At 34.2% G+C, this 60,948-nt stretch overlaps 4 protein-coding genes across 6 annotated transcripts; 1 reads left to right on the top strand and 3 right to left on the bottom strand.

Annotated features, from left to right (window-relative positions):
* Positions 1–5,180: 5,180 nt before the first annotated feature.
* LOC145619375 (carboxyl-terminal-processing peptidase 2, chloroplastic-like) lies at positions 5,181–24,304 on the bottom strand. Of its 3 annotated transcripts, none has more exons than XM_081674054.1 (15): positions 23,941–24,292; positions 15,198–15,465; positions 13,455–13,671; positions 13,065–13,255; positions 12,676–12,845; positions 12,273–12,355; positions 11,933–12,138; positions 9,529–9,597; positions 9,225–9,346; positions 8,723–8,798; positions 8,596–8,637; positions 6,156–6,264; positions 5,767–5,864; positions 5,596–5,689; positions 5,181–5,501 (listed from the first exon to the last, which is right to left on the bottom strand). In XM_081674054.1, exons 1-15 carry the CDS (start codon positions 24,119–24,121, stop codon positions 5,364–5,366), a joined length of 2,064 nt encoding a protein of 687 aa, XP_081530180.1. In that variant the 5' UTR covers positions 24,122–24,292; the 3' UTR covers positions 5,181–5,363. The 3 variants fall into 3 exon arrangements, with proteins under 3 accessions (XP_081530180.1, XP_081530179.1, XP_081530182.1); XM_081674053.1 differs by having other exon boundaries at positions 12,676–12,825; positions 12,913–13,255; XM_081674056.1 differs by lacking the exons at positions 5,181–5,501; positions 5,596–5,689; positions 5,767–5,864; positions 6,156–6,264 and adding an exon at positions 7,109–7,178 and having other exon boundaries at positions 12,676–12,825; positions 12,913–13,255; positions 23,941–24,304.
* Positions 24,305–30,058: 5,754 nt separating this feature from the next.
* Positions 30,059–42,714, bottom strand: LOC145620345 (external alternative NAD(P)H-ubiquinone oxidoreductase B1, mitochondrial-like). The gene is made up of 10 exons (XM_081675006.1): positions 42,420–42,714; positions 38,450–38,726; positions 36,064–36,270; positions 33,482–33,732; positions 32,919–33,138; positions 32,629–32,733; positions 31,227–31,487; positions 31,015–31,136; positions 30,472–30,591; positions 30,059–30,386 (listed from the first exon to the last, which is right to left on the bottom strand). Exons 1-10 carry the CDS (start codon positions 42,506–42,508, stop codon positions 30,299–30,301), a joined length of 1,740 nt encoding a protein of 579 aa, XP_081531132.1. The 5' UTR covers positions 42,509–42,714; the 3' UTR covers positions 30,059–30,298.
* Positions 42,715–46,781: 4,067 nt separating this feature from the next.
* Positions 46,782–48,011, top strand: LOC145619648 (zinc finger BED domain-containing protein RICESLEEPER 2-like). Its single transcript, XM_081674353.1, has one exon. The coding sequence runs from the start codon at positions 46,782–46,784 to the stop codon at positions 48,009–48,011; it is 1,230 nt and encodes a 409-aa protein (XP_081530479.1).
* Positions 48,012–54,213: 6,202 nt separating this feature from the next.
* On the bottom strand, positions 54,214–57,953 carry LOC145619649 (uncharacterized). Its single transcript, XM_081674354.1, has 2 exons — positions 56,973–57,953; positions 54,214–54,462 (listed from the first exon to the last, which is right to left on the bottom strand). Exons 1-2 carry the CDS (start codon positions 57,951–57,953, stop codon positions 54,214–54,216), a joined length of 1,230 nt encoding a protein of 409 aa, XP_081530480.1.
* Between the last annotated feature and the right edge of the window lie 2,995 nt (positions 57,954–60,948).

A 60,948-nucleotide genomic window follows, 5' to 3' on the forward strand; every position in this document is an offset into this window, starting at 1 on the left:
GCTGATCTAATTTTTAAAGTGCAAATTATGCAGAATAATGCAAGGTTTATTATCAGGATAATGTATTATGATGATACAAATCATGCTCTAATTATTTATTCTGTAAATAATTATATGTAAACTTAGGTTGTCAGCAAGTTCCCAGTAGTAAAATTATGTGCAGTTGTCATCCTAAAAATATCCTCAACATAAACTTTCATGCCTTTTGCTAAGTTCCCATTAGTAAAATAATGTGCAGTTATCATCCTAACAATAAAGTTTACATCTGTCATTCAGCAAGTATGTTTTTAAAACCAAATTTGTATGGGCCTTTTGTGTAATAATTGTCGGCTTCCTATGATTAACCAGATTTGATAACAACAAGAGATCATAGCTTTCACAATTTGATAACAAGAGGTAATATCTGTTCATAAATATTAAATGTCAACATAAATCTGACAGCACAAAATTATCTAAGTTTGATAAAATTCATTACATCCACTAACTTAACAGGATAGCAGCAGATCAGGAACTTATCTAAAGCATCAAACAGCAGCACAGACAAGCATCAGACAGCAACACAGGAACTTAGCAAAAGCATGAAAGCGAGGGGAAATTCAATTGATAATTAAGCATGGAACAACAGCCAAGACACAGATACAATACCAAGCAAATTAATATAAATGTACATTGAATAAACAATAAACAAAAGCAAGCAGCCCTCTCACCGTGCTCGCTTGCCAAGTTTATCGGGAATCTTGCTCAAAATGTGCCATATGCACCATCGATGCCTTGTATGTGGCATAATTTCAGCTAGAGGCCTCCGCATAGCAGCTGCTTGGTCTGTTAGAATGGCCTCGGGAGCGCGATTGTTCATACAATGTAACCACTGCCTGAAAATCCAGGAAAAAGTATCACAGTCTTCATGGGAGACTAGTGCACAGCCAAGCAACAACGACTGGCCATGATGGTTTACCCCCACAAAATTCACGAATGGGAGTTCATATTCATTTGTCAGATAAGTCGCGTCAAAGCAAACTAAATCTCCAAAATCATCATAGGCAGCCCTACTACGGGCATCGACCCATAACACATCCTTCAACCGGCCTAATATATCCAACCGTTGAGCATAATAAAAATTAGAATTCCCAGCTTGCATCTTTTGAAAATAATCCATCATAGATACCGCATCACCACCAACCATTTTCAGGCGCCGGGCTTTGTAAACTTCATGTTCTAAATCTTTCACTGTCAGCTTCAATTCCCCATTTCGTTCCGCATCCATACAGCCATGAATATGAGAAATAGAAACACCTTCTTCAAAGAAACTGAACAACTTCCTCTTCACATTGGAAGTCAATTCCTTCATACGATACTCCTTAACAAGCTTTGACTTGCGCGGAGTAGGATCATGGCCAGAATGCTTTAACTCCACGATCTTCAATTCCCAATCACCATCTCCATTCAAACTAGCATATACTTTGGCTTTGCATAGACATTTCTTCGAAGTCCTCTTCCCTTTACGCGATTCATCATCACACACTTCCCCACCAACAGATGCTGTTGGTCCGGATATTTCCATAGCTTTTGACCTCTTCTTCGCCTCCCTTGCTGCCCTCATGTCGGGTCTACCCCAACACTCGCACCTCCAAGTTGTGGCAATTCTCTTCTTCTTATCAATCTTGGAATTAACTCCCTGCACCCTTGTCACTCCAAAGCCCTGTTGCTCAGCATAGTCCTTGTAATATGCTTCCACAGCTTGCCAAGATTTGAACACCATACCCTCTCTAGGAGGGTCCACAACTTTAACAACATTGACCTGGTTGCTAGCAACAACAGTTTGTGTGGTCTCAACTGTCTTGATGGGAGTTAAGTATGGATTACCAACTGGACCCTCAGTTTATGTCTCGACTATGTCATCAAAACCATTCAAATCTTCCTCACTTTCAATCTCCAAACCATCACCAGTATTATCACCATTTTTTCCTCCTAAGCGATCCTCAATCACAATTTCATCTAGGCCACCTATGCAACCTCCTTCTACATTTTCGAAGCTATCCTCCATTATTTCTTCTGAAAGATTGTCAATTTCCATGACAATGTCTGAAATCATAAGGTCCAAAATAATCAATTTAGTTATCATATTACAAAAATCCAATTACAAAAAATAATTCACAGTGCAATGATAAAAGCACAACTAAATGAAAAAAGCTGAAGACATTTGTTCCTAATTTCACAACAAAACCTGCTTATTTTTTGTAATTGGATTTTTGTAATATGATAATTTTTTTCATCAGGCATTTGTTCCAAATTACATCAGAATAATTTTTTTCTACTCTATTGTCTTTTTGCTTGTGCTGTCTCAAGCTTGCTCTGTTTCTGTTTTTTTCTTAAGTCCAGTAGTATATATTATCTTATGTTGTTTTTCTTAATTTGATTATCTTATGTTGTAGGCCAGGGAAAAAAGGCACAATTGCACATCAGCCAGCCGCCAATTGCCTTGATGAGGAGGCATTCTTCACAACCATAAAACATATAAAGACTCAATTTTTATTGCCTGATAGAATCAAAAAATCAAATTTCTTCGGAACCCATAACATTACAAAAGCAATATCAAAAACACAACTCCCACACAGCTCGAAATTAGGGCACATAAAACATTAATGCAACAACAAACACGACTCCCACACAGCTAATTAGGATCACTTCAGGTCACATAAAAACAACCAATTTAACCAATAAAACAATAAATTAACACTTAATTAAAAACCTAAAACTAAAATTCAAGTCATTAAATCGCAAAAAAAACAAACAAAACAACACACAACTAATTTCATAATTTGATTATTACATAATCAAATCAAAAGTTAAATCGCAAACCCTAACCTTCCATGACGCCAAGATCCTACAGCTCCCCTTTTTCTTCAAATACTGTACGAAGTCATCCCTCAAATTTAGATCGATCTGTCCTCAAATTCCACAAAATTTCATTAAATTTTTTTTTTCCTTTTGATAATCTGGACCTGTCTCTTTCTTTTCAGCTCTAGCTCTACGAACTCAAATCTACGAATAACACTTTTTACTAGGATATACAATTTTTTACTACAGTACAACCGTTAAAATACAAATGGACGTTAAAAAATTGAATTTTACCCAACAACCACATCAGCATCTTCAGTCTACCCAAGAACCACATCAGCATCTTGAGTGTTTATTACAATCAGCAATAAATAATAATAGTTCACAATTCCCACAGCACGAATATTACGCAAATGCCACTAGAGAAACAGAATATGTTTCTCAATAGGAGAAACTGGGGGACGCCCCTTAACTTGGTGGTTGTACAATATTATTATAGGTTTAAATCTCCTCATTCTCGGTTGTAATTTTTATTGTCATAGTGGTCTATTCGAAAAAAAAAATGTATATTACTATAATTTATATTATATCACCTTTCCCCCTATCAATTTTTTAAAATGAAAAAATAAATAAATAAGCGATGTAAAATGTAATAAGCCACAATATGCATACTGCACGATTTTTGTAAAAGCAGATGAGCTCTCCACTTTATACAATGTGTTGCATATTTTAGGAGGTTAGACGAAATAATTTAGTTAGTAATTTTATAATGTGTGCTCATGGAAACACGTTAGAAAAGTCGTTTTTTATATAAGACTAGGATAGATCCCGTGCCATGCACGGTGATTTACAGTTATATATAGTTATATATTATTGATTGATAAGTATTATAAGGGTAATTATAAATTAGTCGAGGAATAATAAATATTTGTGATATGTTGATTTTTTAGTTGCTTCTAATACACAACTAAAATAAAAGTAGGCAAAAAAAACCAAGCAATATTTTTTCTTATAGTAAAATAAAGTGGTCACAAAAATTATTTTAAGAATATGATTTTTGATTTATAGTTGTCCAAATTTTATTAGAAAGATTTGTTAAATCTTCTCATTTAAAATATACTGTAATAATTACAACATATAAATATGGAATACGTATATATGATAATATTATTTTGTAAATAATTTGATTCCTTAATCAAAAGATTTGTTTTTTTTATAAAAAAAAATAATTAAAGACACACCAAGAGATGACACGTGTCATTGCTGGTGTGTCTTTTAGTGTATATATATATATATATATATATATATATATATATATATATATATATATATATATAATATAATATATATATATATATATATATATATATAATATAATATAATATATATATATATATATATATATATATATATATATAATATAATATAATATAATATAATATAATAATATAGCTAAATAGTTATAGTTATTGATACAGATGATTGTTTATAAAGTTGACTAAGATAAATATTTGTGATTTGTTTACACAATTTATTTGACTTTACAATATTGATATTTATTTTTTACATATGACACATTTCTTTTTTTTTTTTTTACGGGAACACACTTCCTATTTGAAAAAAAAATTACATTTAGTGAAATTATACAGTCAGATAAGTTTTGCTATTTTTATTCGTTTAGTGGTAAGGCCACACATGCTTTTGATGTAAATGTTAGTTGTCAAATATATGAAATTGCATTAAACAATAATCGATCACAAAATCAATAGATATATTAATATTAAAATTAAAGTTCATAGTTATATTGTAGTTTTTTTTATTACATTTTTATTATTAAGTAATTTTTTGTTGTTTAGATAGCCACAAGGACATGTAATGAGAATCGATCTTAGGATCCCTTAAAATTGGGAGGGAAACTTTAACTAACTGAGCTATTTTTTAAAGGGGTATTAATAACTATCATTTTGTTTTATCGCATTATTTTTTTATATATAAAAAATTGAAAGGTTTTGAAAAAACATATTAGTTCCATTCAAAAGTTATTGATCAAATAAGACATATATTATAAGTGGATATAAACACCTTGGAAATAAATTGAAGGGGCAAGGATGATACAAGGAGAGAGAGAAGATAGGGCATTTACTTTGAAGGGAAATAAGAAGGCAGATAGAAGGGTGTGCAAATATAAACTTTCGTGAAGGTTTTTTTAAACAAAATTTTTTTTAAAAGGTTTTTTCTTGCAAAATGAGGCATTTAAAAAAAAATTTCTAACAAATTTTCCTACCTTTTTTTTTTAAAAAAAAAAGTTAGGGATTGATATGATGAAAAGACTCTACGCAAGGTAATGGAAAGGATCTTAGTAAGTAAATGCTATGAAAAAAAATCTTAGCTAGTATTATGTATGATAATGAATTGGTGTTACAAATAAGATGGGAGACTTCCTGAAATGATAATCATTATGCAAGTCTTACAAAAGAATTAAAAATCGTAACACAAGAGAATAAGTGATGAAACATTGAAGAATGTCAGTGCGAAATCCATCTTGAAAATAAATGTGCGCCATTAAGATAACAAGCAGACGACGGATCTTGGACACAGGTGCAGAAATCATTCTCGTCTTTGGGAAAAGATGCTGGAAGGGGATGATCCGGTTTGATCCCCACCTACAATGTCAATGAAAACACGATTTAAATGCCATGCACAACAAGAAACATCCAACAAAACACAGAAACATAGAAGAAGATAAATAAGGCACACCTTGTCAATATCTGTGTGAGCAGGCGTCTCATAACGAGCAACTGTGACTGCCAAGCCAGATCCATCAGATAGCTCAAAAACTGATTGTATCTTGCTGCGAAAAGGAAATTAAATCAATCAGAAGGTTATAGAAGCACATTCAAAAGATGATGAATTTTTATTAGCAAATACCCTTTCCCATATGTTGGCTCTCCAAACACCACAGCTCGTTTGTTATCCTTTAATGCACCAGCTAATATTTCACTAGCACTTGCAGTTCCCTTGTTCACCTAATACGAATCGACCAAGGTTGAAAGAAACAATCAAATAATGGACAGATTGCATTAAATTATATACATAAATTGCGAAAACATAAATACACAAGGGAAAAAAAAAAAAAAAAAAACCTCAATATGGTGGATTCAATAATAATGTATATGAAAATGAGTTTAAAAAGACAAAAGTACGGTGATCATATACATTTCCAAGCTGTCTTTTAATTTTTTGTTGGGGGGGGGGGGTGGGGGTGGGAAGGGGAACACTTTTAAGTTTTAACAAAAAAGTAGATGGAAAGGATTTACCAAAACAGCAAGGGGTTCTGATGCGGCTATAGCGTTGCTTCCTTCAACATCATATATATCCCGAACACCACGACTATCACATATATACACAATAACTCCTTTGTCCAACCTAGATAACAGAATATATTAAAATCATTGGTTCAGTCCATGAAAGAAAATATGAAAAGGAAATAAAAGAGATTTTAGATCTATGATAACATCTACATAACCCATATGAATCAATGCTTGTAAAGAAACAATGCTATTTGTCACTGCCCCAAGTGCGTTACAGCATAAGACGTTTATGCTCATAAATTGTGCAAAGTTTTAAGAAAACTAAGCAGGTTTAGAGCCTAGTGGTTTCGCTCTTTTGCTCATGCACCACCTGGCCTATCCCTTTCATTTTCATTGGTGGGCATTTGAGCTACTCCCCAGACAAACCAAGCCCCAACTCTATTCTCTCCTTTCTAGCAACTCCTGCCATCCTTGTCACCACCCTACACCATCTAATCCTCCCTAAACCTCAATCCACTGTTCTGACCACAAATAGTAACCATGCTCAAGATTGTAGAAAGTACAGTAAACAACATCTTACTATAAGACAAAGGCTTCAAGATTCAAAAATAATTGGTTCAGCTTTAAGACTAACCAAACTGATAATAGGCATCCCAGCTATTGCAACAACTACCATGGCTGCTCTGGTCTTTTTACTATTACTATCAACATATGGACACAGATGAAATGATTCTATCAAAGACCATGCAACCGTGCAAGCCGTAGAGAGAGACATTTAGTATGGGAAGACAAATACAGGGATTTTGAAAAGTATGTTGACATTTCCAAATTTTGGATTGACGTATGATATGGACCATATGGTTCCCAAGATCTTTCCATGATTATTAGTGAAGCTTTGAATATATATATGTGTGATTGCATGCACATGGATGGAGGTGATTATAATTTGGCACATGAATACCTTATAAAAGAATCATCACTACTATTTCTTCTCAACGCACTAAACACAAAGAAATGGATGTAGGACTCCTGCACATAATAGGTTTCATCAGAAGACTGTCATAATTAATTCTGAAAGAAGGGAAAGGAGGTGCCAGAGTAACTAAGCCTTTCAAGCACATTAGATTTGGTCGTTTAATTCACAAGAAAAATCTTTATTTCAATTCACTTCTATGGAACTTATACAAATTTGTCAAATACTCTTTATACCTAAGCCCTTCAAGCACAGTGGATTTGGAGCTGATACAATGTTGCTAAATAATCTTCAATTTTAGGTAGACCTGGTTATCATTTTACCAGGTCTAATTTTAGCTAATCAAATTGTAGATTCTTCCGTACGTACATTAGGAGCAGAGAGATGATTTATGGATAAGAAAGTGTGCATGTCTACTTTACAAAGATCAGTTACATGAAGGAGGAAGGAAAGAAAGCCATGGCATTCAGCTGTTGGAAAATCTAGCTGAGCTTTAAGTTGATACAATGTTCGTGTAATTTGGATGTAGGTAGACTTAGGCTCATATGAGAAGACCACTTATGGTGAGAAGAGTTAGAAGAAATATCATCCATTAAATCTGGTTTTTAGCAATAAAGATTATAAGTAAATACAAGTCTTTTACAGCTATAACTAAAAGAAAAGGTGCATGATGATTGTTTGCGAACTTCTCTAGCCAAGTCATTGGTTCCAATTCTTCATAAACAAATAAAAAAACCTTTGATCTTCTCCCTCTCTCTTCCTCATCCAAACTCACAACCTCCATTAACATAGCTCTAATCAGCTCTAATGGAGTGTACAAGATTTCACCACCACCTCTTCGCAAGTATATTTTTTCTCTCCTCCCACAACCCTTCATTGGCAATTCTTCAAAACTATCAACAGACCCTCTCTCCTTCACTCTGCAATTACTCAACTCAGCCTTGTCAAACCTGAGGTATGTGGCTATAAAGGGGGGATAATGTGTGTGTGTGGGTGGGGGGGGGGGGGGGGGGGGGGGGGGGGCAAGTGTTAGAGCGCTTTGAAGATGACAGAGATTGTACTCTGTGATTTGCTGACATTTCAAAATTGATTCCATGAATTTTAATTTGTCAATGGTGTTGAAGATGCATATTGAATTTGGATTTCTGCAACTTCTTAATTCTTCTATTTTAGACATACTCTCCTGCACCCCTTAGCTTGAAGAAAAATTACATTTTAAAATATCTACTTGCATTTCAAATTAATTGGTTGGTAGTGCTGATTTTTATTGCATGTTATTGATGCTTCATTAAATTTCAAAAGTTGATAGCAAAATCTTCAGTACATTAAGAAGAAACTTTGTTATGTCCTTGTTTATAGCACAGCTTGGTAATAGTTCAGATTCTTTGCACATCAGCATTAACTCTTACACAGCTTGTAGACAAATATATACAAAACATTAGTGTATATATACGCATATAGCATAAGGCTTACCAAATTTTGGCTGTCTCAATTCCCTCTGGAAAGAGGCCACCACTGCAAAGTTTACACAAATCGTGAAAAAAAGGTGCAGTAAGGTTAATGTTTAAGCTGGAAAAGAATGCATGCCAAATTTCTTTACCTATTATCCCGGAGATCCAGCACAAAAGCATTAACATTATTACTTCTTAGTGTTTCTATGGCTTCCTTGACTGCATCTGTTTATGAAATGGTCAGAAAACAAGTTAAGCACATAGAGTCCATGGAAGTTTCATGTTAATATTCCCCATTACAGTGTTACTCCATAAATTAAATAGTTATTATGAAAAACCTTCTTAAAATGAATGCGAATGCAAAGTTCAAAGAGCTTAAGAAAGCAAACCCCAGCATCCACTTAGCTTGTTTTCCAAAAAGCATGTATTTTTCTATTAAAACTAGGAATCCATACAGATCAGTCTAGATCTATAGACAAAGAATACTCCAGCTACCAGTAACAAGTAAAACCATCACAATCAACAAATCAATTGAAATAGAGCAGCAATGTTAATAAATGCATGGGAAGCAGGCAGCAGCCAGCTTCTTAAGAAACAGACATTGATTCTGTATAAGCGAAATATATCAGCAAACAATAGAAAAGAACTCACCAGAAGCATTCTGAGTGAAAGACATTAACTTAATATATCCTACTTTTTGAGGCGTATCCTTCACTGAACCAGGCATCTCACATAATCTGGATTTTACTGGGTTTAGAGTAACTCTCTCACGCCTGAAATTAGTTTTCAGTCATAAAATAAACACAAATTTCCCAACACTTGTGCAAAAGATTAACATTACTGCATATTTGGAATTTAGCAAGTATATATAGCTAACATCATATATGAGAAGCATACAACAAGTAGATAACTGAGTATATGGTAGTGCTTGAGAAATATACTTTATAGTACTTACTTTAACCCCACATGTTTTATTTCATCTTTACTACGGATTGTCAGCTCAACAGAACTTCCATCAGGTCCCCTGTAGTAGACTTGCAAGAAAAATTGATTCAGTCATTGAATAAAGCTTGTACATTTTTGAAGCAATTTTTGGTATCAAATATTCACTGTATTATACAAAAAAATTCTCATTTCTTTGGGGCACATTTACTTACACACAACTTGGACCATCAATATCTTTATTTATTCATTAGCAAAAATTATACTAATAAATAAATAAACTATGTTTTGAAAATATAAATTGAGAGTAATTATCCAATAACAATTTCATAATAAACATGAGTAGTTTATACAAGTATAATAGTAAAACAAATAGGTCAATCTAAGCACATGAATAGTGCAACAAGTCAAAGTCGGGAAGTTTTTTGTGGAACGGAGGGACTTTTTAAGAACGATCACAAAGTGGCATATCTTGGATCAAGCAACAAATGAAAATTTTAATCCACACCAGAGATCAAACATACTTGCAAACAAATACAGAATTTTTTCATAAATTGTTTTCATAAATTGTTTTCTTACACTTGTTTGATCCCTAGTCAAAGAATTTCTTTGACAAACATTTTACTAAAGAGTTTTTGCAGCCTAAGGGGTGATCAGAGATGAAACACAAAAGGTATGCACTTTTCAGTGATTAATTAACACTTTGTATGCAATCTGATAATTTGCTTTTTTGTATCTAAATGAGAAGTGAAGAGAGTCTAAATTTGTAACTCAGAAAGCATGCTTGCATTTGATAAGATACATTAAAATGACTGGAGACACTCTGATAAAAAATATGAAAGGAATTTGTTTCTCTAGTTTCCTTTACATCAATTTGATAAACTCATTTTGGTAACAGATTTCAAGCTCTAGAGACATAGAATTGCATGCGAGATTTAGACATAGAATGTCAACTAACATACTATTACCTAATTATATTAGGTAACACATCTGTCAATGGCCCAATAGAAAGAGATATCGTTATATTGATATCAAATAACATGAAAGTATAAAACTTGGGAGTAAAGATTTAGAAGTGAGTTTGAAGGAAACAAACAAAGTACATTACTTACAATTAAGTTCAGTAACAGAAAATTATAAATTCCTCTGTCTCCCCCAGATGAATTACTAATCTTTCATTTCTGAATTCTAATGCAACCAATGCCTACTAACCAAATTGCTTCTGGGCAATATAGTGTCCAATTATAGAACTATAGCAAATGTTTACTGCTACAGTGCTACTTCCTTAAAAATTTATGCCTATAATGAAGTTAAACCAATCAAACTCATGAATCAGTTAGGTAATACTCCCTCCATCTCATAATATAGTTCTTATTTCTTATAGTTTAGAGGAATTGAGAAATAAAAGGAGAAGTGTGTAAAAGTGCATAAAAATCAGTAAACTACATAAAAGACAAAAAAATTCTAGAAAAATACAATAGCAATAATAAATAAAGAGGAAAAATCCAAAAGGCATTTAGTATGGGCAAAAACTAGGAAAAAGGTAAGGGTAGTTTGTTATGGGAATTTTAAAAGGTGAGGGTATTTTGGTCATTTCAAGAAATGTAAACAAGGAAAGAAAATAAATGGAAAAAACATTTTGGGACACCCAAAATGGAAAACGAGAACTATATATGCTTCAAAGAAAGTAGCATTTTTTTACTGTATTGGAACCAACTCCAAAGAATTCCTGCAGATATTTAATTATCAGGGTAAACATGCTAAGCCAAAATCTCAACTGAAAGATAAAAAATAACTGTAGAAGCTCTGGGTCCTAGAACAAATCAAAGCCATGAATTGACATTTGACAGCAAATTCAACCTGATATTAACCCAAAAAAAAAATAAAAATAAAATAAAATAAAATAGATCTTGAAAACAGACACTTCTCAATAGAACTTGAATGTATCATAGACATCTCACCTTCTTGTGTATCTTCCTACAGATATAAATGGGAGAAATTGAGGAAGGCAAGGAAAGTGAGAATGGTACAAAGCCAGAAGTTTATGCCCCAGTTTATAATTATGAGTATGGAGGAGGGGCCAGGAGGGAAATCTTAGTAATTAGTAATTCGTACTTATTATGGTAAGATCCAAAATCAGGTGCTATCCTCTTGCATCCAGTTTCAGAGACTATCATGGCTGGGTGGTTTTCTCATACAGGAGGCAGCCAAAAGCTCAGCAGAGAGTTGTACAGGGTTCATTAAGTCAAAAACAGATAAAAGGGAGGAAAAATTAATAAAGTGTTTATTAACGAAAAACACAAGCAGGCAAATGCTATAGGACAGATTATTCAAGTAGACAAGAATTACAATACTTAAGAGAGACAAGGGGAAAAAGAGACTCTTATGATAAAGCAGAATAATGCAAGAAAACCCACTGTAAGATATTTGCTGCCTCATATATGCCCATTCCTTCAGTGCTCGTACCATCAATAGCCAATATTACATCACCAGGCAAGATGCCAGCCCTACTGGCAGGTCCCCCAGGAGCAGCAGAGATTACAACTACTCCAGTAGATGATCTGTCAAAGATGGTGGGACCAATAGATATCCCTACACCCGTAAGCGAACTCTGAGTTCCAGACTGCCTTCAAGAAATGATATAAAATAATTTAAAAACGGTTTAACAATTTAGATCAATTACATTGAAAATTGAAGTTTGGTAGAGAATATGAAGCACATAGAACGTCACAAAACAAATTGGAATCGAAGCCATACCCGCAAATTCTTCAATTTTTCAGGCTCCAAAAAACGCGTGAATGGATCATTCAGTGTAGAAATCATCTTTCTTATTGCCGCATCTGTTCAAGTTAAGGAAAAATAAAGAAGGTTTTATCATTAGTAAACTGTTAAATAGGCAAAAAAATAATTGTCGTATCCTGTATTCCAATGAATATACATTACTTTTTTGTTCAATTCTATCAGAAAAAACTAGATAAATCTTCCCACATCATACTACTTTCTAAGATTAACAATAGTATGGATTATAGTTCAGAAAGTACATTCTTTAGGAGTAACATGAAACTTTGAAAATGGATCTTGTATAACTAGAACAATTTTGTTGGCCACTTTTTCGTTCACTGTTATAGGAACAAATAAAGACTAAAAGAAATAAACATACAAGTCTCTTCTCTGCTGTTCATGGGCTCATTGCGCAGTGCATTCTCCCTATAGCGAAACCAACTTTGTCCATTAAAAGTCTTGTCAACATAAGCACGATCTAGTGTTCTCCAAGCTTCTAAGAAAAGGCGATTCTCCTCAGAAAGGGACCCTGCAGAATATTTATGAGACCTGACATCCGGAAATTTAACAAATGAACTTCAGTATCTCTTCAAGCTATTCCATAATTCAAACTTACAAGATGGGCCTTGGTTTATAGATACAGAAACAAACATAACCAATACAACTTCAACAACCAAACGAACAAAGGGGACATAGATATGACGTTTTCTTTTTCCAAAGTTGCTGACTATCTTATAGATTTCAGCACTGCATTTCTTGGCTTCCCACCTTATTGTAGATAGACCATTCTGGAACAACCTCTGATGGCTTTTCCAACGTGGCCAAAGATCTAACTGACATGAGCAACAAAAGTTTGGGATCCCAGCAATAGCATCACATGCATGATTCAATTTCCTCAGCAAAACGTGCCAGATATGAAATTCCGTAATATTTGTGGGGGCGCATTTCAAGGAAAGTACCTGCAAAGCTAAAATCAGTAAGTAGTAAGACTCTGAAGTCTAAATTTTATTTTTTTAAAAATAAAAAAAGAAAAAAAAAAAAAAAAGAACGTACATGAATATTTGGTATACATTTAGTTATAAAAAAGACATTTAGTTATAAAAAGCACACATGTTTAGATTAAAACAAAATAACATTGAAAGATGTTTGTAAACTGACCTTCTCTAAGATGGTGGGTTCAGATGCATTAGCCAATTCAAGGAGACGAAACAAGCCAGCTGCAAAGAACCGACTGTAACTAAAACCCCCATTTCCACCAGCTCTAGCAGCAATTTCCTTCAAGATGTCTTCTATTTCACCTTCTCTTGATGAGAAATCAACCAGTGAAGTACATGTTTGGGTACGAGCCCACTCCTCCAGTTTCTGTGCATCTTTTCTAATGGACAGAAGGTTAAACTGTCACTATTTGAATCACAATTTAAATGTTTAAAATTGGACCATCACTGTCTGAATAACAGTTAAATGCATGTACAACATTCATGACACAAGGCAAAATTTCCAGACAATGAATTCAAGTATTCAACACAGGCAATATATATATATATGCACACACACACACACTCAAACAGGTCATGCAATTGTTCAGTCCTTATGGAAGGGGTACTGACAATAACATAGTTCGACACAAAGGCTACAATGTACAGAGCCTTACAGGTCATGCAACTGTCACTACAATGTACTTGAGTGACTTGAAAATGAACATACAAGGATAATATGGGAAAGTCATAAATTAAGAAATACATGAACTTGTGACTGAATACTTATGTGGCTAACGTGCACGATGCATGCGCCATAGCTAACCATGTTCGGGGAGCTTTTTCTGTCCGCACACTATTCTTAAGAGTTTCAAAAAAAAAGCAGTCAACATTAATGAGGGCAAATAAATAAATAAAAAATTTAAAGGGTATAATTGTCAAAAAATTATTCACAAGAGTTATGAATAACTTATTAATATGTAAAGATTTAAGAAAAGGCAATCAACATCAATGAGGACAAATAAGTAATAAACATTTAAGAAGGTATAATTGTACAAACACTATTCATAAAAGCTATCTCAAACTTTTTAAAAGGTAGGGAAACATGGAGGAAAGCTACACCGAGGTCACAAATGTAATTATGAACAGGAATTTCCTAAATAAAATAGAGAAAATAAAATCTAAAGATTTTGATGGTAGATGTTCTATAATCAACCTTTGTTATAACCTTAATATTAAAGGGCGCAAGGCGCACCAAGGTGCAAAAAGTCCTTGGAGCCTAGGCGCGAGGCAGGGGGCGAAGGCGCGCGCCTTTTGTAGGTGAGGCGCACTTTATTCATATAGAAAAGAAATAATAATTTCTATTACATAAATGAAATTATGAGAAAAGGTGAAAGGGCCATGTGATCAATAACAAGAGTTCTTCAAATCGAAGTATAGGATCTGGGATTTCTTTCCACTAGAATTGAAGAAAATTTGCCCATAACAAATCCTCATGGTATACTTTAGGAAAATTAAACTTAAATAATAGCTATTGATGCTTTAAAACATAATGCGCAAAATAAGGCTTAAAGGCGCAAGAAGCAGCCTAGAAAAGCGCAAAGGTGTGCGCCTTTTGTAGGTCTTTGAGCCTCAAAGAGCTAAGGCACCAACTCTCAAGGCTCATTTTACCTTGCGCCTAAGCGCGCCGCGGTTTTTAAAACTAAGGTTATAACATAAACAGTGACATGTATTGAAGATACAACTCCTCAACTCGTTCAAATCATGTGCTTATGCAAGTGAGCAGCATGGAAAATTTTAATTCTTATCACCTAAAACTCTAGTAGGGGGACATGCTTTTTGCTAGTGGGAGTCTACTTCACTTCCAAATTTCCAATTTTCACCTTATAATCCAAGAACATGACAAGTAATTGCAATCAACACGAACCTGTACTGCTCGGGATCCTCATTTAGTGCCCTTATGTAAGCTTCAAAGATGGCACTTCGATCTTCATCACTAGGATACTCCTCCATCAGCTGATCATAGATAGTAACAAAACCAAGGGCAAACACAGGATCATATCTGTATGTTCTTTTGTATCTCATAAAGTGTTGTTGAACAAACAACTCTTGTAGCACATTGTTGTAGATACTAGGAATTGGCCGTTTGTAGGCCTTGAGAAAATTTAACTTCGTCTCGGATATTGTGGGGGTTTCTGAAAGTATATACAATTAAAAATATTTGGTAATATAGAAATAATGCATATAAAAAAAACACCCATAAAAGGAAAGTGATGCATATAAAAAAAACACCCATAAAAGGAAAGTGATGCATATAAAAAAAAAAAAAAAAAAAAACGGAGGGAGTATTAAACTGAAAAAAAGAAGGAAAAAAAAGTCCTTTTCTCATTCTTCCCTTGACAAGCTTGTATAAGGAACTAAAAATAAAGTTAAAACTTGTTCCCCTTTACGGTAACTAAACCAACTACCAAAATATATATATATATATATATATATATATATATATATATATATATATATATATATATATATATATATATATATATATATACTTCCTCCGTTAATTATAATTTGCAACATATACTATAAATGGATGCTAACTATTATGTGCAACAAATGTTTTCTTTCCTTTTTAGGTTATTATTTCTCTCTATCTCTCTCCTCATCACATGCACCCAACTTTTTCTCTCTCCATTTTACACTCACAAACAAATTTTGCCTAGGAGTCCGCAAACATCCTCTTTGTTGCAAATAATAGTTAACGGAGATAGTATTTGACTTCACATCCATTGGTCATCACACATTTAAAGAGCTTTATTTTGGAAATACACACTAAATTGACGGAAACACCATGATTGAATCTAAAGCATTGAAAATCTTAATTAAAAAAAATATATATTTTTAAAAAATATCCTAAAAAGCATTAAATAGGGAAAATACAAGTAATTTAAGGTAGATACTAACCATAGGGCTAAGCTATATCAGACTTCAAATAAGGGACAGACCATTAGCTCTTTCCATTCTCACAGATGCTAACACTTACACTACTCTTAATATACATTCTCTCTATATGAACAAAGTCAACAAACTCAGTAAATAAGTTCAGATCCATTGTCAATTAAGAAGCCACATTTTGAGGAATTTGTCTTTACAAAAAAAATACTAGAAGAGATCGTTCATCAATATTATTAAACCATCAAATTGACACTTATATTTTCTCATATCTCATAATTACTCATTGACAATGTTTTTTTTTTTTTTTTGGAAACCATTACTCATTGACATTTAACAATGTGAGCAAATAGCAACTGTTTTAAAACCAGACATTATATTTATTTTTTTTAGAATAAATGCTAAAAAAAACAGAATTTGATACAAATATGAAGCAGAGGAGGGGCAACTTAGAAAACACAGGCATAATTCATCCAGAATTCATGACTGCTTACAAGCATACATTGCCACAATTACAACAGAGTGATTCATCCCAACTATAGTAGAGGTTCAAAGCAATTGTTCACAAATATACTTCTCCTAGTTTAACCAAATGACTCAGTCACACTCACACTGGTGGTTGCAACTTGCCAGGGACTGTCATTTGGTTCATTTACTCTCTAAACTAAAAACCAGAAGTTCATAAATCATTTTTTTTTTTTCCTAACCACCACATATCTCTTTACCAACCAACAACCCTTGGTCCTCATTTTTCCATTATCCTTCAAAAAATACTTAAATAGGACATTAAATTTCCACCGAGACCAGTTCTTCTCAGAACCACTCATTTAATAAAGATAAGCATTAAACGATTGGGTTAAATTCTTAGTTCATGCTTGGATTAAGGCCAATATAAATGAATGGTTAAATTTTTAGTTCACACTTGGATTAAGGCCAATATATACGAATGGTTAAATTCTTATTTCATGCTTGGATTAAGGCCAACATAAACGGTGGTGCTAAATGAAAGATGCTAGAAATCATATAAAGGAAGAAAAAGGAGGATAACAATTACCCTCAAAATGAGGTTAACAATTTCCCCTCCCCTTTTTCATCACAATTTACACCATCATTACCTCAATTTTCTTAAAATCACACAATCACTACCTCATTTTTTTCTCGCAACGACAATTGAATTTGAGTGCATAAAAACTTCTTCCTCCATTTTACTATAAATCCCGACAATTGAAGTTTCGTGCATAAAAACTTCTTCCTCCATTCCTTTTTAGGAAAACTTAACAAAATTAATCTCAACTATTGCCTTCCTTCTCATTTTAATCTCAACTATAGTTTAACTTAGAATAATCCCAACTATTGGGTGACCCTTCTCAAAATACTCCCCTTTACCTATTACCTCTTCTACCTGTTATTATTAATTTATTTTATTTTCATTTTTAGTTTTATTTTATTTCTTTCACCTTTCTCCTACCTGACCTTCATGGTTAATCTTTCCCTTTCTCCATCTTCCCCATTCCACACCATCTCCATAACACCTTTTCCTTCATTGAATACTCTTTTTTTTTTTAGATTACATGTTAGAATTAAACAAATAATTACATAAGTTATCACTCTCATAATTTAATTGTTGGGTTCCCTTTGAATTATTACAAGCTTTAATTGGATAATTGTTGGATAAATTAATTTTTGGCTACAATGGTGGTTTCGATGGCTGGTTTTGGCTACAATGGTAGTTACAATGGCTGGAGTTGGCTACAATGGTGGTATATGTGGATGGGTTAGGCTACACAATGGTGGTCTCGGCGGCTGGGCTTGGCTACAATGGTGGTTTCTATGGATGGGTTTGGCTACAATGGTGGTCTCGGTGGCTAGGCTTGGCTACAATGGTTGTCTAGGTGGCTGGGCTTGGCTGCAATGGTGGTTTTAGCGGCTGGGTTTGGCTTGGTTGGTGGTTTTGGTAGCTGGGTTTTGCTCGGGTGGTGGTTTTGGTGGCTGGATTTGGCTAGAATGGTGGTTTTGGCGGTTGTAGGTGGCTAAGAAAGTGGTTTCAATGGCAGAAATGAAGTTGTTGACTTGTTCTAGAGATGGTGTCAAACTGTCATGTGATTAAAGAAATTAAAAAATGGGGTGTTTCTTTAATTTTTATTTTTTATTATTATTATTATTATTATTATTATTATTATTATTATTATTATTATTATTATTATTATTATTATTATCAAAAAGCACCAATCAATACTAGCTTCACATCACTCTTTTTACCTAAACTATAGGTTAACAAATGAGTGAAACTATTTTGAGAAGGGTCACCTAATAGTTAGGATTATTCTAAGTTAAAGTATAGTTGGGATTAAAATGAGAAGGAAGGTAATAGTTGGGATTATATTTGTTAATTTTCCTTTTTACTATTAATCCCTACAATTGAAGTTTCGTGCATAAAAACTTCTTCTTCCATTTTACTATTAATCGCGACAATTGAAGTTTCGTGCATAAAAACTTCTTCCTCCATTTTACTATTAATCGCGACAATTGAAGTTTCGTGCATAAAACCTTCTTCCTCCATTTTACTATTAATCGCGACAATTGAAGTTTCATCCATAAAAACCTCTACCTCCATTTTACTATTAATCATGAGTTCACGACAATTGAAGTTTTGTCCATAAAAACTTCTTTTTCCATTTTACTCGCTACAATTGAAGTTTCATGCATATGCAGAGCTTTAAATTACAAAAAGTTGATTTTGTGAAAAAACAAGATGATACAAATCCAACTAAATTAGTAAATTACAAAACTTAATAATTTTTAAATAATAATTAAAATGAATAAAAAAAAGAAATGTAGTCAAATATTGTTAAGCTAGGCCCGTATATATATTGTATTTAGTCGGGCTATGTTAAGGCCCTTACTTTAGGTTGTATAAATACCAAGTTTACACATAATGCAAATTAAGGATTCACATTCTTGACATGGTATCAGGCCAAATAAACCCTAAAAACTGAAAAAAAAATTCCCTTTGCTTACTGTCGATTGAATTTCACCATGGCTGACGATGGCAAGCTTGATCCATCATCTCCGTTCTACCTAGGTGCGGGTGATCAACCCGGAAATCTGATTACTCACGTAATCTTGAAGAATGATAATTACCTATCGTGGTCAAGGGCAATCACGTTGTCTTTGAAATCGCGCCGAAAATTTGTCTTTGTTGATGGAACCGTCACAAAGCCAACCGAGAAGAAGAAACTCCTAGATTGGGAGACCGTGAATTCGATGTTGGTTTCATGGCTATTGCGCTCCATGGACCCGAAACTTGCAGCGACCATTCCTTACTTTGATGAGGCGAAAAAATTATGGGATTATTTGGAGAAACGTTTTTGTGTCTCTAGTGGTCCTAGGCTTCAACAATTAAGAGCAAAAATCACCAATTGCAAGCAAACTAAGGGTATGTCTGTTGAAGAATACTATACGCAATTAACAGGGATGTTTGAGGAGCTCACGCGACTTAAACCCCTTCATGGCTGCGAATGTGGTCAATGTACGTGTGGTGTTGCGGGGAAATATGCGACTGATAGGGCAGTGGAGGTCTTGCACCAATTTTTGATTGGTATTGATGATGATCTATATGCGTTGGTGAGAACTAATTTGCTCTCGCAACAACCCGAGGTTGATTTGGACCGTGCCTATCAAGCTCTCCTCCAGGAGGAAGAGTCTCGTGGAATCGCAAGAGGGAGAGTCGAGGCTGCTCAAGCAAAGGAGGCACATGGGTTTGCTGTTCCTTCTGCACGTTCGAAGGGGAACTTTGATCGTCGAGACAAGACCAAACTCTATTGCTCTCACTGCCGAAAATCTGGTCATGATAATGAGGGATGTTTTGAACTTCACGGCTATCCCGAATGGTGGTTTGAATTGAAGCGAAATTCTGGGAAAGGGACTAGCTCTCGTCAGCCTTAAGTCCCCTGCTGCTGCACCATCGAAGCCCCCTGCTGCTGCTGCGTCTTCCCCTGTTGCTGCCGCTTCCCCTGCTGCCCGAGCTCACGCTCTCACTGCAGGTGATGCTCTGTCCGTGGCTGACCTTAAACCCGAGGATTCGGGTTTTGTTAAACATGGTTAATAATCATAACCAAGACCGTCTGCAAGGTGAGCCTTTCTCCTCTTGGATAATTGATACGGGAGCGTCTCATCATGTCACCGGGTCCGATTCTTGTTTGGTGGATGTGTGTTCCATTTCTCCATGTCCCATGGGTCTTCCTAATGGTGAACAAGCAGTGGCCGTGAAAGAGGGCCGTGTTCGTTTGTCCGATGATTTGATTTTGGAGCATGTTTTATTTGTTCCTAAATTACAATGCAATTTAATATCGGTGTCAAAAATGATTGATGATTCTCGTTGTTTTGTTCGTTTCACTAATTCGTTATGTGCTATACAGGACCAACATTCGGGGAGCCTGATTGGAGCTGGTGAACGGAAGGACGGACTCTATTATTTTCGGCGAATTCCTACAGTATGTGCGGTGCAAGTTCCAGAAATGTCAATGTTCGAGTTATGGCATAGAAGACTTGGGCATCCGTCGGATAGAGTTCTCAAGTTAGTTCCTATTATTAGTAATAGTACTACTCTGAAACATTTGAATAAAGCTTGTGATGTGTGTCCTCAAGCTAAACAATCTAGGGCCAATTTTCCTAATAGTGATAGCAAGGCTAGTAGAATTTTTGAATTAATTCATTGTGATTTGTGGGGGTCGTATAAAAATCCTTCTACTTGTGGTGCACATTATTTTTTGACATTAGTTGATGATTTCTCAAGAGGTGTTTGGGTTTATTTGTTGAATTCCAAAACTGAAGTTTATTCCGCATTTTTATCATTTTTTGCTATGATTGAGCGTCAATTTGAAAAGACTGTTAAATTGGTGAGAAGTGATAATGGTACTGAATTCAATTGTATGCTTCCGTATTTCAATGAACATGGCATTATTTTTCAAACTTCATGTGTTGGGACACCTCAACAAAATGGCCGTGTTGAGCGAAAACATCAACATATATTGAATGTGGCTCGTGCTTTGATGTTTCAAGGGAATTTACCTATTGTTTTTGGGGTGAGTGTGTTCTTGGGGCAGTTTATTTGATTAATCGTACACCTTCCCTTTTACTACAAAATAAAACACCATTTGAAATTTTATTTGATAAAGAACCTAGCCTTGATGAGTTGCGTACTTTTGGTTCTCTTTGCTTTGCCCATAACCAAAAATCCAAGGGAGATAAATTTGCACCTAGAAGTCGAAAGTGTGTTTTTCTAGGCTACCCTCACGGTAAAAAGGGATGGAAATTATACGACCTTGAGACGGGTGAGATTTTTGTGTCTCGTGATGTGAAATTTTATGAGAATGAATTCCCTTTTGCTAGCGACAAAAACTTGAATGTTGGCTCCGAAAGTAATGTGGACATGAATACTTCGAATATGGATAATGTGGGAGTTGATTTTGGTTTTTTGGATGACTTGGAGGCGGTTTTGGAGGTGAGTGAAGTGAGCCGTGAGCAGCAGCCCGAGCACACTGCCGAGGGTGAACACGGGACTGCTGCTGCTGCATATTCTGGCAGTGGTGAACACGGCACTGCTGCTGCTGCAATTTCTGGCAGTGGTGTCCGCAGCCACCCTGCGGCAGGTGGCAGTGACCGCAGCCAGCCTGCGGCAGGGGCTGCCTTGGGCAGCAGCAGCACTGCAGCGTCTGCTTTGGACAGCAGCGCTGATGCTGGCAGCTCCCTTGGGCAAGGTGGGGCAGCTGCTAGCGTGGAGGGGGATGGCACCGTCCTTGATCTTGATCGTGGGGGTCGTGTGCGTCGTGCACAGGGTTGGCACAAAGATTATGTGGCACATACTGTACAAGCAACGAGTCCTCCTAGTTCACCTTCTCCATGCTCCTCAAGTACTCTCTATCCTATAGCACATTATGTGAATTGTGAAAATTTTTCCCTACGACACCGTATATTTCTTGCAGCTGTAATTGCAGGAACTGAGCCCCGTAATTTTAAAGAGGCTATGACAGATGCAGGATGGAGAGAAGCAATGCAGAAAGAAATTGCAGCATTGGAAGATAATCAGACTTGGGTAATGACTCATTTACCTCCCGAGAAGAAGGCTCTTGGATGCAGATGGGTCTATAAAATCAAGTACAATTTTGATGGTACAGTTGAACGATTAAAGGCTCGTCTGGTCATCTTTGGCAATCATCAGGTTGAGGGCATTGATTATAATGAGACGTTTGCTCCTGTGGCTAAAATGGTTACCGTTCGGACTTTCTTAGCGGTTGCTGCAGCGAAAAATTGGGAATTGCATCAAATGGATGTTCATAACGCCTTTCTTCATGGTGATCTTGATGAGGAGGTATATATGAAGCCACCTCCTGGGTTTCATGGTAGCAAACCAGGAATGGTCTTTCGTCTTCGGAAATCACTTTATGGTCTCCGTCAGGCACCCCGCTGTTGGTTTGCCAAACTTGCAGGATCTCTCAAAAGGTATGGCTTTAAACAGTCATATTCTGATTATTCTCTGTTTACTCTGAATCAAGGGAATGTCCATCTTAGTGTTCTGGTGTATGTTGATGATTTATTGATTTCTGGCAACTCTGCTTCTGTGATTTCTGATTTTAAGGCGTATTTGAGTGATTGCTTTCATATGAAAGATTTGGGTGTGTTGAAATATTTCCTTGGTGTTGAGGTTGCTCGTAGTCCGGAAGGCATATTTTTGTGCCAACGGAAATATACGCTTGATATTATTGCAGAGTGTGGTTTATTAGGGGCACGTCCGGCAGGTACTCCAATTGAGCAAAACCACACATTGGCAAAATCAGGGCACCTCCTATTGCAGATCCCGAGATGTATCGGCGCCTTGTGGGTCGTTTGATCTATTTGTCTTTTACTACACCAGATTTGGCATACGCAGTTCATATTTTGTCACAATTTATGCATCACCCTCGTCAAGATCACTGGGAGGCAGCTCTTCGTACGGTGCGCTACTTGAAGGGTTGTCCGGGTCATTGTGACTTACATTTGACAGGATGGTGTGACGCGGATTGGGCTAGTTGTCCTCTTACGAGACGATCGATTACAGGCTATTTGATGTTTCTTGGAAATTCTCCTATTTCTTGGAAGACAAAGAAGCAGGATACCGTTGCTAAATCTTCTGCAGAATCCGAGTATCGTACGATGTCTAAGGCCACTGATGAGTTGAAATGGTTGAAGGGTCTTCTTGATAGTTTAGGAGTTTCGCATCCGCAAGCGATGAGTTTATTTTGTGATAGTCAGTCAGCGTTGTATATTGCGCAGAATCCGGTCTTTCATGAGCGTACTAAGCATATTGAGGTTGATTGTCATTATGTTCGGGATGCTATTCAGGAGGGGATTATTAGACCGTCATATGTCAAGACAACGGATCAACTAGCGGACATCTTCACTAAGGCATTAAACAAGCAACAATTTTTGTATTTACTTGGCAAGTTGGGCATCTGTGATTTGCATGCTCCAACTTGAGGGGGGTGTTAAGCTAGGCCCGTATATATATTGTATTTAGTCGGGCTATGTTAAGGCCCTTACTTTAGGTTGTATAAATACCAAGTTTACACATAATGCAAATTAAGGATTCACATTCTTGACAAATATAGTACTTAAATGCACAGAATTACAAAGAAAAAATGATAATTAAAAAAAAAATAAAGCATTGCATAATTCAATACCAGTAATAGGAGAGGTTGATGACATGCACTGAATTACAAAACCAGAAGACGCAGCAGAAAGATCGGAAGACGAATTACAGCGCAAACGAATGGATTCGAAAATTCGAGTCGAAGAAAAGCTCAATTTTCTCTCAAATGGTTGAGATAATGCCGAGAAAGATAAAGATGTTACAGCCGCCATTGGAGACGAAATCCAAGCTCAATTATTACAGGGTATTGAGTTGACGATGAAAGAGATTTGGAATATTTATGGTTGAATTTAAGCAGAGATATTCGCCATTGATGAAGAGATAATGAGAGCTTCTCTTTGTCAATTTTCTGTTGCTACTGTAGTCATGTACAACTGTAGAAGACGAAATAAGAGAGGGCGAGAGGCTGAAAATTGTATTTTATCCGACTTTATCAAATACTTCCTTTTTATTTGCACTAGATGAAGCTCCGTAGGAGTCACGGTTTGTTTAAATTTTTTAAAATAAATTTATTTTTTTTATTTATATGTTAAAATTTGTTACATATTTAGATAAAATTCCTTATATCAAAATATAATAATTTATATTTAATTAGATTAAACTTAAAAATCTCATTCGTTAATTTTGCTTACGTGTCATTTGAATTATTTAATTCTAAAATAAAATATTAATCTCTTATTTGATTGGCTACGATTAAGATTTATAATCCTACATGGCGCGTTAAGAAAATTAAATCTTACGTGGCTCTCTATAAACTTGGGAAAAAACTCCGTCCCCTTTATATATATATATATATATATATATATATATATATATATATATATATATATATATATATATATATATATTAGATTGTTTGACTGTACATTTGAGAAGACGTAAATTTGACCATTAACATTTTATTTTTTTTTACCATTAATATATTTTATTATTTATTAGTAAAAATTGAAACAAAATTATATTATAAAACTAGACATTATGACTAATCTGATGATATATTGACATTTTTTTTATATTATAGAGGTAAAAACAATTAAGTCAACTATGGTTGTGAATAGTTCAAAAATCAAAGTGATGCATTTAAAAATAATAAACAGAGGGAGTAGGCAAACATTGTACTAGAAGAAAACGCATTTTTTTAATAAAAGAAAATACAGATTACTTCATAATTATTGGAAGTTCGAATTATTTAAAGAAGATCGGTCAACTTTTAGACACAAGTTTTTATGTGTCAATTCAGGCAAACAATTTGGCTTTGGGTTGGGTTAATCGGCTCGGGTTATATAGATCGGTTTATAACGGGTTATCAATGTGGGTAAACGGATCGGGTTTGGGTCGGGTCAATTCGGGTTAATGCCGTAACCGATGCGGGTCGGGTTCGGGTCGGGTCATGCTTGAGTCAGGTCACGTCGGGTCTTACATCTTATGGGGTTTGGGTCAGGTTAATAACAGGTAGGCTACATTCAGGCCAGGTGAATAATAGGTCGGGATTAATTCGGGTTTTCAAGGGTTAAAACGGGTTAGGGTCATTCTCGGATTCAGCTCAAGTCAATAATTTGTAGGTTAGAATCAGGTTGGGTCATTCTCAAGTTTGAGTCGGGTTCGGTTCAAGTCAATAATTTACTGGTCATAGTCACGTCAAGTCATTTCTAAGTCAGATCATTCTCACATACAAGTCGGGTTCAGTTCAAGTCAATAATTTGCGGGTTATAATCAGGTCGGGTCATTTCCAAGTTGGGTCATTCTCGGGTTCAAGTCGGCAAGTCAATAATTCGCGAGTTATAATCAGGTCATTTCCAAGTCGGGTCATTCTTGGATTCAAGTCGAGTTCGGTTCAAGTCAATAATCAGTTCGAGTCATTTCCAAGTCGAGTCATTCTCGGGTTCAAATCGGCAAGTCAATAATTTGCGGGTTACAATCAGGTCGGGTCATTTCCAAGTCGGGTCATTCTCGGGTTCGGTTCAAGTAAATAATTTTCGTGTTATAATCAGGTCGGTCCTTTCCAAGTCTTGTCATTCTCGGAATAATTTGCAGGTTATAATAATCAAGTCAGTTAATTTTCAAGTCGGGTCATGTTCGGATTCGGGTATCAAAATATTGAGTTAATCTGCGTTTAAGGTTGATATCAGTTCGGGTCATATCGGGTTCAGTTACATTTTTTGGGTCGGTTTGTTAACGGTTCATGTAATGACGTTCAAGTTTAATCATTATCAATTTTTTCATTTATTGTAAGAGAAATAATTTCAGAGAAGTTTAAATTCGAGCTAATAAGTTGAAGCAAGTTTAGATAATAATATTTGTATACGTCATAAGTTCATATTATTTCCAGTAAAATTCAAGTCAGGTCAATGACAAGTCGGGTTGAATTTGGGTCGGGTCAATAACAAGTTGGGTTGATTTTCGGGTTAGGTTGAATTTCGAGTCGGGTTAGAAACAGGTCGGGTTGAATTCAAGTCGGGTTGGTAATAGGTCATGTTGAATTTCGAGTCTGGTTAGTAACAAGTCGGGTTAGGAATAGGTCGGGTTGAATACTAGTAACAGGTCGGGTTGAATTTCGAGTCGGGTTAGTAACAGGTCTCTTACTTTAGCGATGAATACTTAAGAAGACCAAATGAAGAGGATTTGGTCAGATTGCTACGAGATGGGGGGCGCCGAGGTTTTCCAGGCATGATGGGATCCATTGATTGTATGCACTGGCGATGGAAGAATTGTCCTCTAAGATTGAAGGGCATGTTTTCTGGAAGAGCTAATAAGCCCACTTTGGTTTTGGAAGCAATAGCCTCACAAGACCTTTAGATTTGGCATGCTTTCTCCGGACCCCAAGAAGGTGTAATGATATAAATGTTCTAGACAGATCTCCATTATTTAATGATGTTTTTGAAGGTCGAGCACCTCCTGTTCAGTATGTTGTTAATGGACACCAATACAATATGGGGTATTATTTCACCGATGGTATTTACCCTTTATGGGCGACATTCATTACCACAATATCTCTCCCCCGAAATGAAAAAGAGGGTCTTTTGCCAAAAAGCAAGAAAGTCGGCGAAAGGATGTGGAACGTACTTTTAGAGTACTACATTCTCGTTTTGCAATAGTTCGTTATCCCGCTCTAGCTCGGGATGTTACTATGTTGGGCAGGGGTGGACCTTTGTGAAGGCTCACAAGGGCTTGGCCCCTGAAAGGTTTTTGGAAAAAAATTTGATGAGTTGTATAACTTAAAGCCAGCTCAAATATGCTACATTGTCATTTAAGCCCAAATTAGCAATACCTCTATTCTTTTGTTATTTACAATATGATTTTTTTTCATAATTAATTTATTCACTTGTATCAAACTCTATAATTATATTTTAACGCACCATATAAAAAAATATATTACCTCTGTTTCATATTTTTTGCAACTTTGAAATATTTTATATCTTTCAAATCATACCCAAAGTTGCAAAAAATATAAAACGGAGGTAGTAAAAAACATACATTAATTGTGCTATTTACTATTGCGGAGTTTCTATCTTACTCCTGAAGTACCATGCACAAGGTACTCTAGCTAGGTTTATAAAACTTATGTTATTTGATATGAATTTCTTAATATTTCAATTTATATATATGTTATTTTTAAATAAGTACATGTTATATTATATTTGTTTGCTATTTTTTTTTTTTTTTGTTAAAGTAAATAAGTAAATAACAAATTGTTTTAGTAAAATAACACAAGATAATTAAGCAAAATAAGATAAGGTTTAGGAAAAATAACTCAATCAGTATTAGTATGGATTACCATGATCCAAGCTTATATAATACTAACTCCTAAAAAAAGTTGTAGATAGTATTAATATTGTCATGCATGATTTATCATGTTAAAAAATTTTGGTCCCCGATAAAAAAAATTTCAAGATCCACCACTGATGTTGGGAAAAATTATGATAGCTAGCATTATCATACATAATGCGATCCTTGAAGATGAGCGAGATACGTATTCAACATATTATGATCCAAATGAATATGATCAAGCTGCTCCTTTATCCTTCGTCCTCACGTAGAAGAACATGGAGGAACCTTTTCAATTCAGCAACAATCGCGACCGACCAGCAAGTTTAAAGACTTACATGTCTAATAGAGCTTGTGTTCGTGATGAACTTATGCATATGGCCCTCAAGTCAGATTTAGAGCATTTATTGAGTATGACCCTGTTCTCTTTACCTTAAAAAAATAATATTAAGTAAAAATAATTTCAGTTCAGTAAAAATAAGTTCAGTTCAGTAAAATTCATTTCAATTCAGTATAAATAATTTCAGTTCAGTAAAAATAAGTTCAGTTCAGTAAAATTCAATTTTCTTAAAGAAGAATTATAATAAAAAATCAGTAAAAATAATTTTAGTTCAGCAAAAATAATTTCAGGGTTCAGTAAATTTAATTTAAGTTCTGTAAAAATATTTTAAGTTCAACAAAAATAATTTCAGTTCAATAAAAATAATTTCAATTCAGCAAAATTAAGGTGAAGAGAATGCGGCCTAAGTATGGGGGTTATAAGCAGTAATGGATGTATAATCGTTAGTTTAAGAGTTTTTTCCCCTTTGACTAAGTATGCTTAGTTTTAATTATAAATAATGTTTTGGTTATACAATGTATTATCGTATATATTTTAATATAATAATGTATTTTATTGTCTTAAATAAGTATGTATGGTTTTTTAATTTCCATGCTTAGAATATGTGTTCATGTATCATTATGTATTATAATTATTATATATTGAGTTTCTAATTGAAGTCTGAAAATTTCATCATACACCCATGTATACCATGCTCATGGCACACCTAGTCAAAATACATGAATTATAAAAACGTGGAAAGAACATTGTGTACAAATACAAAGTACACGAGCAAAAAAAATTCAAAATGATTCTCTCCTTGATTTAAGGGATTAATTTGTTATTTTTATTCCTTGATTTATGAAATTGATTTATTACTTACATTTTATATCATTTCTGATAAACAAAATTTCATTTTTTGTTAAGAGAGAGAAATTGAATTTATATAGAGAGAAATCATAATAAAATTTGAATTTTGAAGAGATTTAATGAAATTTCGAAGTTAATTATGATGAATCTTTTAATTGAAAGATGTAATTGATGAATTCGTTGTTGAGAGAAAAGGTAATTTACAATTTTTTTTTCTTCTTTTTATCTACTTCTCTTTTCTAGTTATATTTTCTGAGGTTGAAGATGATGTTCTTTATATTCTGATAAATGTTCTTTTATCACCGAAATATGTTTCCGGAGTTTAATCAATATGTTCAAGTCTATACTATATGTTCTTTACGTTTTAAACAATTTTTATTAAGGTATATAAATTAATTATGTTCTTTGGGTATCAATAATACAAATTATGTTCTTTTTACTTAAATAGTAGTACATTTTTAAATTTTGAATTTTGAATTTTTGAAATTTAAAAATGAAATTTGGAATTATATTTGAGCGAAAATAATTGTAAATAGAAATATTTTTGATATTTGAAATGATTTGAATTAATTTTTTTGGTAAAAATCAATTAATAGTTATCTTTTACCTTATTTTAAAAACTATGGCCAGAAATTATTGTGTTCTTTATAATTATGTACTATGTTCCTTTATATATTATGATATTCTTATAATTATGTACTATGTTCTTTTCGCTTTAATACAGGTGTACGAACCACCAATTGGGTAACCCAAGGCTATTTTATGTTATTCTTTTTATTTTTTTTAGATTATTTTTTTTATTGCTTTCGGTTGTATTACGAAATTTGAACTTATGTATCGAATGATCAAATTTATTTAGTTTACATGCAATTTAAAATTTATACACATCGCATGCATAAAGAGCTAATAATCTATTAATGAATTGTGGTTGAATGAGCAATACGAGTAGTGCTTGTCAAAAAAAAATAAAAAATTAAAAAATAAGAGTAGTGTTTCCATCAAGGTCGATTCTCAAGCCTAACAATTGTGTATCCACAAACTTTTAAATAAAACGGATGTTCAGTAAATTACTGAATATCCGTTATAAAGCAACAATAAAAGGCGCAAATGTTACACTAAAACGCACAAAAGTTACTCTGACATATATAAGAGTTATTTATGCTTCATTGATAAATTTGACAAAAGTGATACTAAATTTGACAAAAGTGAACTCAATGTACAGTAAATTACTGAAAATCGGGTGTATACAAAAGTGATTGTTGTGTATCATGATAGGATTTTACTTTACACGAGTAGTATAATTTCATCGTGGTTCTGGGCTATAATTTGGTTTTAAATGCCTGCTGCAAACCCAGTTACCTTGGTTAATGATGAAACATGAGCAGATGAGCTCTTACACTAATCAAGTAACATATGTAAAACCATTCGTGATTTCTTATATACCGCTTGAATCTCTGCCAAAGATAAATCTTCTCGTCCAGTCACTAACCACCAGAGTTCGCGTACGCCAGCTAACTTGCTTGCTGAAATGCCAAAAAATGTAAATATTACATAGATTCAAATGCATACTGTGTGATAAGTAAGCCAAACAAGCAGGATATATATAACCTTGCATACACAGAGTACCAAAGCCACTGAGTGCTATGGCCCATTGAAACCCAATCACCAGGAAGCTCAGCAGCTGCTTGTTCTCCTCCTAATGGCGCGAATTGTCCTAGATGCTTGTACCTTGTAATCATAAATCATCAAAGCTTTAGCTCAATGGGTAAGCCGCTTAAGTCATGCACTCATTGGAGAGGAGGGAAAAACAGAAACAAAAAACAAACAATCAAACAAATTCCTATCAATAATAGGATTATCAACCACAACCCTTGCACAATGAACATTCAGAAGCGTTCTTTGACACAGCTAAGATGTGTGTGTGCAACATAAGTGTTAGACTCAAGATGATCTCAAATCGCTTTACATTTCATGCTATCAGGTTTTCCGTAGGGGGATTTTTACTATTCTGTTAAGATTAAAATATTGCTTCTGCATTTCAGCCTTAGTCCACGATAGGCAATTGTTGCTCTCACTTCAGACACTTCAGAGAAATAAGTGCCAAGGTTATTAAGCAAGAGAATCCAATTCGAGGTAAAACATAGGCCATACCTGAAGGGAAGAAACATATGGTCCCCAGAGCCTCTAAAACGACGAGGGCCTTCTGGATTAGCTTTACATTCCTCAAGACGATTAAAGCACCTTGAAAGATACTCACCTTGTTGAGCAGCAACCTAATAAAACACCACATGTGAGGCAGTCATCATATCGTTCATGTAAACCTACTCAACAAATGACTTCCAAAGCCGACATAAAATATGCACCTGCGCTGTTGCTGGAAGACTCTTCAATTGTGAATCAACGTGTAAAAGGGCTGACCTAAAGCCTTCTATGTCCACTTCCATCTCATTTCCTTCAGCATCTCTTAACAAATCCCTCAGGCTCTGCATATGATTAGTTTTCATATAGAGGTCTACTTGGGGATATCTAACACGGATGTCATCAATCACATCTTGGAATTCCTGTATAGTCAAGGTCCCTGAGTTGTCTTTATCCGCAACAGAAAATATCGACGTAATGTCATCCTAGAAGCACAAGAGCATTATCAGCTACAGCATATGACACATATACCTCTTAGGCTCTTACAGACCTGCTACTTCCGTAGAGGCAATTACTACGCAAATGTTGGAATCAAATGCACCTTGATCACAAAATCATGCAAGTACAATAATAGTTACTCCGTATTAGATAGCTCTTATACAAAAACTAGCATTAAGAAACCTATTTAGTAGATGTGAGTAAAAAATTGCCCAAAAATCACGACAGCTAAAATAAATACGTAGTATATTGCATAAGATAATTCATTTCAATACTTGGTAAATAAGGCAGGAAGTGTCATATTGATCACACTTCTCAGTCTCCTCACCCCTAAAACTTTACAATGCCTGTAAAGCAGTAAACTGAAACAATACAAGCTGTAAATATATGATACATATGACATCAAGAACATAGTAAGTAAAGTATCTTGCTTTAATAAACTGCATAATTATTGCAATTATGCAATCATAAATCTGTATAATTTTCAAACTTAGTGGACAAAACTATTTGATGATTTCTCAGCAAAAATTTGAGCTTTGTAAATCCTTGATTAATATATCTTCATAGAAGCGTCATCCTTTATCCAAACAAGATAATGTGGTCCCTGATAATTAAGATACTACAGAAAAGGAGAAGTACGAGATTTTATAGTCCATTTCGACAATTTATTTGCAATTTCATTCAACTTTGATCGATCGAGCAGTGAAAGTATCAAAGTAATTGTTTAATTTAAATATACACCTGTTGGCTTCATTTAATTGTAGTTATACCATCCATAAAATCACAAATAAAACTTATGATCTTTATACCAGGAGTGAGTAGGGAGGATCAACGAAAGATAGGGACTAGTACAAAGTTCCTTTAATTTTATAAGGAACATGTAACAGTTCTACTCATTTTAATTTAATTGAGAAAATTTTCTTATTTGCTATTGAATTGCTAACTGGCACACGTGTGTAACTCCCAGTCAGGGTTTATACTGTGTGCTATACTGCAATGTCAGCTTATCAGTCCAATAAAACAAGAAATATAGATGATAGAAGCAAGGAATAAAGTCAGCAGGTCACACATAAAAGCTACGCATAAAAATTTGTTAGGTATCCAAAAGATTCAGGGCGTGTCACATACAATGATTTTACGTTGATCAACTGAAGCACAGTCGCCTATGGCAAATACGTCCTTACAACCCTTAACTTGCAACCACTCATCAATTGCAAGAACACGCCTGGTACCCTGCATGGAGATATTTATCAGGTATAACTATATACACAGTATTAAGATAAGGCCAGAGCAAACTACTATTATTTCCCTCTTTCATATATAGATATACAATCTGTAGGATTAAATCAGCCTCTAAAAAAAACAGATAAATAGCATTAGTTAGCTAAAGTTCTCAGGTAAATAAGCATGTTAGAAACCTGGCCAATTTGCTCCATGAAATCCTTCACAACTGGTCTTGTACCAACTCCAGTAGACCATAAGACCATTCCATACGGTAAAGCACATACTTTTCCACTTGACTTGATTTTCATTTTGATAGAGTCACAAGAAACGCTGACAACCCTGCACCCTGTTAAAACCTCAATCCCATCCCTAGAAAATTTTGTCTCAGCAAACGCACTAATCCTTTCATCAAATCTGCAAAAAAGGCAATATGACAGTAACAGATTTTAACCTTAAAGTGGCATATAATTGGCATGGCTTCAACATAAAAGCAGAGAGAACTCATGAATCAACAGAAGATTGTCAATTTCTGTTATGCTAATGTAAAAGATATTAAGTTTGTCGCTTGAATTGGAAATGTTTATACTTGACTGTCAGACAGACTAGCACAGCTGCTCTATGGTCCATATTATGCTGGTTGAATCAAGAATGTCTCCAATTAGACACAACCTAAAGTTAACTAGCATCTTCTGTATGAAGAGGGAAGAGAGAGGTGGGGATATAGAATAAAAAATTAAACAGTTCCAGGTGCACTTACGTGTTCAAGATATGATCGCCTGATTGAATTACTGATATTTTTACAAATTCTTGAACTCCAGGATACAGTTTGATTAAATCCTCATGGATGTAATCGTGCAGTTCTGCAGCAAATTCAACACCAGTAGGACCGCCTCCAACGATTACAAAATGAAGATTCTTCCTCTTCTCTTCTTCACTCAAGTCTGGAAGGACTGCTTGCTCAAAACAATCTATCACAGATTTACGGATTCGTTGAGCATCCTCAACCTCCTGCATGATAAAGATACACTCTGCACGTCCTTAAACCAAGTGGCACACAAGATATTCAGATTTACACTAGATTCTACACTTGACCAGTAAGGAGAAGATGGCCTCCATCTTGCAAACATAACAACTGTACTTGATCAGTATATAGAAGATGGTGTCCACCTTGAAATCGTAATAACAAAGCCATAGTTGCAAAATTATTTGGGGCCAGCTAACGTGAATTAACACAAGGAACCAACCTTGAATAGTTTAACAAGAAAAGTAAAGAGATAAAGTAATTAAGCAAAGAAAAGTGAGAATGTGAAAGTACGCGAGTGAATAATGTAGGAAGCAAGAAACAATATGGTGTCCATCTTGTAAATGCAACATGTTATAAAAATCAAACCAATAACAGCACCACCAAAGCCTTAAAGTCAATTCCATGAGCCAAGACATTTTTTTGGGTGGTTGTCAACAAAGATCTTCTCCTTCCATTCCCTTCAATCAGTATCATACACACTTCTAAATTCAATTCCTTCAATTCATTTTTTAACTTTAACCATATAAGTTATCTTTGTCCTCTCTCGTCTTCTCTAACATCCACAAGATTCTATTAATAAAACCTTAGGGTCATTGCTTCACAAGCTCATACCAATATCATTAGCTCTCCCTTATCTTATCCTTAATCTGCATTTCCATATTGAATATCTAAATAATCAGTTATGTCCCAAAATAATTTCCCGCATATTCATCTCAACATAAGCATCTATGCTACACCCATCTTCCTAATACTATGTATGAACTTTTTTAATTGCCCAACATTCTAACATAAACTCTATATAATCATGTTGGTTATAGTCATTTCATATAACTTTTTAACTTTGAAGTTGTGCTACGATCACACAATACTACAATTACCCAACTTAATCTTTAGTGCAAGAAGATTCTGTCATACAAGTGTCTACAAAACTTAATCTGTGTTTAAACTCGACATTAAAGTACAATCTTCCTAAAAAGAAAAACTATGAGAAATATGAGTTATATCTTCTAATACTTAACGGTCTTGACCTCGGACATTTCCAATTATTCTCTTTATAGTAGTTCATGAAGCTATATTATAAAACTTAACTTGAAATATTATCTTAATCATATTACACAAAGTTGTATTATAAAACCTCCACATTAGATTTGATCCATGCCCCAATTGAAATATCTACAATAAAAATCACTCTTAAGAGAAGATCTCAAGCATAACAAGAAAATATGAACAAATTTCAATAAAAAATATGATCAATTGATTTTTTAAGTATTAGAGTGTTTTCTAATTTTCTTGGTGATGCTTAGGCTAAAAAAGGTAATTAATATCTAGAAATATAATAAAATGTTCATATTAACTCAAAAATTAATATAATAAATTGGATATTCTTATTTTGTTGACAGAAAGTTTATAGAGTGGCAAATTCTTTCCCTTTCTCAAACAACAGAGAAGGTTAACTTAAAATATTTTTAGTATTCATATAGGAATATTTTATCAGCATAGTTTCCCTTGTTGATATGTAGTAACAAGTCAAAAGTCCCTCACAAAATATAACAAGAAAATATTAACGAACATAACAAGAAGATATAAACGAATTTTAAAAAATAAAAATTAATCAAAAATTGATATTTAAGTATTAGTAGGGATTTTTTTTACTCGAGTTACTCAGTCAAAGGTTACTCGAGTTACTCAGTCAGGGCTTACTTGAGTTGTCAGGGTTACTTAAGTTACTTGGTCAGGGATTACTCGAGCAAGTAACCCTTGACCAAATAATCTCTCAAGTAACCCCTGACCGAGTAATCCCCTACGGAGTCCCTTAAGTAACTTCTGCCGAGTAACCACTCTAACCAAAGTAACCCTTGATCGAGTAACCCTGACTGAACCCTCAAGTAACCCTTGACCGAACTCCTCAAGTAACCCCTGACCGAACCCCTTAAATAACCCTTGACCGAACCCCTGAGTAAATCAAGTAACCTTTGACCAAGTAACTCAAGTAACCCCTAACCAAGTAACTTAAGTAACCCCGGCCACACAGTGTGGCCACTGGCAGCCACATATAAAAATATTGTAATGATTAAAAAATCCCTTAGATAGTTTGGCAAAAATGTAAATAAAAAATTTAGCAGGAAATTATATAACAGGATTTTGACAAGTGTCATGTTTTATTAGACTTTAGTATAATGTAATTGATTGAAATGATGCTTACAAAAATTAACTTTGATCCTTAAAATTTTACTTTCACAATCTCATTAATATATATACTTGTTCAGTTACTCATATTAAAACAAGGATAGTAAATGACACGTTTTATTCTTTACCTTTAGAAAGTGGCAATGTTCCATGACACCAGGAGTGTTGAAAGTGTTCACTTGTGCTCCAACTGCTATAACCAAGTAGTCATATTCCAAAGAGAAATCTCGACTTGGAACAGGGCTATTCTCAAAAGTAGATCTGCAATGAATTTTCTTATTTGCTGCATCAATTTTAGTGCATTCTGCCTCACAAAATTTTATTTCTCCGATTCTCTGTGACAATGTGAATATGGGAATTCAATAAATCGTTAAGTAAAACTATAAAAAGATAAAGATATAACTAGGATCCATGATCCTAAAGAATGTGATTCAGATGTACACAAAGAACAACATTAATACATGATTTTCAACTTAGTTATAAAGCTCCAAACTTCACTCCCATCTAAATAATTGTGCAAAGTGATAGATCTATGTTATAAGCTACATTTCTAAACATTCTGGTTGCTCAAATACACAGATTATCAGGGGTTGGTTCGGATGTGTCAAAGACAGTTAGACAGCCAAATTCTGTTTGGCTGTACGGAATAAAAGGATGAATTTTAACATTTTCTGCACTATGCCAACTTCATTATTCAAATTTACCCATCTATTTGTCAAATGATGTGATTTGAAAATTTATGACTGTCAATTGGAAAATGTAATATCTTATGAACTATGCATAATCTTGCTATATTGTGCACATCAGTATTATAATCCTACAATCCTGAAACCGCCCCTAGATATGATGAATCTGATTTCAAGTTAATTAACGAACTACTTCACGAATAGGTTGTACTTCTACCAAATCAAAGGTTCAACAAGCTATTTCACAATAGTAAGCTGGGGATAATTGCAGCACATAAACAGGCCAAAAAACACCACCAGCCAAAAGGCACAAAACTATATTGTGGATATTAACGTAGTCCAATAAGAGGGGCATCTTTACTTTCAAGGCCAATGCTATATGTTAGATCATTTACAATGTTTGTACAAATCCCAACCAGAGGCACCATAAATTTCAAAACCCAAAATTATGACGCTGACATATAGAATTTCTGTTATCAAGGATGGGAAAAGGCAACATGTTATGTTTTAAATCCAATCTTCAGAGTTAATTTTTAACAAAATATATTCACTAGAAGTCAGAAACAGATATCAACTTTTCATAGAGAAATGACAGTAGAATAACTGGGATAAATAGTGTTGACATATAGAATCTCTACATAGTAACGGATAACCTGCAAAAGGAAAGCTCTAGTTGATAAGTATTCTCCTTAAGTATTAGGTTATTAGAGGAGGGGTCAATATGTTGGGGTGATAAGAGAAATGGCCTTAAGTACAAGATTATATGGTATAATATCCCTAAACTATAATTTTACACTCAAACTAGAAAACTGAAAACTGAGAACCTAACTGCTAGACCACTTTTCAAGCCATAGCCACCAGTGCACAACTTTAAATCTTGCTACAATAAATGTGCACAGACCATTTTTGGTTTTCATAATTTGAACTTCTTACCCAATTTTTCATTGTTTTTTTATCCCAACTTATGCGTCTCCAATGTCCAAACAAAAAAGTACACATGGAATGCTATAGCTGGATCTCCATCCATTTTATCAACTCTTACTAAGAAAAAAGACACATGAAGCAAATTGTCCCCTCTAATTCCATCCTCAAGAAGAAAAACCTTTTCATCCCAATAGTTCTAACTTAATCTCCACCTTAATTATTTAATTGTGACCATATATTTATGCATAATTAGTATTATAATCTTGCTTGTTCTTATTGATGACATTGTCAATGACTAGAAAATGGATATCAAAAACAGCTACTGAAATATCACAAAGCTTAGATTATTTGCATGAAATGAGGTTATCCCATGGAATTAAAATTCGGACATTCTTGTATGTAACGGATTTTGGATTTACCTGTGGTATGCTACATGACGGTGATCCACTATGTTAGACCATTTTTTTTAACCTGTTACATCTGTTCTTTTAATTTAAACTGAACAAAAAGTTATACTAACAAATTAGTTATGAGCTTTATAGAACCTGGAAATTAAAGTAATTTCTTGTTCACCAAAGATGTTACCCCTCCCCCCACCCCCAACCATATTATAATTGATTAGGTTACATTATGTTGAAAGAATACATTTTGAACTTAAAAGGTGTATGCAAGGCTTCAACCCATTGATGTGAATTTTTGGGAAAAACGCAACACTGTGTTAGCCGCATTTTGTTCTATTCCTTCATTACAAGTCGTTCCTACGATAATGCAACCATCATCGCGATAGCATCCACTAGTTTTTTTTTTTTTTTTTTCTATGGGTTCTCATCAAAAATTAAATTAAATAGCAATAGCAATCGTCTCAAATGGAGAAAGTAATTTAAGACATGCACTTTAGACTCACCTTCTTTACAATGCTTCGGATGGGCTCTACAATGCTCCTTGCTTCAACTGTTCCACATGTGACACTTGGAAGCAATGGGGTAAATGCAAAATAATTTCGTGGTGAAACAACCTTGACATCATAGATTGAAGGATCTAGATCCTTTACAAAACTAATACCAGCCCAGCCTGTCCCAAGTACCACCAATTTCTTCTTCTTAGGATCCATATGCTTATTTTCAATACTTTGTGGACTATTTCCTGTCTTTTGTTCTGAGTATGCCACGATACCTCCTGTACTGAAATAAGCAAAGCACAGAAAGAGATTTATACAAGGCAAAATTGTTTCTACACATTTCAACAGATTAGTCCTGCACAGTTTAACCTAAATTCTAATCCTGTGTCCCGTGAAGGGACAAAGGTGAATTATAATAATACAAAAGTATGAAACTGTTAACTTTGGCCCAACATAACCATATAGAGTAGCAATTTGCATATTAGGTAACTCTGGCACTTCTGCTGCAGAGCAGAGCAGAGCAAGTAGCTGGGCATAAAGCTAGCAGCAAAGTTGAATAAATTGTACATTCCAACTTATTCTAAAGATCTTAGTCATGAGATTCATTCTTAGGGAGATCAAAAGGAAACATTATAAACAGTGGCAAAAAAAGGGGAAAAAAAAGTGAGAGAAATGAAAGAAAGTAAGAAACACATTTAGACAGAAATGTACCAAATTGTTTACTTAAATTCTTAACAGGTGGTTGTGATCTTATTGTCTAGGTGTTTGAAGGTCCAACCATGATGGGTAGAGATTATCTTCTCTGGACCAATTTTACTTAATATCAATTACTTAGGAATGAGAATGTATTTAGTAAGCAGAACATGCAAATCACAATACATAATCATTTAAAATCTGTATAAAAATATAGCAAAACGTTTTTACTAGCCTTCTATTATACTAAAAACATGTTTACTCCAAGGATGGGTATGTAATAATGGATCATAAATCATTTTTCAAGTCCCTAAATATAAAAGGAAAAATATGTATTTTCTAGGTAATGATCAGCAGATATCACACAAGGCAGTGAGAGTATTTGAATTTATGCAGTTAATCAGAATTTTGTAATAGACTGGACTAATGGGAAGGCGTTGTGTAGGAAATGCATAATTAGCTGTTAGAATTAGCACGAAGAGAAAAGAAGTCAGATTGAGAAATTCAATATAAAGAGGAGATTAATGAGAGAAAGGCATGATAAATAGTACTATGAACGTATCCTTTAGTTTTATAGTGCACTTTGAAAGAGAACAGACTCTTGAAAACAATTATTATCTTTTGTTTTCTGTAATTTTCAGCTTCTAATTCAGATGTCCATCTTCTTACTTTAGTTTTCTGCCTAATTTTGTTACACATTTACAACTAACTACAGAATTGTGCTATATAATTTCCTTGAAACTATCCGCTTTATATGCCCTGACTCCCCTACAATTTGTTCGTCACTTAATTACTTTTGGATTCTCCTGTCTTCTACTTTCTCTCTATCAGTCCTTATTGTGCAATCTGTATCTATTTACCAACTGTCTAAAATTCTGAGCTCCAGGTGGTAACAAACCCATCTCCAGTTTCTTAATTCCATCACACAGTTGGCCTATGACAAATACTATTATTTCACTTACTAGTTAAGTGCTGCTCAAGCTGCATCTCAATAGCTTTCCCGTTTTGCCTACTACAAGCAAATTAAGCAGCAAGAATTTGTGTGCAATGACATTGTTATTTAGATTGATGCTTTGAACCCATGAAAGAAGGCTAGTAAGCTAAGTATTGACTATTGACGTAAATATTCAAGGAGGGACCCTATCAAGTTATCAACCCAGATAATGCATTAAAGGATTTTATGTGAGGATATAATGAACTCATATTGAAACTAAATCTAGTTATAGAAATATTTGTAAAACCCAAGGGATTCCAGTACGCATATAAGACTTTGTAATACTTATGATTCAGCAACCTCTACTATGTGAAGGTAACATACTTGGAACAAGATGCGGTAGGTTCAAGCCTGAAAAGTCTCCTTATTAAAATAACCTTATTAGTATATCTACCTTTGTTTCCATTTGATCTTAACAATTACTATTTGCACAAAACAAAATATAAAAAAATAAAAAAATTGGTGAAGGAATGGGTGGTGTAAGAAAAATAGTGGTTTAAGTGAGAGGATGGGTGGAAAAAAAAGGTGGTAAAAGTAAGAGAGAGTATAAAATAGTAGGTGAGTGTGTGTAAGAAAAAGATCGATAAAGCAAAATAGAGCAGGTCGAAAGGTGAAATATATTGAAGTTAAAGGCATAATGTAGTAACAAGGGTTTTTCAAAAATGGAATAAAGTAAAAGTGTAGAGAACTTTCAGTAATAAATAACTAAGATGAAAGAGAAGTTGGTGTATCAGGTAAAGCTTAACTTCAATGGACTCATGAACTTTGATGCATAGTGACTGAACCAATGAGCACTAAATGAAAATGAAAGTGAGATCAATGTTCCGGTAAATTCACCAGTCACTTTATCAACATATAAATGTAAGTCTGACCTCTATGATGACAAATTGTTTTGAATGGACCTTTGATCAAATTGGAAATCAAACGTGCTATCTTATAAACCAAACACTCACACATATCATAGAGTTTACGCTACATTTATTTTTTGGTGTCCAAAACCAATCACGTATAATCATATAAGCACTCATGTTCTCGTAATACAAGAATGATTGAGTTGGGACATAGGAGCACATTCATATACTCTGCTTTGCACATACAATAGTTATCTTCAATACTACATGGTATTACCAGCTTAGCACACAGATATTAGAATTCCTCCACATATCCACATCATTATTCAAGCACACGGTAAATCTAGTTCTTAGACCTCCACCACATAAGAAACTAGTGAACTTTGAGCTTACAGAAATATAAACAATCAACCCTCAAACTCCCATTTAACTTCAAATAGCCACATCGGTTACTCGACTCTCAAACATGGACACTTGGACAGTATGGACACATATTCAACACTAGGACAGTATGGACACAAAATCAACACCAGCAGCTCATTCGAAGCTGTATTGTTGGGGGTAAGCTATGGTGATTCTCAATGTCCTATTTCAATCTAAAAACTAAGAAATACTTCCCCCATTTCGAAAACATTGTCTGCCATTTTTGTTAATTCCCAACCATCCTATTTCATTTCAATATTGTATTATACTACCCATGTATATATATTATTATCAACCATGAAACTTAGACTTATATCAATGTGAGTCCAAATAGCTACGTAGACAACTGTGGACAGAAGTTAAGGAGTTGTTTAGTACCATTTCCTTTATTGTAAACAATAAGATCATTTGGTAACAAGATCAAGATAGATTTTTATGACAGTTTTCAGAACTTAAAAATTATATCAAAAAAATTAAATCAAAAAGTAAAAATAAAATAAAAATCCCAATACAGTTATACATAATCATAAAAAATCATGTATAAATGGTTCACAGATCTTTATTATTGTAGATGCCGTATAGCTATTATTTAATGATATTATTACTCCCCCGTTAAAAAAAACGCCAACATAATTCACTAATTGATAGAAATTTCTTAATAAAAAAGGTGAGTTAAGTTGCATCATATCGGTTTCAATCAACATATCACATTCTTCATCCCATCAAAAGTCAAACTATAATCCTTTCCATATAAATAAATAAAAATTATAAAATAAAATAAAAAAAATTTAAAAAAAGGACCGTAATCTAATTTAGAGAACCCAAAATCCACATTCTTTTACTAAACAACATTATCATCAAAAATCCCCACAAAATTCAACAAAATGGGTAAATGTCACAAGAACCCAACATTATTAAAAAAAAAAAAAAAAAAAAAAAAAAAAAAAAAAAAAGAGAAAAAAAAAAAACGAACAAGATGAATGGCACAAAAATTGAAGGGATGAAGAAATTATACCTGACAGTAAAGAGAAGTAAGAGACTAGAATAAGTTGGGTAGCCATTGAAAAGCTTTGCAGTTGTTTTGAAGATTGAGAAATTTCTCATGGTTTATAAATTGTTATTCTTTGATGAAATATTTTTGATATTTTGGAAGCTCTTAGATTGAAATTCAATCAGTGCGTGCTATCTAATAGGAAAAATCCTCTGATGTGCTACGCATACAATACAATTGATGTTGCTTCTGACTTCCTGTAATAGTATTATATATCCCACTTGATTGGAGTAGTTTCTTAATTAGTTCGTCAACTTATTTTTTTAACTGCTATTTACAATTCTTTCTTTCTAAGAAGATTGTCAACTTAATTAAATAGGGAGTACTGACAAATGAGTTGTAATAGTCCATGAAAAGTTATTGCTCTTTTTGTACTTTTGATTTGATAAACAAACGCACAAAAACGAACCCCCAAAAAAAAAATAAAATAAAATAAAATAAAAATAAAAAATAAAAAAAAATTAATACTATCCAGTTGTTGTATTTATACTGATCTGAACACCATACCGGCACCTATATAAATTAGGTTATCGGGGTTAGATCTTTGCAACTAGATCATGTCCAATACCGGCCTATTACCCATATCGGCATCTATAGTCACCCATGTGAGTCACCCATGTGGAGACCTGCTTCCAGACATGTGGACACTCACCGCTTAACAAAACACCTACGTGGTGCCAAGAAATTTCTATAAATACCCTAACATATCTTACTTCTAAGGTCTAAGAGCACCAGCATTCAAGAGGAAGTAACAATTAGGGCTGTGTAAGAAGTGGGTCGGACCGGAATTTTGGACCGACCGACCTAGACCGGTCCGGAACAAACCAGACCAAATATAATCGGTCCGGTCTTCGGTTTCGGAAAATTATATTTCCGGGTTTCGGTCCGGTCTGGTCAAAACCCGGAAAAAGCCCAGACCGGACCGAAACCCATTTTACAAATTACGATGGGCTGCGTTAATTGCTAACAGAAACCCTTTGATCTAAAACGTTCTAGACTAATTCTAGGGAAATTAAACGTCAAAACATAACTGTTGAAAAAACCCTAAAACCTACAAACGTTAACCGCAATACTGATGAAAAACGCAACTTGTAAGTTTGCAGACCCATCATCACATCTTCCTAAATTTCTTTTATGATTTCTTCTCTGATTTGCTTCTCAATATTATTATCAATTATCATCAATTTAGGCCAAGTGGAGTAGTATTGTTTCCTGATTTGCACCGACAAAGGTAAAAATCTTGAGTATTTTAAATTTATTGTATGCTTTCATAGTTTCATGTAGTGGAATTTCTTCTTGAAATTTGAGATTTGTGTTTATTCTGCATGAAATAATTGTAATATGCACTTGAGTACTTGATAACTTGAGTCTTTTATTTGACAGTTGCCTCTTGCATGTATAGTGTATAGTTGTATACAATTGTTTAATTGTTTAACATGATTACAAAACTACTATATTATATTTATATACTAATCTTGCATGAGGTCACGAGTTGCATCTTTAATAACAATATATCATACTAAAAACATAGATTATATATGCATTGCAATTAAAAACTACTATATTATATTCTTCAAAAGTTAAAGATGGATTATATCACTAAAACAACCTACAAAGTAATATGAGGGTTATTAAGGAAGTTCTTCTTATGCCGATGATGTCTTTTTATGCCGATGATGTCTTTTTATTTGCTAGGGCTTCGGTGGATAATGTGAGGGTTATTAAGGAAGTTCTTCTTGATTTTGGGAATAAATCGGATTTATTTATTAGTCCTAATAAATCTAAGGTTATTTTTCCTCCCAAAATGTGTTTGTCCCTTAAAAGGGCTATTCTTGATGCTTCCAACATCAAGGGTGCTCCTTCGTTTGGGAAATATCTTGGAGTAAGCATTAGCCCTAATAGACTTAGAAAATCGGATTATATTGATCTTCTTAACAAGACTAAGAATAGAATAAAAGGGTGGCAAGCTAAACTTCTTAATATGGCCGGAAGATGTACTTTAATTAAATCCGTTCTAAATTCCCATCTTCTTTATGTCATGCAAACTACTTTGCTTCCTAGTGCCATTACTAAGGACTTAGAGAAGAGTTGTAGGAGGTTCCTTTGGAATAAAGTGGATAAAACTCATTACCTTCCTAGGACTAGTTGGGAAAAGGTTTGTCTTCCTTCCGGGTTAGGGGGTCTTGGTATGCGTAATCTTAGGAATTGAAATCTTGCTTTTATGGCTAAACTTGGTTGGACAATCATTCATGAACCGGATAAGCTTTGGGTAAGAATTCTTCGTGCTAGGTATTTTAAATGCTCCACTTTCCTTAATAGCATCCCTAATTCGAGGGACTCCCCTCTTTGGAAGGATATTCTCAAAGGGAAGGAGCTTCTACTGAAGGGTATTTCCTATAGAATAGGGAATGGGAAGGATATATGTCTTTGGTTCCATCATTGGGTGGGGGATAAACCCATTTATTTAGTCATTGACAAACCTATTCCTAACTCTATGGCTCATTGGGGGGTTAATCATATCATTGACAATGGAATGTGGAATACTAACAAAATCAAGCATATCATTCCGGACTACCTTTGTAAACTTATTGAAAGCATTCCCCTTCCTAGAGTTGCCTCGGTGGAGGATACTTTGTGTTGGGGGGTAGAGACAAGTGGACAATTTAGTATCCGGAGTGCTTACAAGCTTGCTTCTAATTTTGTTACTCACCCTACTTTCCCCTCTATTAATTGGAAGAAATTATGGCATATACATATCCCTTTTAAGTACAAAATGCTTGTTTGGAAAATTTGTCATCACATTCTTCCCACGGCTACTATTTTGGCTTTGAGAATTGATAACTTTGATCCCATTTGTACTAGATGTAATCTTAGTGATGAATGTCATATGCATTTGTTTAGGGATTGTGTTAATACTAGAACTTTGTGGTCTAGGATTTTTGGCCTAAATAAAATGGATAAAGACTTCAATTATCATGATTTTTTCAATCTTAATTGGGAAGGTTGGGTTAACTATAATCTAGGGATGAGTACTATTGGAAGGTGACCTTTTCGATAGCCTTGTGGCACATTTGGAAGGCAAGGAATTACACAGTTTTTCAACGTGCTGTGTATCACCCCATTTCCTTATTTAATAAATATAAGTTGGACTTGGATGTTACTCTCAAAATTTTTCAGGGCAATGCTAGACTTCCAGTGAATCTGATTCGGGAATCAAGGTGGCAGAACCTTTGGGAAACTGTATCAAGATCAATTGCGATGGGGCGTGGCAAGGAAAGGACAAGGCTGGTGCGGGAGTAGTGGCTAGGATCTCTGATGGCACTTGGTTCTTTGGCAAGGCGTGGAGCTTTGCGGCTAACAGACCTGCACAAGCTGAACTTATGGCCATACATGGGGGTATGCAGATGGCGGTGGATGCTCAACTCAAGGATGTTATCAATGAAACGGATGCTCTGTCCCTCAAACGCACAATATAGGAAGTGGCCAAGCATGGAACTCATGAATTAGCAGTGATACTTATTGATATGCAAGCTCTCCTCAGCAAGGGTTGTTCTTTTAACTTCAATTATGTGCCAAGGGAAGCGAATCAGGTGGCTCATATCCTTGCTAAACTAGCTGTACATCAGGGAGGGGGTGCGAAATTCTTTGATGAAGTTCCTGCTTGTGCTCAGAATACTTATGCAGAGGATATCACTAGGAGCATTTAACAGACTTGGCATTAATGCTCAGTTGCTGCAGAGTCCTGTTGGTTATTGTCATGAACTTTTGTCTGATTTTGATGTGCTGTTTGGATGCAGGAAAGATTTGTAATTGTGGAGTTTGGTTATTTGCTAGTAGTAGTCATCCTAGGCTTATGGAGCAGCACTTTATTTTGTTGGTTAAACTTATGTTTGTGAACCTTGATTATATCTAATGAATGAATTGTCTTTTTATGTTAAAAAAAAAACCTACAAAGTAATATAATATATTCTCCAAAAGTTAGATAGATTATAGCACTAAAACAACCTACAATATTATATTCTCTAAAAGTTAGATATATTATATAGCATTAAAAAACTACTATATTATATACATGCTAGTATGCTACTAGCCCACTAGATATATCAGTAATATTACTATACAAGCTAAGCTTATAGCACTACTATCAAGCTCATAATTTACATCCAACGAATATGTCAATAGTTAATTGCATTTAATAAATAATATATTTTATGCATAAGAAATGCTTTATAATTTACATTTCCTTGTAAATGTAAAGCTCCAAATCAACAAATAAGAGGCCATTCTCTGAGTTTGAAGATTCAGAGGCAAATGATGCAACTTTTAATGAGGATGATGTTTTCTGATAATGTTGATAAAGAGGAGCAAAATGTGACAACACTACTACCACCTAGGAAAAAGTTGGAGGGAAGAAATTATGTTCCAAAAGCAAAAGGAAGAAGAGCAGAATATTGGGTGCATTTTTGGGAGTACAAGGAAAATGGTAAGCTTAGAGCTGAGTGTATGTATTGTGAGAATAAAACATTTGCTTGTGATGTTAATATCTATGGGTCAAAAAACGTGAAAAATCATTGGCAGAGTTGTCCAGCTAATCCTAAAAATAAAACTAGAGGAAAACAAACTGAGATAGCTTTTGACCATGATGTTGAGGTTGGACAAGATAAAATGAGAGCTTGGGCTTTAAATATTGATGATGCTAGAGATGCTCTTGCTTACATGATTATTGTGGATGAACTACCTTTTCGTCATGTAGAAAAACCTGGTTTTAGGCATTTTATGTCTGTAGTTTGTCCTAGGTTTCATATACCATCACGCACTACTATTGCACGTGATTGTTTACAACTTCATGCAAAAGAAAGGACACAATTAAAGGAACTACTAAGAATGAAATGTCAACGGATTTCTGTCACTACTGATACATGGACAAGTATCCAAAGAATCAATTACATGTGTCTTACGAGTCATTTCATTGATACTGAGTGGAAGTTGCATAAAATGATCTTGAACTTTTGTCCTATTTATAACCACAAGGGTAAAGCTATTGCTAAGGGGGTGGAAGAATGTTTGACTTCTTGGGGTGTGGATGAAAAATTATTCACTATTACTGTAGATAATGCAAGTTCTAATGATGTTGCATGTTCTGAATTAAGAAAAATGATGCAAATTAAATTGTCTTGTATTGGTAATGGTGATTATATGCATATGAGATGTGTTTCACACATTATTAACCTTATAGTGTGGGATGGGTTGAAGAAGAATAAAAAATCCATCAATAAGGTTAGATATGTTGTGAGGTTTGTTAAGAGTTCTCCATCTAGATTGAAACTTTTTAAAGACATAGCTGCAACGTATGCTCCAAACCATTCTTCATTGTCTTTAGATGTTCCAACTAGATGGAACTCCACTTTTGATATGCTAGAAAAAGCATTGAAGTTTCGAGATATTTTTTGGAGGATGGATATTCCAACTAATCCTCAATTAGATCAAGATACGATTAGTGAAACCCATGATGGATATGATGATAATCAGAGTGGTGGTATTGGAGCTAGAAGATGATTTGAGAAATTCTGGAGCTCCCCTTGAGAGTGATTGGAAGGTGGTTGAAGGGTTAGTAGTTTTCCTAAGAGAGTTTAAGGTTTTGACTGATGTTGTCTCTGGTTCATTTTATGTAACAAGTAATAATACTTTTTTTCACATTGCTCGTGCTCTTGATCAATTGAAAAGGTTGATGAATAGTGATGATGGAGATTTTAGACTTATGGCCATTACAATGCAGCAAAAGTTTGACAAATATTGGGGAGATATTGAAAAGATGAATGTGTTGATCTATATGGGTACCATACTTGATCCCAAGGTGAAATTTGTAGGCTTGAAACTTGCTTTTGCTCGTATGTATCCATCACCTAAAGATGAAGAGTTAAGTCAAATTGTGTATCGTAGAGCTACTTCATTGTTTGATGACTATAGAAAGATGTATACTCCTTTCACACTGCACAGTGATGACTCATTCACTACTAGCACTAGATGTACTTCTTCACAACCTACTATTTTTGACTTAAAGTAAGATATTGAAAATCAAGTGAGGAGTTTAGCGACAGATGGAAGATATTCAAGTTCGAAATTGGATAGATACTTGAATGATCAAATAGGTGAACATGAGTTAGAGATGGACATACTAACTTGGTGGAAGATGAATGCTCATAGATATCCTATATTGGCACACTTAGCTCGTGATGTACTAGCAATGCCAATATCCACAGTTGCATCCGAGTCGGCATTTAGTGCCGGGGGTAGTCATCTTGATTCATTTAGAAGCTCCTTAACTCCTAAGGTAAGGTGTACATCTTTTTTATTTTTCTTTCTTATCTTTTTTGTTTATATTAAATTAGTAATTAATAATTTTATTGATTTTTGTGAAAATAATTGTATTTCACTTAAAAGATGGTGCAAGCTCTTATATGTTCACAAGATTGGCTTCGTCCAAGGAAAGATAAAGAAAGAGGAGTTGAGGAAAAATTAGAAGAAATTGAGCAACTTGAGAAAGGTATTTTCTAATACATCATTACAATTTTTTTTTCTTTTATAGTAGCTAATTTGATATATTTTTTTGTATAGATTTGGAGATCTCTACTTTAAATGATGGTGAATCTGATGTAGTTTTTGTTTGATAATTAAAAAAGGTAATACAACTATATTATTACTAATACTTCAATACATATATTATCTCTTTGGAATTTTTTAATTTATATGTGTTTTCGTTTTCTTTTGCAGATTGATACTGATGATATGATGATGTTCAAGATTCTTGGAGGAGTTGGAGCAATTTCATAATTTCATTTTTATTGTCCTTATTGATGTTTTGGCTTTAATACCAATTGTAGTATATTTAACGTATACTTTTGGAATTGTGGATTTGTGATTTGACTTTTGAGTTATAAATGGGTACTATATGACTTAATGACTTGATTAATAATAATAAATATATGTGTAAATAGGCATTAGGTAAGCAGTAATGATTAATATGTTTATAATGTACAATACTCAAAGAGTTAAAGGCTTAAAGGCCATAATAATAAGGTCCACATTAGAAAACTATTCAGGATCATCGATTATCGGTCCGGTCCGGGGTTTAACCCGGACCAATCGGTCCAGTCCGGTCTTGGACCAAATTTGACTGGTCCGGTCTTCGGTCCCAGCTTTCCTAAAATTCGGTCTTCGGTCTGGTCCGGGTTGGTCCGGTCCAGTTTTGGACCGATGCACAGCCCTAGTAACAATCCTTTCCCAATTTCTCTCTCCTTTCCTCCACTTGACTATCACACTCTCTTTCTTCCACATAACTTCTCACTATCTCCATCCTTTTACTTATCCTCTTTCTTAATATTTCCAACATCAATGAGTATCCTTTCCCATTTACTCTATCCTATTTACATATACCCCAGTAACCCCACCATATATTATCTCTCCTATTTACAGACTTAGGGCATGTTCTCTTCCGTTGAAATTCAGTTCAGTTCAGTTCAGGTCAGCTCAGTTCAGCTCTTATGTCTAATGATATTGCTAATGATATAAAGCCAAATTTCATTCTTTTAAGCTCTTATTACAACGACGACAACAACAACAAATAATAATAATAATAATAATAATTATTATTATTATTATTATTATTATTATCAATAAATAATAATAATAATAATAATCATGAATAAATAATAATAATAACAATAATACTAATAATAATAATCAATAATTAATTATAATAATAATAATAATAATAATAATTAATAATAATAATAATAATATTATTATTAATAATAATAATAATGTTGATACAATTCATTGTTCAAATGGTTCTATTTTTTTGATACACATTTCTATTGTTAATCTTATTGAGAAAATTAGAGTACTACACAACTTAAACTAATTTTCATAGTCAGTTAGTTCTTCGTCTTCTTCTTGTCCACCAAGCTCCTCCATTACCTCGGCATTCCTCTGATCTTCTCTTCGCTCCATGACTTCAACTTGGTGCATGAATGGAATCCCTAGTTCATGTAAACGAATAAAATTGTGTAGAGTACAACAAGCAGCGATTATTTGCAATTGAAAACGTAATTCCATTTGTGGCATCAATTTAGGTTGTAGAACCTTCCACCTATTTTTCAGAATCGCAAAAATCCGCTTAATTACATTTCGACAAGACGAGTGTAGGTAATTGAAATGCTCAAACATTCCTTGTGGAGGACCTGATCTCTTGAAATCAGGCAAATGGTACCTCAAATCACGTCCTGTATGGGGACTCAAGTACCCAAGTGTATTAGGATATGCTGAATCAACTACATAGTATTTTCCTGTGCAATAATGATAATGTTAGTTAATGAAACTAATAGATTTTCCCATTTTATTCATGAAATTTAGTTTGTACCAGCGGTGGATGAGGGAATCCAATTCTTGCTTCTCCTAAACTTCGCTTCCAAACGGTGCTATCATGTGCATTGCCTTCGTAGCCTACGTTGATGTGAGTAAACAACATGTTATGTGAACACACTGCCATCACATTCCATGATTTTTTCCCTTTTCGATCTCTGTAAGCCTTGCCCACATCATCGGCAACAACTGCATGTATGAGGGTACCATCAATGGCACCAACACAATCCTAAGCACAAAAGTGAACATGGTTATTACATAGACGCTAATAATCTTGAAAATTTATTGTAAATGAGTACCTTAAAGAAAGGCCAGAGTTTGCTGTTGTTTTGAATTTCAGGAGGTGTTTCATTCAAACTTTGATAAGGTCGAATTATTTGAGTTGACAATGTCTGCAATGCCTCTAATACTTTGTGGAAATACCTCGAAATAGTACATACCCCATGTTGAAATCTTTCAGCAGCATCACGAACGGAAGCAGGTTTAGCAAGCATGTACAAACCTATCCCAAGTTGCTCTTCAATGTGCATATGTTTACGAGAACCATCTGTCAACAATTGTTGTGCTCTGAGGACATTAGCAAGACTTATAAATATTTCTCTACTTAGCCGAAGTTGTTCTTTACACAAATTATGATGGCCTGTAACACCCCCGATTTACTTGCTAATAATAAACAAGAATTAAAGTAAAAATGAACAATCTTTGAATAAAATTGCGGAAGCATACACCTAAATCGGAGGTATTACCGCCACACTCGACAACCTGTCAAGTGTTAAGGCTTACAAAATCCCAATAATTACAACCTAATAAATCTAAGTGAGCTATTTATACAACTTTATAAACTCGTTATAGCATACTAATCGATCACTTGAGCTCCTTTAGCTATGATCACTTGATCAACCTGCTAAAACAATCTTGTCTGCTCACCATTAAGGACAAATTCCAAAATAAATCGTCGCAGGGCCACCATAAGAAAAAAGACATGGCCGCAAACACAAGTAGCACAACAAAATAACACACACGTCAGCAAAAGCTGAGTAATCACCACATATCAGAATACAAGGAATAATTGAATAATCTATATTACTAGCTCAATTAAACAATGTAGTTCGAAACTACATTACACATTGTACTATGGAAGTAACCTTTGTCAAACCCAACCTCGAATAATAATACAATCCTTCACTCACTAACTCATAACCAATAAGTGTGCCACGCTCTTTGTTTTATACCTAGCCTTGGACAAGGGTAATTCGAATAACAAACCAACAAGTATAAAAACTTGAATACTCCCAATAACCAGAAAACACCTTAAACCAGACCACATACGGGCCAATTCCCACTGTAGGGGACCATAGAAAAATAAATAATAAAGATTGTACCTCATTCTTAACTCATGATTATCATCCTCTTACCAACATGCCAAGGACTAAGGTATATAACGCCGAGCCTCAAACCAAGAACAAAATAATAATTCCTAACCTTTTGATCTCATACATCGATCAAATAATCCATTCATAAACTAATTCATAATATCTCAACGATGGCACGTGTTCCCAAATAATACAACAATTTAATTTAGAAATATCTCAACTCTTAGGACAATAATACTAAGACCCAAATATTATTTAACTCACAACCCCAAATAATAAAAATAATTCAAGTAACCCTAAAACCTCGAAGTGATAATATTGCTGAAGTGCGCTCTAATGTAGCAAACAGGAAGGAACCCAACTAAAATTACCGAATATCGAATTATATTTATAACATATCTAATCTACACTTTTAAGTAATACATATTGCATCAAAAATATTGATCCTATTTAGTGGATGCGTATCATTAAAGATGAATACTAAGAGCATACTTCAAAATACTTGACTAATCAATAAGATATAATCAAATTGCACACAAAACATCAACAACATGTGAAAATTCACGAGTACAAAATTGTTAAACAAAATAAAGAATAATTATAACCCAACAACTATCAAGGAATAAGCATGATAACCATAATAAATAGTAAAATCAAATTATAATCTAATGTGTGCTTACATATGCTAGTAATACAAACATCTTCAAATAGGTTCTTGTGATTACATATAGTAAACCATACAAATCAAATTATAATCAAACAACTTCAAAAGATTGATAGTGTAATTACTAGACAAAAATATAACCACACGACTCCAAGGTTATTGATAGTGTGATTACCTTAGCAAAAATTAGGCAAAATTAGGCAAGACACTCCACCTTCACATTCAGCAAGTCACGCACATGAATAGCAAGTTGGGAGAAAGTAATTATTGATTGCTCAAATGTTAACATGGAGATTATAAGTATTAATTGAACTTATGGGGCTGCTATAAACCCACGGACAGAAGGTGAAGAGAAGGATTTTTAATATCAAAACTTACGGCTGCACAAATATTAATAGGGTTAAGATAGTTTATATACGCTTAAAAAAATAAAGAGTCATATTTAAATTAAAATAGGGTTTTAAAACTTTCCGAACTCTAAAATAAAAATATGAGAATAGGAAAGTTATTTAATAAATAAATATAAACTATATATAAAATCATAAAATATTCGGGTATTACATGGCCTGTCAGCATCCTATGAATCCATTGGCTCCCCGTTTCCCCACCAACATGCATAGGAATTCGTTCAACTTGGGACGTCAATCTCCGTAGCTCATACAATGCTATACGTGTCAAACTTTCTTGCACCAACTCATCATCCATTCTACATAACCAACAAAACATTTAACGCAAATTACTTTATACAAAATTTAAAATAAAAAGGATAAATAAAAGTTGATACAAACACGCATAACATAAATAATTGTACCGAGATCATCCGATCTTATTACAACAACATATGTTGTACCTAAAATAGAAAATGAAAATCTGATCACAAACATAAAAGCCGGCAGAAAGTCACAAAATTCCAACCTAACATACTAGTTGTCAACATCAAGACATCTTCAGATATCAATGAACTGAAAGAGGTGTCTGGCTTATACGCTTCATCAGGAAGCATATGCTTCCTGATGAAGTGAAGTCTCCCTTCATCAGAACGCAAAGCGGTGAAAAGATCAATGGTACCGGGGGTTTTGCGAAAGCTATCAAGAATATCTACAGCAAAGGCTTCCCCATACTGTTCTAAAATCCCCATGGAGTCCAAGATACTGAGAACTTCATCAAAAGCATTTTTGGGTTTAGAAGATTGACTCAAAGAGGATCGCCTCAGTACATCAAGACACGCATCAATATCCTCTTCCCTAGACTTTTTACCAGATATTCTAGAAGGCTGGCTGTCATTGCTTTTACGTTTTTTTTAGTCATTTCGGGCAATAGGAGGCTGGATGGCAGTATTGGGGGTTTGGGTTTCATCTCCCTGAACATCATCAGAGTCACCTGCTCCTTCATCTTCATCTTCAACAACATCTTCCTGTTCTTTCTGCCCAAGTGAAGCAGGGGTAAAACTTAAATCACCAGTTGCATAACCACCTTTCAAAATGTTATCCCATTCTTGCACATTCTCGAATGGAGTCCTAAGAAGGGATCTTCCGTTGGCTTTATATTTCTGAAAAAGGATTCCGTTTCAAAGAGATGCATTAGTGGGGAAAAAAAACATATGTGTACATTATAGAAATTTGAAAGGAAAAAAAATACTTAACAAGTACCTTAGAAAAGGCTTGCCATTTTTCTGATTAAAGATCAACTAGAGGGCAATTATTCGGCCCCCATCCAAGACCAGTCCATCTCTTCAATTCTTTCCAAGCTTTATGTTTTTCTTTCATACTCGAGAACCAATTCTTAACAGAAACGACTGAAAATGTCTTTGCTGTCCGGGTGTGTAAAGTATTTGCAACATTGTCCCAATCAACTTTCCCCCCAGCTGGGGTTACATGTTCCGGCAGGATTCCCAAAAGTATGGTCACAATGTCCGGAGTGAATGATGCCCGTTTGGTACTCATTGCAAACAAGATATTGCTAAACATCAATCAAAGTAACAAAACAAACATTACACCACAAACTCCTCTGATGAATTATTTCTACTAACAACAAATTCAATTTGCAATTTGCAACTAAAATATGTGTAATAAATCCAATTAGCAATGAACCAAACAAATTATATGTGTAGATTGATTGGTGTTATTGTTGTACTAGCCTCCAACCAGAAAGCAAAAAAAAAAAAAAAAAAAAAAAAAAAAAAAAAAAAAAGCTCTGAGCCCCATGAATTGTTGGAAACTGTTGAGTAGTGTATTAAAATTTAACCAAGCTACCATACCCAGAGATTGGGTTTTACTTTTTTCATCCTTTTTTATGTCATATAATTTTGGAGTATTGTTGATTAATGGTTTACAAGATGAGCATATCAGGGAAGAATTCCTTTTTGATTTACCCAAATACGTTTCTTCATTCTGTAACCTCTAATGGACAGAACAATGTTAGTTTGCCGTTAATTCTTTCCACCTTCACACTTTCAATAAAAAAAAGTAAGTGATGCAAAGATTAACTTCAACTGCCTTATTCACAAAACACATAATAATGCTACTCAATCACCAGAGCTCAAACATGGTCAAGTTCACAAAATAATTTTCACAATTCGCATGAAACTAATGAAAAACACTAACATATACTGTTGATACTTCAACACAACACATCAATATCGAGTTTACAACACTGTAAATTAATATATACAACGGATAATTAAATACGAACAATGAAAGGATAAATTAATAAAACTCGGGTAAATTGGAAAACACAGATTGATCTACAACTTGATAACAATTTATAAATAATTAAAGCTATAACAAGCCATGAATTATCAATTACATAAAACAATTTCAATTAACAGGAAAACCCCCAAATCATTTAATTTCGAGAAACTGAAGGATAAAAACAACCAAACAACAGCATACAAAGAAATAGATAAATGTATTGGAAACAATACTTCAACTGTCAAGTTAACAGCTTGGAATTCGATAATATTACATGAATTCAACCATCCCAAAAGTATGGATCCACGGCTTACTAACCATTCAATTCATAATTCAATTCATATTAAAATTGTAACAACAACAAATACAAACTAACCAAAAGGAAAATATTCAGCTAACAAAATAGATCTATCTAATACGAAAGGAGGAATGATACTAACCTATCCAAAACAAAACTATCTAAAACAAACTAGGAAGAGTGTTGATACTAACCTTAGCTTTGACAGCTTCACGTAGCAGAACAGCCGCCGAAAAATCAAGCTCAACCGGCTGGGCACCGCCGATCTGGTGGACTACAGGATGAAGGTGACGGCGTCGTTGGGGGCAGGAGGAAGAAGATAGCCTTTTGGGGTTAGCATTAAAGATAGTGGGTTAGGGTGTTGCCGTGTTGGAATGTTGGGCCATTGCTTCTGTTTGCTTTTCGTATTTTTACTTTTCTCTTTTTTTTTTTTAATTTTTTTAAATGGGTTAGATACATGTAAGTGTTTTTTGTTCTTTTGTCATAATACTATTTTATTTTAAAATTAAATAGTATATGTGTTTAAAATATTTAGAGGTTTCAAGTTTTTAATATATTTTCCATAAATTTTATAATTATATAGTATATTTTTCGTAAGAAGCTTAATATGTACATTTGTATATACACATAGCCACATAGGTATAGTAATATATAATCAAAGACCACTAATCCGTAGTTAAAAATCACTAATTAATAAGTTCAGTTCAGTTCAACTCAGCTCAATTCAGTTCAGTTCAGTTCAGTTCAGGCCCTTAATTATTATTTTAGTTTGTAAAATATGTTTATTATTATTATTATTAGTATTATTATTATTATTATTATTATTATTATTATTATTATTACTATTATTATTATTATTATTATTATTATTATTATTATTATTAGTCGAACAAAAATGCGTCAACTATACATTTTCACATTAATAAAAAAAATTAGTAAAATACGAAATACATGAATTAAAAGACATAAATTAAAAATATGAAATACACGGATGAAAATAAGCAACGAAAATAACACACATAATATAAAATTATTAAAATGCTAATTTTTAACCGAGCTCCTTGACCTTACCCATAAATGTTCAACCAAGTCGTTCTTTAATGCATCATGAACTTGTCTATCGCGAATCTCCCCTCTTGAAGCTATCAATCTATTAAAATTATCAGGATCATACTGTCCAGGAGTTACGGTAAATGTTGTTGCATTTCTAGTTGAGGACGTCCCATGCATATTTTCAGGTTGTTCTTGGGCAAATTCAAGTGGATCTTTATAGTTTAAATATGTATCACGCTCGTCTTCAACTATCATGTTGTGGATGATGATGCAAGTCATCATGATTTTCCACATCAACTCTACACTCCATGCCAAAGTAAGCTTCCTAATTATTGCAAACCGAGCTTGTAACACACCAAATGCACGCTCAACATCCTTTCTAGCACTCTCTTGACATGTAGTGAACAATTTATCTTTTAAGGTTTGTGGGACTGCAATAGCGTCTATGAATGTCGACCATTTTGGATAAATCCCATCTGTGAGATAATATCCTTTGTTGTAATTATTTCTGTTAACAGTGAACAAAACTTGTGGAGCACGATTATTTATTATATCATCAAACACCGGATAACGTCGAAGTACATTAATGTCGTTGCAGGATCTAGACGTCCCAAAGAAGGCGTGCCAAATCCATAAATCCTTGGAAGCAATCGCTTCTAAAATAACAGTCATCGTTTTAAATCTTCCTTGATACATTCCTATCCATTCAACTGGACAATTTTTCCAGACCCAATACATGCAATCAATGCTGCCCAACATGCTAGGGAAACCTCTATCCTCCCCTTTTCTAAGGAGGCGTTGGTTATCTTCCAATGTTGGCTTGTGAAGGTACTCAGTTGCAAATTGAGCAATTACTCCGTCGACAAACTGTGCAAGACATTCTCTAGCAGTGCTTTCACCGAGCTTCAAATACTCATCTACTTGATCAGCAAAACAACCATAAGCTAACATACGTATGGCTGTTGTGCATTTCTGAAGGGGTGAAGCACCAAGACGCATGGTAGCATCTTGGTGTTGTTGAAGTAACGGTTAGTTGCACTTAATGTGTTGACAATGTGAAGGAAAAGGGGTCTTCGCATACGAAACCTCCTTCGAAATGTGGTTTCATTGTATACTGGTTGGTCACTAAAGTAATCTGAAACTAAATTGTCATGAGCTGCTTCACGATTTCTCGGCACAGTTATTCATAGTTTTCTTTGACGTTTTTGTACATTTTGTTGTACTGAATTGTTTACAGCTACAAGTACTGCAATTTGCATTACTTGTAATCGATGACTCTCGTTGATAAAATTCATGACCATTTGATCATAGATTTCATCAGTTGAACTTGAAGACGAAGAAGAAGAACTTGAAGAGTTTGAATCGAAATTCATATTATGTTTATTACCAAACAATATTTGAAATAGAAGGTTTTGGGTTTATTTTTTTTAAAAAAAAATGCTACAGGGAAAATAAAGTTGATATTGATAGATGTAGTGTTATTGGGAGTAATATTATGAATTTTATAGATAAAAATAGGATAAGGTTAGTCAGAAGATAAGATTTCTCCCATGCATGGATATGTGGTCATAAAACAAAGTATGTCAGAAGATAAGATTTTGGTTAGATGAAATGTCATGGGAGCAATCTGATAAATTATCTAGTTAAAAAAACGATAAGGTTAGTTAGAAGATAAGATTTCAGATAATGATATGTGGTCATAAAACAAAGGATGTCAGAAGATAAGATTTTGGTTAGATGAAATGTCATGGGTAGCAATCTTATACATTATCACAATAATGTAAAGTAACATTAATAGACTTGAACTCAATTTAGTAAACATAAAGTTCATATTAATACAAAGAAACTACATTCATATTAAAAGGTACATTGACAATAATTCTTCAAAGTTACAATAATAATAAAACATACAACTCATAATCGTAATAACAAATCATGATTACTCGATATAATTAGGTAAATTAAATCAAATCGAAAATCTACTACTTAATTCATCTCTAAGTTTCTTATACATTTCTAATTTAACTTCATCAAGAACGGGCTTCTGCATTAATCTTTCTAACATTCTAAACTTCATGGCCTCGTCCTTTTACCTTTTCTTTACTTCAACTTGTGCTTTTTTAATTTTATCTCTTTCCTTCAACTGATCTAGAAGTCGCCCACCCAAATCATTCAACTTATCACCAACTTCGTTAAAATTTGTGTTTAACGCTTCAAGATTTATACTTGAAGATGAAGTAGTAGATGCTTTACCTTTCATCTTTGTTTGTTTTATGCCAGCAGGTCTTTTACCTCTTCCTCCAACCTCGGATGGTGAATCACGTTGTGATCATTTACCGCTTCCCCCACTTTCGGTTGACGTTTGTTGGCCACCGGGTAACATATTCGATTGATCTTTGGCCAAAGATGGATCCCATTTCGGATATTTTCTCAATTCTGTAAAACAGTGCAATAAGCAAAACATCTTGTTGTTAGTTGCGTAATAATCTTTGTGAGCAAAATTTCTAACCACTACCCTTGGTTCGATAATGGTATTCATATGCATCTACCCATTTACTACAATGTAAATTGATATGATCCCAGCGATTTTGCATAGATTTAATGTTTTACCTTTATTTCATCGGGGTTTTCTATTCTAGAACTGTAACACCCTAGAAATTCCTTTCCTTTAAATACACACTTTACTCTTTTAAAAAAACGACTTAGGAAGATCTAAGACATTACCGCCACCGTGAAAACGGCTAAGGCAATTATCAAAGAAACACAGCGGAAGACTTGAAAGTCAAAATTAAGAAATAACATAATTTAAAAACCAAACTAAACAAAAGTAAAGTTGAAAATCAACAAAACCAAGTTAACTAAAATCCATTACAACTTGGAACCTCTTAATGCCCTTATTCAAAACCGATCAATCAAACAATAGTGTTAGTCCAACAATCAATAAAACAAAATATCCAAAACATAAACATCTCACATCCTAGTGAAAACTAGCATAGTTCTCTCTTCACTCATGCCCCATCATGAACATGCCTCAATACCTGAAAAGAGTATCTCTACTTGCCCCCACTACTCTCCATTAAAATGGATCATCATAGGGCCAAGATAAAGACATAGCCAGAGACAAACAATACACACAATCAGCAAAGCTGAGTACAAAAGCGTATTTAAACACACTAACATGAAATTCCTAGCATCACACATACTTACCTCATTGCACCTGTTTACAAGCACACACAACAAACAACATGACTCTTTAACTGGACACAGATTAATTTATTTAGCGTTGATTACACATCGAACGGGTTTCCAACCAAACCTGCCTCAATAAATTGAGGACCACTGACACGGGAGCTAACCATGCCAGCATCACCTGTGCCACACATTGGTGGCGGAATTCCAGCGCATAATAATAATAAAAGGGAATATACAGCGTCCTGTATTCCATTAGAAGTTATGGTTAAATATAAAACCCCATAACTCCCCCCATATGTTCATACTCAAGGTATATACGTTCCAAGAGTTTTGGTGCGTAATCTCTTTCACTTTACGTTGTTTACATATTATTAGACTTGGTGATGACTCACAAAGCATAACAATTCAATCATCAATAATAATTCAAACAAACAAACATACCAATTTAATTCTTGAATGATTAGTGACCACATATAATTTAATGTTGAACCCTTTTTAAATCTACCTCAGTGTCAAGACACCTTAAACGCATAAAGCGCCAACAATCCTATCCCTCGGTGTTAAAAACACTTAAGTGCACAAAGGCACCAACATACTATTTATTCCTTGTGTACATAGACACTTATATAGCTCCTTCCTCATGCTTAATGCATCAATAAAAATTATATGAAATATAATAAAATTCCTTTTTAATATTCCAAACATAATTAAACAATTAGTTTAATTAATCATGCTCTCTAACATGCCATAAATAAATATGTAGTCCATACACTCATGCCAAAAATATAATTTCCAATCCATA

This window comes from Chenopodium album, chromosome 27 (genome assembly GCF_948465745.1).
Source record: "Chenopodium album chromosome 27, dcCheAlbu1.1, whole genome shotgun sequence".
In the NCBI taxonomy this organism is placed as follows: Eukaryota; Viridiplantae; Streptophyta; class Magnoliopsida; order Caryophyllales; family Amaranthaceae; genus Chenopodium; species Chenopodium album.

Coding starts and splice junctions, on each gene's coding strand:
- LOC145619375 (XM_081674053.1), bottom strand. CDS start 24,121: ATGGCGGCTGTAACATCTTTATCTTTCTCGGCATTATCTCAACCATTT. Junction 13,672..15,197: donor GAGGATCCCGAGCAGTACAG/GTTCGTGTTGAT, acceptor TCTGTCCATTAG/AAAAGATGCACAGAAACTGG. Junction 9,598..11,932: donor GAGGCAGCAAATATCTTACA/GTGGGTTTTCTT, acceptor AGTCTACTACAG/GGGACCTGATGGAAGTTCTG.
- LOC145620345 (XM_081675006.1), bottom strand. CDS start 42,508: ATGAGAAATTTCTCAATCTTCAAAACAACTGCAAAGCTTTTCAATGGC. Junction 36,271..38,449: donor TCCGAAGCATTGTAAAGAAG/GTGAGTCTAAAG, acceptor ACATTGTCACAG/AGAATCGGAGAAATAAAATT. Junction 30,387..30,471: donor TGGTACTCTGTGTATGCAAG/GTTATATATATC, acceptor TTGGCATTTCAG/CAAGCAAGTTAGCTGGCGTA.
- LOC145619648 (XM_081674353.1), top strand. CDS start 46,782: ATGAGGATGATGTTTTCTGATAATGTTGATAAAGAGGAGCAAAATGTG.
- LOC145619649 (XM_081674354.1), bottom strand. CDS start 57,953: ATGCGTCTTGGTGCTTCACCCCTTCAGAAATGCACAACAGCCATACGT. Junction 54,463..56,972: donor ACTTGGTTGAACATTTATGG/GTAAGGTCAAGG, acceptor ATCCTTTTTCAG/AAATATAAAGCCAACGGAAG.